This window comes from Pelobates fuscus, chromosome 5, assembly GCF_036172605.1.
Source record: "Pelobates fuscus isolate aPelFus1 chromosome 5, aPelFus1.pri, whole genome shotgun sequence".
Lineage (NCBI taxonomy): Eukaryota > Metazoa > Chordata > Amphibia > Anura > Pelobatidae > Pelobates > Pelobates fuscus.
The window spans coordinates 325,794,060-325,866,148 of NC_086321.1; the positions used below are offsets into that span (position 1 = coordinate 325,794,060).

At 41.0% G+C, this 72,089-nt stretch overlaps 2 protein-coding genes across 3 annotated transcripts; both read left to right on the forward strand.

Annotated features, from left to right (window-relative positions):
* Positions 1–9,243: 9,243 nt before the first annotated feature.
* On the forward strand, positions 9,244–38,282 carry LOC134611600 (tetraspanin-3-like). The gene is made up of 7 exons (XM_063455647.1): positions 9,244–9,349; positions 11,109–11,300; positions 20,148–20,222; positions 23,424–23,519; positions 26,061–26,213; positions 33,046–33,129; positions 37,906–38,282. The coding sequence occupies exons 1-7, from the start codon at positions 9,287–9,289 to the stop codon at positions 37,990–37,992; spliced, it is 750 nt and encodes a 249-aa protein (XP_063311717.1). The 5' UTR covers positions 9,244–9,286; the 3' UTR covers positions 37,993–38,282.
* Positions 38,283–42,982: 4,700 nt separating this feature from the next.
* On the forward strand, positions 42,983–55,695 carry ELAVL1 (ELAV like RNA binding protein 1). 2 transcript variants are annotated; one of them, XM_063455644.1, is made up of 6 exons: positions 42,983–43,115; positions 49,602–49,803; positions 50,987–51,090; positions 51,930–52,083; positions 53,161–53,386; positions 53,765–55,695. In XM_063455644.1, exons 2-6 carry the CDS (start codon positions 49,620–49,622, stop codon positions 54,087–54,089), a joined length of 993 nt encoding a protein of 330 aa, XP_063311714.1. In that variant the 5' UTR covers positions 42,983–43,115; positions 49,602–49,619; the 3' UTR covers positions 54,090–55,695. The 2 variants fall into 2 exon arrangements, with proteins under 2 accessions (XP_063311714.1, XP_063311716.1); XM_063455646.1 differs by having other exon boundaries at positions 49,602–49,791.
* Positions 55,696–72,089: the final 16,394 nt, after the last annotated feature.

Here is a 72,089-nt window from a genome sequence, read left to right on the forward strand (position 1 = left end):
TACACACACACACACACACAGACTGCTGAGTCCATACACCCACAGACTGCTGAGTCCATACACACGCACAGACTGCTGAGTCCATACACACACACACAGACTGCTGAGTTCATACACACGCACAGACTGCTGAGTCCATACACACACAGACTGCTGAGTTCATACACACGCACAGACTGCTGAGTCCATACACACACAGACTGCTGAGTCCATACACACACAGACTGCTGAGTCCATACACACACACACACACACACTGCTGAGTCCATACACCCACAGACTGCTGAGTCCATACACACGCACAGACTGCTGAGTTCATACACACGCACAGACTGCTGAGTCCATACACACACAGACTGCTGAGTTCATACACACGCACAGACTGCTGAGTCCATACACACACACACAGACTGCTGAGTTCATACACACGCACAGACTGCTGAGTCCATACACACACAGACTGCTGAGTTCATACACACGCACAGACTGCTGAGTCCATACACACACAGACTGCTGAGTCCATACACACACAGACTGCTGAGTCCATACACACACACACACACACACACACACACTGCAGAGTCCATACACCCACAGACTGCTGAGTCCATACACACGCACAGACTGCTGAGTTCATACACACGCACAGACTGCTGAGTCCATACACACGCACAGACTGCTGAGTCCATACACACGCAGAGACTGCTGAGTTCATACACACGCACAGACTGCTGAGTCCATACACACACACACAGACTGCTGAGTCCATACACACACAGACTGCTGAGTTCATACACACGCACAGACTGCTGAGTCCATACACACACACACACACAGACTGCTGAGTCCATACACACACACACAGACTGCTGAGTTCATACACATGCACAGACTGCTGAGTCCATACACACACAGACTGCTGAGTCCATACACACACAGACTGCTGAGTCCATACACACACACACACACACACACACACTGCTGAGACCATACACCCACAGACTGCTGAGTCCATACACACGCACAGACTGCTGAGTTCATACACACGCACAGACTGCTGAGTCCATACACACGCACAGACTGCTGAGTCCATACACACGCACAGACTGCTGAGTCCATACACACGCAGAGACTGCTGAGTCCATACACACGCACAGACTGCTGAGTCCATACACACACACACAGACTGCTGAGTCCATACACACACACACAGACTGCTGAGTCCATACACACGCACAGACTGCTGAGTCCATACACACACACACACACTGCTGAGTCCATACACCCACAGACTGCTGAGTCCATACACACGCACAGACTGCTGAGTCCATACACACACACACACACAGACTGCTGAGTTCATACACACGCACAGACTGCTGAGTCCATACACACACAGACTGCTGAGTTCATACACACGCACAGACTGCTGAGTCCATACACACACACACAGACTGCTGAGTCCATACACACACACACAGACTGCTGAGTCCATACACACACACAGACTGCTGAGCCCATACACACACACACACACACACTGCTGAGTCCATACACCCACAGACTGCTGAGTCCATACACACACACACACACACACTGCTGAGTCCATACACCCACAGACTGCTGAGTCCATACACACGCACAGACTGCTGAGTTTATACACACGCATAGACTGCTGAGTCCATACACACGCACAGACTGCTGAGTCCATACACACGCACAGACTGCTGAGTCTATACACACGCACAGACTGCTGAGTTCATACACACGCACAGACTGCTGAGTCCATACACACACACACAGACTGCTGAGTTCATACACACGCACAGACTGCTGAGTCCATACACACACACACACACACAGACTGCTGAGTCCATACACACACACACAGACTGCTGAGTCCATACACACACAGACTGCTGAGTCCATACACACACAGACTGCTGAGTCCATACACACACGCACACACACACACACTGCTGAGTTCATACACACGCACAGACTGCTGAGTCCATACACACACACACACAGACTGCTGAGTCCATACACACACATACAGACTGCTGAGTCCATACACACACAGACTGCGGAGTCCATACACACACACAGACCGCTGAGTCCATACACACACACAGACCGCTGAGTCCATACACACACACAGACTGCTGAGTCCATACACACACACAGACTGCTGAGTCCATACACACACACAGACTGCTGAGTCCATACACACATACAGACTGCTGAGCAGGGCTGCCACAAGGTCCGCCCACAAGGATGAAGTGTGTGTGTGTGTGTGTGTATAGTGGATGTAGAATGTGTGTATATTGGATGTAGAATGTGTGTAGTGGATGAGGTATGTGCGTCACGGATGCAGTGTGTATAGTGGATGCAGTATGTGTGTCATGGATGCAGTGTGTATAGTGGATGCAGATTGTAAGTTTTGTGTAATGTATGTAATGTTTGTATGCATGCATTAGATGCAGAGTGTGTGTGTAGTGAGTGTAGGTGTGTATAGTGAATGCAGAGTGTGTATAGTGAATGCAGAGTGTGTGTTTTTGTAGTGGATGTAGTGTGTATAGTGAATGCAGTGTGTATAGAGCATGTAGCGTGTTTGTAGTGAATGTAGTGTGTTTGTAGTGAGTGCAAAGTGTGTTTAGTAAATGTAGTGTGTTTGTAGTGAGTGCAACATTTGATCCTGAACTCCAACCTGTGTCCTGCAGAGCTGCTCAAATCAGACTGAGTGAGAAGCAGCAGTTGGGAAGGGTGGGGAGATCAGTTTGGTTGAGGGTTAGTGATCACAGGAATCACTGATACAAAGTCTCCAAGTTTATTGGCCCTTCTTCCAGATCTGCCGAACGTTCCATCATAGAACACTGGCACTGTCCCAGGGCTATTTGGGGGCACTAACCAGGAAGAGTTTGCGGAAAATCAGGAGAAGGGCAACATCTGTATAGGACAAGTTCACCATCCTCTGCACACCTGGGCATGCAGCACTGAGTCTGGCATGGAGCGAATAAAAGTCACCTATCAGTGTACACTATTGGTTGTCTCTCTCTATCCGAGTGTCTGACGTATATAGGACGGAGGAAACACACCGAATACGAAGAACACTCACTGCATATCCCATAAGCGGGGATTATACCGCTGCACGCCCTTCACACCAGAGCAAGTTCTTGCTCTCTCAAATGTGAGTTTGCATTCAAGAGTTTTATATTATTTTTACCTCTTTATTTTTAACCTACTACACTATCCGGCTCCCTTTCTTGTCTCTTACATATGAGTGGACCCACAAGGAAGAACTAATCAAGAAAGAGTGTTCCGGACTGAATATTGCCATATCAGACGACTGCACCAAATATATCTAGATAAGACTTTTTATCCTTCGTTCTAATTTTGGACTTTTTATTTTAGTTTCTATAGGCGCAGCTCTTATTTTTATTTGCTTTCTACTGAGTGCAACATTTGTATAGTGAATGCAGTGTGTGTGTGTGTGTGTGTGTGTGTGTGTGTGTGTGTGTGTGTGTGTAGTACCGAGCGTGTTTAGTAAATGTAGTGTGTAGTGAGTGAAACGTGTGTATAGTGAATGTAGTGTGTGTGTGTGTAGTGCAAAGTGTGTTTAGTGAATGTAGTGTGTGTAGTGCAAAGTGTGTTTAGTGAATGTAGTGTGTGTGTAGTGCAGAGTGTGTTTAGTGAATGTAGTGTTTGTACTGAATGCAGAGTGTATAGTGAATGTACTGTGAGTATGTGTAGTGCAGAATGTGTTTAGTGAATGTAGTGTGTGTGTAGTGCAAAATGTGTATAGTGAATGTAGTGTGTGTGTGTGTAGAGCAAAGTGTGTTTAGTGAATGTAGTGTGTGTGTGTGTGTGTGTGTGTAGTGCAGAGTGTGTTTAGTAAATGTAGTGTTTGTAGTGAGTGCAGAGTGTGTTTAGTGAATGTAGTGTATGTGTAGTGCAGAGTGTGTTTAGTGAATGTAGTGTATGTGTAGTGCAGAGTGTGTTTAGTGAATGTAGTGTGTGTGTGTGTGTGTGTGTGTGTGTAGTGCAGACTGTGCTTGTAAGGATTGTGTGTGTGTGTGTGTGTGTGTAAAAAAGGGGGATGAGGGGAGTATTTTTTTGTGTATATTTAAATTTTATTCCCCCCTCCCTGGTTCTTACCGTGCCAGGGAGGGGGGAGATCACATTCCCTGTTGGTCCAGTGGCATGGTGGAGGGAGCCAGCCGCGGTACATTGAAGAGGGGGCCCAGCAGCACACACTGTCTTCCTTTCCAGCTCCTCTCTGACTAACTCTCGCGAGACAGGCCTGTGTGCTGTGCGGGCAATTGCCATAGTAACCTGTGGCAATGCTCTGGCGGCCGCAGGGCGCAGGAAAGTTAGACAGAGAGCAGCTGGAAAGGAGGACAGAGTGTGCTGCTTGGCCCCCCCTCTTTTTACATCCCCTGATAGCACTGATCTAGGTGACCAGTATATCAAAAAATCACCCAGATCAGTTTAGGGGTTCAGGAATTCTATGGAAGTCCCATTTTGACCGACCGCACGCATGGTTTCAGTGAGGGCCGGTCTACTTTGAGGATTCAAAATAACGTTCGAATTACCGAACGAAGCCGTTTGTGGATATAGTCATTGTATGTCTCTTGTTCATGGGTTTCTTTTTACCGAACACCGTTCGACTCCCGTTCGAATAGCCGAACCTCCATGGAAGGTAAAGTTTTAGCGGTGTTTGTGCAGTCAAGTGTCCGATTTGAGTTCCATGCAATCAACGACCAAACACCGCTGCATGCGTTCGACTAAACAAGATGGCCAGCACGTGTTTGAATGGCACTTCGAAGGGCTTCGGGAGTTCGAAGTGCCACTTCAAAAGTTCGAATGGTTCCTGTTTAAGTCTAAACAGGCACAAACAGAGTATCTAACCCAAAAATCATTACAGGGGCCATAGTCACTGGGCAGGAGGCTGGCAAACAGGCTCCTCCAGAACCAGTGATGAGGCTACTTTCACAGTGTGTATTTGTGTGTGCATGAAGTGTGAGTAAAATGTGTGTGTTTTTGTGTGTACATGCAGTGTGTGAGTAAAACGTGTGTGTGCATCCAATGCGTAAGTAAAATGTGTGTGTACATGCAGTGTGAAAGTAAAATGTGTATTTGTGTGTGCATGCAGTGTGAAAGTAGCATATTTGCTTGAATATTACTATTCAACCTAGCCAACCCCATAAACTTTGGAACTGTTTGCTGCAAAGGGGGAGAGCTAATATATGTCCAGGGGACAAAGTCACAGTGGGCACAACAAAGGTTCCTTGTTAGATAGACTATGATAAAACATACAATAGGATACATTTTATTAGTTGGCTGTAAGAGAAACATACAGCATATACGGTACATTAAAAAGAGCTATAAAGAGAAATAGACTCTAGAATATACCGCAAAGGGTGAAAGAGTAATACAAAAGGGGGGGGGGGGGGGGGGGGAGTGGAGGATCAGCTATCAATTAGATACTGAAAACAGTATAAGCAGATTATGTTATAGCTCCTATCCCCAAAAATGTGTTTGATATTTTATACAGATGAAACCAGGTGATATTCAAGGAAAATAGCAAAATTGAGGTCCATTAATGGTTATATAACCCTCAGGTATTCAGTTAGACAGAAAAAGACAGGATCAGCTTTAAATTAGATACTGAAAACGGTATAGATAGACTATGTTGTTGCTCATATCCCCAAGAATTATATTAAAGGATCACTATAGTGTCAGGAAAACAAAGCGGTTTTCCTGACACTATAGTGCCCTGAGGGTGCCCCAACCCTCAGGGTCCCCCTCCCGTGGCGCTGAAAGGGTTACCTTATTGCTCCCAGACGGCAGGCGCGTGTGACGGGCTGTGCAAAGGATGTGAGCAGGAGCTCATACAGACATGCGCGGAGCCACTTGACCACGCGCGATGATGTCACGCGACCCCGCGATCACGTGATATGGAAGTGCTTCGGTGAAAAAGCGCATTTGCTAGGACAGTCCCGGCAGAGTAAATTACCTGGGACAGGCTCCTACTTGCCGGGACTGTCCTGGCAAAAACGGGACAATTGGCAATTATGACCTTGTGGCCTGCTTAAGGCTTACAACCAGCTCTTAGTGACTTAACTACGAGAAACTAGCTGTCTCCTCCCTATGCCAGAAGTCCCACTGAGGTAGGAAAATACATTTATTGCCACAGCTTTGCAACTCACAAACTATTTTTTTTTCCATTGTACAGTGCTACGGAATCTGATGGAGCTATATAAATAATAAAATAATAATAATAATAATATGATATCTGAATGGGTTTTCTGTTTATTGTGTGCATGTTAAATGCACTGATAGGCCATGGACACGGCTTCCTATGTGAACTGGTAGATCTCCACGGGCTGGCAACTTTAAAAATAGATCTTGGTTCAAAAAAGGTTGGGCATCACTGCTCTAGAGTCTAGATTGTCAGCTAGTTTGAGCAGGATCCTCATGAACTTTTTTTACAACAGGGCAAATCCTTGTTTCGCGTATACACTGAGCCATTGATATATGCAGTCGATTTAGATAAAAGCAAATTTGGGAATTTAACAAATGTATGACACCGGAAATTCAGAAACTAGCAATTGCGCAATGCGTGTTTAAAAGTATGGATGTTAATGGAAAATGTGGGATAAAGGCCACAAGGTTTAGGGAATATAATGCTTTAAGTGAGCAAGTTTGGAAAACACATTTTTCACGACTGCACATCTGAGTCACACACTGTGCTACATGCTATTTTTACGCATGCTGTTAACTTTAGTTTGGTCACTTGTTGAATGCAGTTGTGAAGTAGGGTTTTGTGGGCCTAGAACTGAAAATTATAGTGGGCCCAATTCCAATATCTGAATTTTTGTTTCCAGTCTCTTGAGGATAGGCTTCTTTCTACAACTGTCCTATGCAGTGATATATAAAACATACTTATGTGCATTGATAAACTGAAAATATAAAATTTGATATTTGCAAGCATGTTGAGGTACAGAGAAATCATCCGGGAGAGCTGGGGTTACAAGGTGTCACTGCCCAAGATATGAGCCAGTGGGGATATCTACCCTATGTGGTCTGTGTCCAATGTGCCTAGCCAGGAGATAGGGTCTTCCTCTGGGTAATAATGTATATTGCCTTTTTACAAAGCTGGGACACCATTTTGGAGAACAACATGGCTGCTGCATCTACATTGGTGCAACATGTTATGCCTATGTGACATGATGGAACTATGCCTGGAGTTAAATAGTAAAGGTTCGCTGTCGTTTATGCAGTGGTTTTGTGGTGGAATCTCGGTAAAAATAAATTTAGTAGGCCGAGATTACCACGTGGCATGTGTACGTGCATATGCTGACGTATCGGTCGGTTGGTTGCACGTGGCAAAGATACGATCAGTAGTGTACGGAGCATGTGCAAGAATACAGGATATAGTATTCCCCTCCTCCATTGTGCTGGACAGGCCATGCGGTCAAGCAGGAAGTTAATTCTTATTTGTTTTGATTGGTTAAGAGAATGTGCGGGTGGAGCTTAATATGGGAGGAGTTATTTGCCTATATAAGGAGCCTGCACTATTGTCCGGGGCTCAGAACTTGTTGTATTTTGGTGACATTAGAGTCCCGATCGGTGAACCGAATAAAGAATCTCTTCCTTCCTGAAGAAACCTGTGTCCATCTCTCTGTACTTGGCTTCCGTCAGTTTCTCCGGTATCAGTTTCACTAAAATAAAATTTAAAAGTGCTCTTTTCAGCTCCCATTGTTCTTTCCTGCTCCCCAAGCAGACTCTCTGATAACAAGGAAACTACACTTCCGCTTTATCAAATACAAATCCACTCAACCTTTGTAGCAAGCCACAGCATTCCCTCAGGGCAATTCATTAAACTGGGAATTTTAGAAAATGTAATATGGATGGATAAAATTGAGGAGGGGATTATAACGGAGTTGTAAAATTTTGACACTCAGATTTAATTTGCTAAGATTTGGTGTTTACAGACCAACCCTGGCTGCTTACCATTTCCATCCAAAGTTGGATGGATTCACTTTTCATAACGAGGAAATCTAATTTTCTCATTATCTGTTTGACCACGTAGGCTGTGGTGTATGGGTGCTCCAAACGTAAGCTGTAGTGGTTATGGTGGTTAGAATGTCCCTTCAATGTAACAAACATTTTTTTTAGTAAATAACTTCCCTACGTAGGCAAATATTTTCTGCTTAAAGGGATCCTAATGTGCCTGGAAAACAAACCCGTTTTCCTGGCACTATATGTTTCTTTGGTTCCCCCCTCCCTCGGCGCTGAAGGGGTTAAAACCCCTTCAGTGAGTTACCTGAATCCAGCGCCGATGTCCCTTGATCCCTGGGTCAGGCTCCGCCCACGCTCCCCCCCTCCCCCCAACGTCAGCCGACAGGGGAGACCTAATGCACATGCGTGGCAATGGCGGTGCGTTTGCATTAGGATTTCCCCATAGAAAAGCATTATTCAATGCTTGCCTATAGGGAAAAATCTGACACTGGAGGTCCTCATGCAGAGTGTGAGGACGTCCAGCGTCAGATAATGGACCAAAGGTCCGTTTCGATTCCGGATGTCCTCTAGTGATCTGATAGACGGCCACTGAGGGCCGACTTAGAGTTGGAATTTAAACATTGCAGTTTTCTGGAACTGCAATGTTAACATTGCAGCACTAGGTGCAAAAGGAACACAGCACCCAGACCACTTCAATTGGCAGTGTCCCTTTAACAAAATAATAATAATAATTAGGCTGATTTTGCCTTAGAATTGACATACTGGATTTCAATGCTCCACAGTTCACTCTTTAGTGAATAAAGCCCTTATCTATAAAATAGGAAGAACGTTGCAGACTGGTTCTCTGAAGTAAATAGCATTTTGCTACAGGAGGCAAACCAATGTATTTTTCAGGAAGGATTAGCAATAATTGTCTGACCCCCTCTGCAGCACATTCACATTACAGACCCCAGAACATCTTTTAATACACTAGAGGTCTAACTTTATTAATAACCTTGTCTGCTGGTGAATTGTTACATAGGAGGATATAGTTCTAAGAGTGAATTGAAGCCTTCTCTGAGGTTAAAACAAAACCATATACATTTACACATTACTCGGTTCACACATTCCTTCCAGGCATTTGTTATTGTCACCTGTGTCCCTTTAAATAGCTAGGCATAGTTGTAAAAAGATAAACTCACGGTAAATCATGTGAGCTGAATGGGCGGTGACTGGAGCTATTGCAGTCCAGTGGTTTCACAACTCAGACTTTCTTAACATGGGGCGTTATGGAGAGATAATATCTACCGTGTTTGTAAGGAGTTTTGCTTTTCTGTTCTGGGTAAGTCATTTAACATTGGGTCAAAATGAACGGTATAACTACTGAAAGAAACATAATATCACAACTAACGTTCCAATTTAACTCCCCCTCCCTAACAGGACTGTTCAATATGCTGTGATTGTATCGACTTAAATAGTTGTCATTCTAATGAATCGGAACTTGGTAAATCTCACCTTACCACGTAGTCCAATAACTTAGTGAATCTGTGGAATTTTAAAACTTTTCGCACGTAGTGTGTCATTTAACCCCTTAAATGGATGTTAGCAGTTGTGTTGTTTTATCACACTTTCCCAATGTTTCTATGTATCTTATTGATCCCATAGGCGTTTATATTGATTACTGGACTCAATCTGCAAATGTGTGTTTTTTTTTTTTTTTTAATTAGGCAATCACTTGTTATTGCCATTTCATCTCATAGTTAATAGTTTCTGCTTGCAGCCACTTCCTGCCTTATAAAAAAAAAAATCACTTTAAAAAAAAAAAAAAAAATACAAAATTGTTGTCCCGAAACATATGGTAAACATGATCAGGTCTTTATTTAATTTCCCATAATAGTTCCCCCCCAAAGTATCCCTGCGTCATATTAATTGGTTCCAGTAATTCCCAAGGGTTTAATCCGATAGTCAAACAAAGTGCTGGTTGTTTTGGTCCCAGTAGGGGGTGATGTTCCAAAAAGTATCTAACCTGGATTTCAGGATATACTTGTTTTTTTGTGTGCAAGTTTCCCTCTCCTGCTGCTATAGTAGAGGACATTCTAAGCTTGATACTTTTTACTTATCGTCATTCTGTAGAACAGGCACCCTGACAGCATAAAGGGCAGGGGGCTCAAGTCTTCATAGAATCAGTTTTAAACGATCACTGCTTCCAAATGTGTATCATGCTGCTGTTAACGTTTGTGTTAAACTCATTTGGGTCAGTAAAGGAAAAAATGCAGGTTTGGGATATAAGGCTAAAAGTGGGAACATACTTGGAGATTTACTGGAATAAAAAAAAAAGTTCTCTACCCTTCCGCCCATTCCAGTCCATAGGAAAGCATTTTTCAATGCTTTCCTATGGACGGCAGCGTCTTCTCACTGTGAAAATGAGACAGCCACTAGAGGCTGGATTAACCCCAATGTAAACATAGCAGTTTCTCTGAAACTGCTATGTTTACAGCAGGCAGAGTTAACCCTAGATGGACCATGCACCCAGGCCACTTCATTAGTCTTGCATAAAAAGGGGTATTTAATGAGATGAAAATACAATTTTCCCTCTTTTTTTTTATAAATCCATGCAAAGACCCCACTTTGAATACACAGTGCAATTATGGGAAACTATTTGCAAAGATGTTCTAAAGCTTGGAAGAATGTAGATGGAGGTTACAAAATGTAATAAGGGGAATGTTTGATTTTGCTGGACATGTTTGTGTATGTTCCTTAAACAAATATTTATACAGGGTCAGTACAAACGGCTGTCTGGTGACCTGTTCGTTATTAAGACAGTTAAAAGGAGAAAGGGTTTAGAGCTTAAGAATGAAAAGTTGATCTGTGGCAGAGGAAAGGGTTATATACAGTAAAAATGTGTTGCTGCAGGGCTGGTCACGTCCGGTGACGGATATGGGAATTGGTATTGTTGTCCAAATGCCGATCCTCCAAGTGCTGGCTGATCGAACAACTCTGTAGAGCTAACCCTGGCTTAAAATCTATATAAAAAAAAAATGTATGTTTGTATAATTGATTAACCCATACTTAACTATTTTTATTTGTTTTGTTTTGTTTAGGCTGCGGCTGTTGCCATCCTGTATGCAGTGTTTTTCCTCTTGTCAGCATACAGACACTACAAACTTTTTTTCCATGACTTCCACATTCTCCTACCGTGTGGTTTCGTTATAGCTGGAGCAGGCATCCTACTGATCAATGGTTGTCTGGGCTGTAAAATTTCACACAAAGATTCTCGCTGCAAGCAAGGATGTGTGAGTATGAGTTGTCTTATTGCTTCCTTCCTTCCTTTTTTTTTTTTTTTATTTTTTATTTTTATGTTATCTAAGTAATATTATTAGAGTAAGTACATTTGATTGTCTTTGTACTTTTCTAGATCAGGGGTGAACCCAGTCAGTGACACCTGGTTGCAGAATTTGTAATAAAAAAAAAAAAAAATAAACCCGAGCGCAAACAAAAATTAATCCATGTTCACCCATGGAGGGCAAAGAACTTTCCCACGCTTGTAAAATGACACAGAGCACTGTGATTGGATGGCTTGAAAACCATCCAATCACAGTGATCTATGTCATTTTACACAGCGTGGGAAAGTTCTTTGGAATTTTCCCACGCTGTGTAAAATGACACAGAGCACTCTGATTGGCTTAAACCAACCAATCAGTGTGTTCTAAGCCTAATTGCAGGGCGGGGCAAGGCTTTATAAGCCTTGACCCGCCCTGCGGAGCTCAGTACGCGGCGTGCCCTCCATGGGTGAACATGGATTAATTTTTGTTTGCGCTCGTTTTATTTTTTTTAAGTGCGACGGGTATGATGGATTTTTATTTGGCCTTTTGGGGGGCTGAAGAAAGAAGAATTTAGAAAAAAAGAAGACGTCAAATGGTAAGTTTAATTTTTTTTTTTTTTACAGGTTAGTTATTTTATACACTCACTATTTTTAGGGTGAGGTGGGTAGGTAGGGGATAGAATGTTTTGGGTGGGGGGGTGACTAGGGGCTTGGGACCCCTAGTCACCTTGATGGGGGGCGGTTCATTTAGGGCCCCCACCCACCGCGCAGGGGTGGGGGCCAGGGGGGGAGGACAGTATGTCCCCCCCCCCCCTTATTGTTTTATTAGGGCCCCCACCCACCGCGCAGGGGTGGGGGCCGGGGGGGAGGACACAAGGTCCCCCCCCCTTATTATTTTATTAGGGCCCCCACCCACCGCTCAGGGGGGGGAGGACACAAGGTCCCCCCCCTTATTATTTTATTAGGGCCCCAACCCACCGCGCAGGGGTGGGGGCTGGGGGGGAGGACAGTATGTCCCCCCCCCTTATTGTTTTATCAGGGCCCCCACCCACCGCTCAGGGGTGGGGGCCAGGGGGGGGGAGGACAGTAGGTCCCCCCCCCTTATTATTTTATTAGGGCCCCCACCCACCGCTCAGGGGTGGGGGCTGGGGGGGAGGACAGTATGTCCCCGTCCCCCCCTTATTGTTTTATCAGGGCCCCCACCCACCGCTCAGGGGTGGGGGCCAGGGGGGGGGAGGACAGTAGGTTCCCCCCCCTTATTGTTTTATCAGGGCCCCCACCCACCGCTCAGGGGTGGGGGCCAGGGGGGGGAGGACAGTAGGTTCCCCCCCCCTTATTGTTTTATTAGGGCCCCCACCCACCGCGCAGGGGTGGGGGCCAGGGGGGAGGACAGTAGGTCCCCCCTCCCCCCCCCCCTTATTACCATTTTTTTTTTTTACAGTGAGCAGCCACAGGCTGCTCACTGTTTAGTGGACATGCCCCTACTCGCGGTATAGCGAGTAGGGGCATTGGGGAGATTTTAATCTCCCTTGTGCTATTATGGGGGTCATATTGACCCCCATAGAGTGAGTGGGGGACCTGGGGGGCTTATGAAGTGGTGGGGAGCTCTGCTGCCTGGCGCTTCTATAGTTACATATTACAAGGAGGGAGCTGCATGCCGGTAGCTCCCTCCTTGTAATAAACTGAACGAACAAACGAACACTGATACTCAGTGTTAGTTTGTTCGTTTGATTTTTTCCATTCATTCATTCGTCTGTCTGATGAATGAATAGATGAAATTCCCGTTCGCATGTCCAGGTGTTTCACTGGGCATGTGCGGGAATCTTACAGTCTGTGTAATGTGGGTAGATGACGTGTCCCACAGGGACTTCCCCTACCCACACAAAGATGGCGGCGCCCTGAATATAGATCGGGGCAGAAGATAAAGAATAAAAAATAGGTAATGTGGGGTCTTAGGGGCATTTGGGGGTGACTAGGGGGTCAATTGGATGTAGTGGAGGCGGGAGGGGGGTTAAAAAAAAAAAACGGGATTCGGCATGACAGTGCCGCTTTAAGCTAAATTGTTTAAAAGATTTTCATAGCCACATCTTAGTATAAGGAATGGGCACCCACTCAGATGATCTTGGTTTGCTTTGATACATGATTTCATTGTATCATTTTCTGAAAACAATGAGTTTGTTCTTTTGTTCAAAAAGAGTTGAGTACTTGAGTTTCTTCTGTTTTTTAGTTTTACCGTCTATGTAACTTGTGTGCTGAGGCTACCTTGTCTTTGCAGCACTAGCTACATTATGGCAAGTTATCGGCAATGATTTTATATGCATGATATTTTGGGATTCTTCTCAGGACCATAAATTAGGTGTTTTCTCAATTGTTTTACTTTTAGTTTTATTTAAAAAATTTTTTTGTCCTTTCATTTTTCACATTTGTAGATGTTAAAGGAAGGTTCACTACAGAATGTCTTGAGTAAGTACCACAATTGTCCTTCGGTGCTATTCATTTGAAAATGAATTCATTTGAGTTTTGGACTATGCAGTCTTGCATATTAAAAATAGAGCCAATTTGGGGGCGGGGCCGGACTTGCATGGCGGATGGTCGCACTCTGCAGGAGCTCCCTACCAATCTACTCTCCCAAGCGACTCCCTGGGACTCCTGCCACACACAAAGTGACCCAAATATGGTTCCGCCTACCGTAGATGAATGCAGGAGTGTTCCCATGTGGACTGCCGGAATGCCGACTGCCGAAGTCCGAGTGCGGCCTAGCGGAGGCCTAGGGCGGGGGAGGCGGCCGACCTCCCGTCCCTGGTCTCCCCTGCCGCCGAGATCACTCGAGGCTCCGCAACCCCCCCACCGGACCGGGGGGGATATCCCGGTCCAACATACGAACCCAGAGACTTGCCACGATCTACACACTGGCGACTTCCAGAACCGAAGCGCTAGGGAAGCAGTGCAGGGCACGTGGACGCTCGGCAAAGCAGAGGCTGAAACGGGATTCAAGGCCAGGCTGGAGAGATACTTTCATGAACTCTGGTGCAAACTGGAGGTACTGATAAACCGCCCGGCCCAAACCAACGTGACAGCCAGCCTCCCACATAAATGCCAGCCCGACTCACAACGCGGTAACAAGCAACCTAGTACAAGACGAGTCCCAGCATACCAGAGGGGTAAAAAAAGCCTGAATAAGGCAACATCCCAACCTTGGACTAAGCAACGAAGCCCGATTCCCAAACACCCAGCCGCATCCAGAGGCCTGCCTAAGGGCCCAAAGCTACACACGCAGCGGCAGGGATGCGATACTAAACTGCCACGACACACCACCCAAAGCTTCCGCCCTTTACCGGAGGCCATCACCGTAGGCCGCCCACAATGCCTTCCCAGGTTGAAGGCCGCAGGGAGTGACACTCCGAAGCACCAACCACACCGCCGGAGGCCTGCCCGCCACTGGCGGTGGCTGAACACCCTGGCCTCACATGGCGCCCGACCACGGGTCGACCCGGCCTCTATGAGCAACCGAGTCGGTGGATCACAGGTGCAGGCCTTCGTGATGACCTGGGGCCGGAGGGTGACTACTATCAACCCGCGCCATGCCACAGCCTTGAGGATTTCCCAAGACGAAGGTGCCATCTATCCCGTACTACTGGACCACGCTGTGGCCCTACCCAGTAGCGGTATAGGCTAAACCAGCCTCACGGACTGATAGTCCAGTTCATCACATGCACTACCAATGACTTTTGGGGACCTGGCCCGATTGGCAGGCACGAACTCCTCTTACTGGACTTCCACCACACTTACCACGTGGCTTAATGATGCCGTCTAATGGTTGCATTTAGCCAACATATGATATACCTATGTACCACACCCTACATATAACTACCAGCCTACGCTGACAAGCTATTGTTTTTCTATTTCTATGTTTTATCGTTTGTGCCAACCACTTGTTTTTTTATGTTAATGGTCATGCCTAGTACTCATGTTTAAAGATATTTTACAATATGCAAAGCAGATGCTAGCAATTAGTATTCAGCCTGTTTACACTCATTCTCATGTTCCACAGTTTACCTTACATTTAAATAATCAGCAATTAAATAATTGTTTAGCCCTAACTTGAATTAACAATCAGTAAAATGTATCTATACCACTCATACTGTTATAAACACTGCCTCAGCACTGCTTTAATAGTCCTGCAGTATAGTCATAGACAGTCCTTTTACTCTCCCTAACAAAAAATTAGGCTAACAAATACTCAGAGATGATATAACCTGCGTTGTCTTTTACCCGTCTTGTATGAAACCTTATCGTCTCCCCTCTCTCATTCTGTACCCTCATGATTTTTTGGCTCAATAAAAAAAGCGATTGACAAAAAAAAATAGAGCCAATTTGTAAGCCATGCAAGGCTACCCGCTCCCATGTATAGCTAGCAATTGCAGAAGTGTTGTTATTGGTTTTAGGCTCAACACCTATCTACTGACTTTCCAGTTGGGCTGTGCATGGGAAAAAGCCTTTTTGTCATTCTATTGTGTCATTCAACTGGTTTGAAATCCACCCATAAGAGTGCTCTGTGTCATTTTACACAGCGTGGGAAAGTTCTTTGGAATTTTCCCACGCTGTGTAATTTGACTCCTAACTCTCTGATTGGTTACTTAATCCACCAATCAGAGTGTTATGAGTCAAATTACACAGCGTGGGAAAATTCCAAAGAACTTTCCCACGCTGTGTAAAATGACACAGAGCACTCTGGTGGATTTCAAACCAACCAATCAGAGTGCTGTGACAGGTAAATGTAGAGACTTACCTGTCAGTCTCTTCATTTACCTGTCAGAGCACTCTGATTGGATGGCTTAAAGCCACCAATCAGAGTGTTCTGAGCCTAATTGCAGGGCGGAGCAAGGCTTTATAAGCCTTCCCCCACCCTGCAGAGCTCAGTCTGTGCAGAGCCCTCCATGGGTGAAGATGGATTATTTTTTTTTGTGCGCTCTTTTTTTTTTTTTTTTCGTTTTTTTTTTAATTGCGTCGGTTATTATGTTTTTTTTATTTGGCCTTTTTTGGGGCTGAAAAAAGATTTTTAGAAGAAAGAAAACATTGGATGGTAAGTTTTAGTTTTTTTTTTCTTTACAGGTTCTTAGTTAAAGGTCCCCCCCTCATTATTTTTAGGGTGAGGGGGGTAGGTAGGGGGATACTTTTTTTTTGGGGGGGGGGGGGGGAGGGGGGGGGCGAGGGTGACTAGGGGTTTGGGGACCCCTAGTCACCTGGGGGGGACATTTTTTTTTTTTTTAGGGCCGCCGCTCAGGGGTGGGGGCCGGGGGGAGGACAATAGGTCCCCCCCTATTGGTATTTAGGGCCGCCGCTCAGGGGTGGGGGCCAGGGGGAGGACATTAGGTCCCCCCACCAATTGGTATTTAGGGCCCCCACCCACCGCTCAGGGGTGGGAGCCAGGGGAGGACATTAGGTCCCCCCCCTTATTTTTCTGTAGGGCCCCCACCCACCGCTCAGGGGTGGGGGCCAGGGGGGAGGACCTTAGGTTCCCCCCCCTCCCCTTTTTAGTATTTAGGGCTATGGGGGGGGATAACACAGGTTACTGGCTATGGGGGATAATGTACAAAAGTAAAAAACAGTATGATCCGTGGCGCTGGAAAGAGCGGCTAGAACACACTTAATGGGAATAATCACTAAATCCCATAACACAAAGTGAATACAAACAGAAATAGTGTGCAGAGCTAATAAGTAATACCACAAAGTAAAATATAATACATGCACTGTGGTGGTGTATATACCCAATCAAAACACACACAAATATACCCCAAGTATATACAGGATCAGATGGTAGTCAGAAGTCAAATATTGTAAAATTCAGTAGTACATCCCATTTCTGAAAATCTGTATTGGGTGATGGTGTTTATAGATGGTAATCCCAAGGGTATTCCTCTGTGTGAAGCTTGTTCCTCAAAGTAAATGGTGTAGAACAGGCACACAAGTTAGAAGTCAAGTAAAAGCATTTATTAGTAGAAAAATATAAAAATCTTACATTAAAATAGTAATGATGCCGTTCACAGGTAGATACCATAAGCACAACGCGTTTCGACGAACTCACTCGTCTTCCTCAGGTGCAACAATTAATTACAAGCTTCAAATACATATAAATAAGAAATAGCGCGGGAAACGGGTACTAACAACCCGCCCCCTTTGCCCAACAACCAATCAGCAATGGATTTTCTCGTTCTTCTTTAATCCTATCCGGTTACTGTAGTCGCGACTATTTTACTTCCGGTTTTCGGCACTTTGTGTTTCACTTCCGGGTTTTGTGCGTTCCACGGATGGCCAATCATATTCTCTATGCATTCCAAAGGTCGCGAATACAGTCTCTGGATGCGAAGACTGAAAATCACAGCTTACTCCATATATGTCCATAATAAAAAGTCCATAAATTGAATAAAAGGGGAAAAAATATATGTATAGTAATTATAAAATAAACACATATATAAAACAAGAGTATCAAATACCTATATAGTATGGATGTTAAAAGGATCTTAAAGTTAGATATAATCATACATATCAATATTTAACCCCTGAGGAGAGAGGGTTTCCAAATCGAAGATCCATCTCATTTCTGTTTTATTGAGGATCTTCAGATGGTCACCCCCTCTCCAAGGTTTTAGAACCTTCTGAATTCCCATAAAGTGCAATGCTTTTGTGTCTCCATTATGTTTTTGGTGTATATGAGCAGATACAGAATGGGTTAAAACCCCATTCTGTATATTTCTTAAATGTTCGCTAATTCTAATTTTTAATGGTCGGATAGTTCGCCCCACATATTGCAAACCACATATACACGTTAATAGATAGACAATATCGTTGGAACTACAGGTTATAAATTCTTTAACACTATATTCCTTTTTAGCTATGTTAGACTGGAATTTTTCTGTTTTTCTAGTTAAAATTCTGCTAGTTTTGCAAGCCCTGCAATTTCCACAATTATAAAAACCTCTTAGGGTATTTCCATGCACATCTTTCTTTGACCCCATTTCCTTGGGTATATAGCTATGGGTTAAAATATTTTTAAAATTACCGGGCAAACCCGGTATTCAGATCCCCCACTCTCTCCCAGAGCCGGCAAAGAGGACTGAAGTGACATACTAACTGATACCAATTTTCTACTGGGTGATGTGCAAACCATACCTGCATCCTAAGTGAGTGAGTGGGTTTTATCATATTTTTACTTCAAATAAAAGTTTTACCAGAGAGCACTGTGACTCTGCTATTCTCATTATAGATTTACCGCACTGTGGGATCATGATACAGAGATAATCATCTGGAATATACAAACAATCAAGATTTTAAAGTTTTTAGTGCTGATGCGATATACTGGATTTTAGCCTAATACTAAAATAATTCAGTGTATTTAGGAAGTCCCCAGACTTTACCATAGTAGGGGTTACTTCATTACACTTTCATTAAGCTGATACATTGTTAAATACCAGGACTATAACAAATTGACTACCTCACGAAAAAACACTTAGTGGAGGACTTTGGACTGAGAGAACTGCAAAATATTTTACCCTTTTCCTTAAATTTTTTTTTTTTAGTCATTTAGTCTTATTAAAGATATGATATAACATTGTTGCATTTTAAAATATTCAATTGTTTAGCCTTTACTAAGTGGATTTATTCCTTTAATACAATTTCTCTCCTATTCCTCGTTCAAGCAGTGAAACAACTTCTTGCTATTTAACTTTTATTTTCTTCTAGCCTCGGGTGGGGGCTTTTTTTTTTTATAAGATTTGGTACATGTATTGATCTTACTATTGATTTCATTATCCACAATCTGTTTTATCCTCTACTTTGCACTTAATTGCCATATCCTGTGTAGTCTGTCTCCTCTCCCTACCCAGTGTCTCCCAGCACGGTACTATACCATTGTACCACCCGGGTTTTCACAAAACCTGAAACTTTTTTACATAATAAAGCCTGGTCTTACAGATCGCCAGAGCAGCCTGGGGTGTGAGCCACTCCTGCCCTGAGAGAGCACGTGTTCCCAGCGCCGGGTGGCAGCTCCCAGCCCCATTCCGCTGCGTCGATGTCTGAGACACACACCATAATATTCATTATAATGGAGCCACTGGGTCTTTACCCCCTTGTCTAAACTCCTCCTCTTCGCACCTCTTGATTTCCAGGGGATTACCCATCAGCCCCATTCTCTCCCCTAATAATTGTAGTGCCATAAGCCAAAGTTTATCGTCCGACAGGGGCGTTGACGTAGCCTCATTCCTGGGCCTGTGGGGACCCCCTCTGGGGACATTATTGGCTGTTGTGTCCTGGGGTCGGTGTGTAGACTGTGGCCTGGAGACTATCAAGATGGAGGCTTGGCCGGGTCTCAGCCCCATGTGTTTAGGTGATACATTTCTAACCACTGTGATGGAATTTTCATTTTGAGTGCAAGGACACCGTGTGTAAATTAGACCATTTTGGAAGGGTTTTTTTCTCAATGAATCACAGTGAAAATGACAAGTTGGGACAGAATGTCTTGTATACATTTTAATTATACATATTATTCAACTGTATTACTAGGGTAGTGACTTTGTATTTTGTTCTGTAAATGCAAATTCTCTTACAAGAAAATCAGAATAGTACAGTATTGTATTTTCAGGGTAAGGGTATAATTTAGTAGAAAAATTGCCTCATCACATATCATAGGCACAGAGAGTTTCATTAAACTCAATGGTAAGGTTACGTACAAATCCGATTCAAACTAGCCGCAATACTAATCTGATGTTTTTACTACTTATTAGACATTCCATGAGTAACTATTTTTACATTTTGTATTTAGTTTATGTATTTCATCATTGTCCTGCTGTGCTTGGAGGCCACTGGAGTTGTACTGGCGCATATTAACATCAACAGAGTGAGTACAGTAAATCATTTTACTATTAAAGTCAAATTTTATATGGTGAACTGAATTGTGTTTAAAGGGACACTTTAAATTCTTAAAGTTATTGGGTGGGAAAGAGTGCAGGTTTTAATAGAAATTGGAACTTTTTATAAATTAGCCTTGTTACACCCCCTCCTCCCTCAGCTGTCATTTAGACATTTCTGCTTTGTTTAGCTCAGTGGAGCTGAACCCAAGAAACCGGTAATTGTCCAAAGCACCTGCCTTGCAAAGACTTCTCATTGAATTGTAATGGGAAGTCTGTGATTGGTCAGTCACAGAAAGACTGGATGGGAGAAGAGAGGGATGGCTTGCCAAGGCAGCAGACCAGAGATCTGTAGGTTTTGTAAGCGTTTTTTAGATATAACTCTAATGGGAAAAAAAATGCATAAATAAAAGCATACAAGTTTATTTTTTTTATTTTTTATTCTTTATTTTGAAAGTGCAATAAGGTTAACATAAATGCCCGCAGTGCCGCGACAGCAGCTGTTGGCTGTTCAAGGCATACAATGTCATGTCATAGGTTTAAATTGCGCATTTTAGAATGTTATCTAGTCGATACAACACATACTGTATTACAGATATTGGTTAGTAATAAGAAACTGCTACTCATGGTTTTGTGAACAGTTGTCTTTGTTGTGCAGGCTGCTGCGTTCGTAAATAATAGGTCAGAATATTATAGTAATATTTTAAACATGTGAGAATAATAACAATGATTTCTTAAGTGGGAGCGTCTTAAGGTCGGTTTGGGAGTCTATACCTGGTTGTGGGTGAGCGGGTAAAGCTGTCAAGTTTTTCTTGAGTCATAGTGTGGCTGCATTAGGCTGTCAGTTTGCTATACCTTATATCTCGTCGCTGCTAGGGGCTATTCTGGTATTTGCGCGTAGGTAAACACTACTGTTGTAATCCTAGTTGTAGCCTAACCGTCTGTATACATGTCACGGCTGTTTGTCTTATATGTCTCGCTTTGCCCTCCTTGTTCCCGCTGCACCTCATTTATATACTCATCTGGGATATATACTAAGCTGCTTAGGGGGTGTCTTGTAACCTGGCTTGTTGTGTAGTGTATCTTATAGTATGGTATCTACGAGTCGCGTCTCCCTTCCCTCCCCTCTCGCTGGGCCACTCGTGTCTTCCCGTTACCCCTCATATTTCTGGCCGGGGCTACATGGTAAGGGTTTTGGACTCGAGGAGTCCGGGTCCGAGGGGCTGTCCATATGGTGTCGGAGGATGCGTTTCTGAGTAGAGGGAGTCAAGGGGGAAGCAACAGACTAAAGGGGATGTATACCAGAAACAAACTAAAACCAACAACAATTAACAAGATGGGTATTTGGGAGGCTGTAAATTGCCTAGTTCACCCCAGTGTCTCCAGCCAGCCGTGGAGGCAGGTGAGTGGTCAGTTCTTTTGCGTTCTATCAGTCCTATGGGGGGTTCTGTAGACGTGGCCTTCTTTGTGCCCCTTTCCCATGCTGCGTTGTCGCCGGTGGTGTGTGGGGTCTCGCTTCTCCCCTGTTCTGGGGGTACATGTTTGGGGAGTTTTAGATCCTTTATAAAGTTCCTGGGGTCTTCCTCTGCTGCCAACGAAAAGATTTTGTCCCTGCGTGGCACCACCAGTGTGCCGGATGCCCCCCACCTGTATCTGATGCCCAGGTCTCTCAGCTGCCAGGTAATTGGCATGAACCTTCTCCTCTCCAGCAGGGTTGCAAATGGCAGGTCATCAAACACCTTGATGTGGAGGTTATCCACCGCGGTGGTGGGCATCTTCCTTGTGTGGGTCATGATTGCTGCTTTTACCGAGGTGTCTCGGGTGCGTCTGCAGGGGCGGTCGCGGCCTTCCGGATCCTGAATGCTGCCACTATGGGCGATGTTTCATCGTTTCTCTTTGCACCCATCGTGATCGCTAGTCTGTTTGTAAACTCTAGCAAGGCCTCAGGGCCTATGGTTTCTGGTGCTCCGCGGATGCGGACATTTCTTTTGCGATGCCTGGTCTATATCGCGGTCACCGTGCGGGTAAGTTGTGAAAGTTGTTGGGCCAGGGAGGTCATTTTGGTCTGGGTCTCTGCTATGAGAGCGTCTCTGTCCCCTTCTCTAATCTCTACTGCTCCCAGTCGCGTTGTAACTCCAGTGATCTCAGACCGTACCTCGTCCAGATCCGACTTCCATAACTTCCGTAAGTCGAGCAGTAGCTTTTTAATATCGCCTTTTGTAGATGGCGAGTCGTCGGAGTCAGACTCTTCTCTCCGGTAGACTGCTTTAGCAGTCTGTGTGGACGAGGGGTCCCCTTCGTGGGTCGATACCTCTGATTCGCTGGAGCTTTGGTTGCTGTCCTGCGCCATCTTGGCTTGTATTGGCTTTTGCGGCCTACTGAAGGACCGCCTGATGTCCGGCGTATATGAGCCCTCCTGGCCGATTAGTTTTTTGTGTTCTTGTCCCATCACGTAGCTGAGGGTGTCCGGGCAATATTAAGCCTTTTTTCTGCTCTATTTGCTGCAGCTTCGTGGCACTTTGTCTATTTAAAACGGTGTGTTCAGCCAGAGCTCCTCACCCGCACGTCTTGTCAGCTTCCCAGCTAGCCACGCCCCCAAAGCATACAAGTTTTCATTTGAGGTATATTAACAAAACTTGTAATTTTTTATTTTTATTTTTTTCTTGAGGTGGTGGAGAGTCATTTTTAATGAGCCTGTTGGGTAGATAATATCATAATTAATACATAGAATGTATTTGATTTGGTCCTATTTAATTCGTTATGTGGCTGGCACTGTAAGGCTCAATATTTTAATTCTAAAAGACATTTGGATTTCACATTGAAATTGTGTATATGTTTCACTAGTGAACATTTAGCCCTGATATGTAAGCTTGTATCTGCTTTTTTTTTTTTTTTTTTTCTCCCCATTTCCTCATTACCCCTTAAGCGTGGTGTATTTGTGTGTATTATTTATTTGCATATTCCCAGTGTTTATGCAACCATACTTCCCTCTCAGTTTTTTTGCTCCATTGCATAGTGTGTGTGTGTGTGTGATGTCTGCAGAACTGGAGAGGTCACAGCCGAGCAGGCAGTGATGATATGTTTAAGAAAAAAAGGAAGGTATGTCGAATTAAACTAGTACTTTCTGTTCAAGAAATCCTTGTTTGGACATTTTGCTGTATATTTTTATGACCTATGCATATCGATTGCAGATGGATTATGAGCTGCAACCAATGAAGAGAGCATTTAAGCATTATAATGACAGTAAAGTTGAAGCTGACACGACTGTCAACAACATTCAGAAAGAGGTAATTTGGTATTTCGCTTCAATTGATTGTGATAAAAATGTATAAATGCCTGGAAGCCGGTCCATTGTTTTAACGTAGTATATACATTAATTAGGCTTTCTTATGACGTGACTGTTTTTCGACTTGCTAAAGCTAGCATGTGCTATGTGTCACTAATTGTTACTGTAAACTGCTGCTTGAAAGATGCAATTTACAGTTTGTGCAAAAAAATATATTTTTTTTATTTCTATTTCCCTTCAGCATAGAATGAAAATATGCAGATAAACAGTCTCTCTACTCCCTTGGATATACTGTTCGCAATCTTGGCCGATTCCCTTGGTGCCATCATTCTGTCAGCATTAAACTATTTAGAGTTTTGCTATGAAATGCTGCACATTCAGAGTTTAAATCTCACTGTTTCACCTCCGTGCATACTTTGAGCATCATAAGCTGGTCCAGAGCACACATGGCTAGCTGTCACCAGACAGGCAATGGTGGCAACCCCCGCTCTCCCCCGTGCCACCCATGTACTCCCCCTTTCCTGGCATCCCCACCTACACCGTCGGAAAGAGGAGTGACGTCAACTGAGAAGGATTGAGTTGCAGGAACTTGACTTCCACAACAGTGGTGCATTTTATTTTTATTTTTTTATACTTTTAATCTTCTTTCTTTTTTGTTTTTGGGGGGTGAAAGGAGGGGGGGGGGGTCAGAATAGGGAGGATCACTCTGATCAAAACCAGTGTTTTCTTAAAACCATGTTTTTTGGTTGGAGTAACCCTGTGAAGAAATGACTATTTGTTCGGTATTTTTTTTGCATATTTCTTGCTTTCCTGTGTATTTTCATTCGGCAGATGGGACTGCCGAACAAAGACCACCCCTGGCTCACTTAACTTCAAAGCCGGCATCACTTTCACCCTCTATGTGTGCGGTCAGCGTTCGTACTACCGAACGCCACGTGGCAGAGAAAACCACGGCCATCTTTTTTTCGTCAAACAAAGGCAGCGGGACTTGGTCGTCGAGTGTCTGGAACTAAAATCGGACACTCGACTTCCCAAACACCGGTCTCAATCATACGAACGCTGGAACTATTGATACCGATTAGCTAGAAGAGCGCTATTCGGTACAAATATGCACACGAATGAGGGGAACAATCGCTGCTAGGAGCCAGGGGAATTCATTCGGTACTTTTATTCGTTTTTTCCCTTTTTCTAAAGTGACCGGCAAAACCCCACGAACCTCTGGAACTATTTTGGGCAGCCCACCCACAGTGAACCGGTCACAAAGGACTTCCATACTTTTTGCGAACCCCTGAACCGATCTGGGTGAAATTTGGATATGTTGGTCACCCAGATCGGGGCTATCAGGGGACATAGGATTTGTGGGGATACCCCAGGTATAAAGGGGTGTTCCAGAAATTGGGGAAAACAGTGAATTTTCAGCCTGGAGATAATTAGGTTGTTACTATATCAGACCTGATTATCTCCAGGACTAGGGGAGGGAACTGCCTGTTTGTATTGGGTGTGTTTTATATTTTTACTGTTCAGGATTGGATAAATGTTACTCCTCCCTGTGGGATGTCCCCTTGCATGGGGACCTGCATAAAAAGCCATGTATGTGAATAAAAGTTAGTTCTACTTGTATCCTGATCCTGGACTCTGACTGTTATTTGGAATTCGTATGCTTTACCAAGGGAATTATCTTGTGAAGCTGTTATATTTCGTATGGACTTCGTTTCCTGTAACTGCCGAACAGAACTCTCACTTTCTTAGACTCTGACATTTCGGGAGGAAACTACCGTAAACGGTTTGGCTAGACTTGGTTTCCTTACAAACCCTTTAACAGATTGTTCATCTGAAAGGGTATTTTACCCACTTTGGATTCAAGAAGGATAAAAAAAAAAAAAAAAAAAGTTGTCACAACAGGAAATTACGTTGAAAAAAAAAATATATATATTTTCTTTTTTTCGTTTATTTTTAACTGGAAGAACAGCAAAAATGGAGAAGTGATATTGATGTATTTTCCAATCTATATTGCTGTGTAATGTTAAATGCATAATTGAAGCATTTTTTTTTTCCCCATTATGTAAGAATATCTTTACATTAACTCTACATGAGTTGCTGCCCAGCCAGTCCAAATGGCATTGGCCAGGGTTGTCCCTAGAAATATTTGGGTCTAGTAAGAATACCAAATTCTGGACTTCCCTCTGCTTGCGATCCACCATTCGATTTCTACTTTTGTAGGGTCACAGTGCTGCAAAGAAATAGATACCCCTCTAGCTATAATTCAGCCTGTGTCCTCCAGAGGGCAGCCTTACATCCTCACTTGGTACTTCGTAATGGGAGCAGATGTGGTGGAGCTGCAATACAAAAGTATATTGTGCAGAACTGTACAATAGGAGGCAGTCAAAAAAGCACAAGTGATGCAAGCATATAGCCATCTGAGCAGTACAAGTGAAATGCAATCCGAGGGCAGTATTGATTGATTGGCTATTATTCATAATCTAAACATTCATTTTTATTTTGCTTGCATTTCTGACTGTAATATGCTTGTGTTTTATTTTAGCTGAAGTGCTGTGGCCTATATAATTACACTGACTGGAAAGCTACAGATTGGTACAAGCAATCTGGGAGTTACAGAGTACCTGAGACATGCTGTGATTTAGGATTTCCCGCCTGCACTGGAAACATCACAGAATCTTATAAACTATATCATGAGGTAACTAAATGACAACTGGTCTCCGGTTACGGTAGACCATGGGAAAACCTGGCTAATCTACTGGGCCAGTACCTTTGAAATGTACGCTTAATTTTGTATAAGAACCAGGGGTGCTGCTAAAATCCAAATACCTGGGTCGGTGCCTAAAGCAAACCGTATGACTCCTCCGCCCCAAAACATTAATTTACACAAACTCCATCTTTTTCTCCTCTTGGCCATCTACCACCTTGATTTATTTAATAGACTCTTGACAATCAAAAATATATAAAACTAGTCTCATACTCTCACACCTTTAACGGTACCCACTCACGCACAATTAGACATTAACGTGCATATAAAAGTATACAAGCACATACATTGATGTATTTGTTTTATGCTACCCAAGGCTCAGCTAAATTGATGGACCCCACCCCCTAGCCACTTGCCGAAATACAGGAAAAATATCACACTCCCACAAAGACGACCAGTCACCCTAACATACCCATAATTAGCCCCTCGGTCAACTGTTCAGTATATACATATACAAAGTTCTCCCCAACATTCCCATAGGGGTCATAGGTGGTCCACCACAAGACAGATGAGTTCTAGCCCTCATTGGAAACTAAAAGGTACATAGATAATGTGATAAAATCTTCTAAAACTAACCTTTAGTAGTGTAATTACCTAAAAACGTATACATAAGGATAATAATTGGCCAATTTCTAACAAGTAAGGATACTGATGATCCCGGCACTATGGGTTGGGTGCCATATTACTACATATACCAACAGCAATTTTATTTTTGTTGTAGACTTTTTCAATATATATATATTTTTTTTTTTTCTTTCAATTTTCTTTAAGAACAGGACACACTTTCGAATTAGGGAACATTGGCTGGCAAATACGTATGGATGAGTTAGTGTTCTAACCCAGATGAATAGACCAGGGTGTTCAATCTTCCTTATTTGGGATTTTTTCTTCCCTTATCTTCTTTCCCATCCCCCAGTTTCTGTATTTAACATAACCTAATTTTGCACATCTTGTCTTATTTTGATTTGCATTCAGTAACAAAGGCTTCTGAGTAGGAGAGTGACCTCTACTGGTGGATAGGTATCACTACTTGGTTCTATTGCTTTAATCCCTATAGTTTGAATAGTACTAGCATCACTTAGTAGCAATAAGGATGACCCCTAGTGGTTAAGATAAGAACTCTGTTTTACTTGGATGACTCAGAGTGGTTTATATGAAAACTACATTGACTTTATTAGGATGACCCCTAGTGATTGTGACAAGAATGAAACAGAATATTGGACTTTACTAGGGAGACTCCTAGTGGTTGAGATCAGAACTATGCAGATTATTGGGGGGGAGGGGGGGAGGTTTAGTTTGTTCCACTTTTTCTTTTGTTTTTAATATCTGCTTTGTTGCTCTCCTCTGTACGAGATCACTGGAAAATGGCTGTAGAAATACTATTGATTTGTTTTCCTCTAGAGTGATTTTAATGAATCGATGCGACACTACAGTCACCAGAACAACTACAGTGTATTGTATTTGTTCTGGTGAATATAGTCAGTCCCATCAGGCTTTTTGCGGTAAACAATGTTTTTTTTTTGTTTGTTTGTTTTTCAGAGAAAAGGCAGTATTTACATTACAGCCTAGGGATACATCCACTGGCCACTCCTCAGAATGTGGCTAGAGGTACTTCCTGGGGCAGTGTTGCACAATTTGCAGGACTGACAATCCGTATCTCCATGCAAAGTGTTTGCATGTAGGGATGTATTTGTGTGTAGTGTTGGCGTTTGAATGCTGAGATGTATGCACATATATACATACACTGCCACACTGTTGTTCTGACAACACACACACATGCAGATACACACATACTGACACACAGATACACATGTTGACAGACATACAGACACAAATATTGACACACATAACGATATACACACACTGAATGTTCCCTGTAGAAATACATTTATTTAATGCATCTCTGTGAGGAGATGACCAGGACTGTGTTTGGCTTCACTTTTGATGTCAGCCAAGCAGGCAGATCAGGGGCAGTGCCAGCAGCAGCTGACTGCAATAAAGGTAATGTTTTACTATATTTAGAGGGGAAAGGAGGGGGCAGGGGGACTAGATGGTGGTTTTAATGTTTTTAGCATTAAAGTGCCAGGAATACATGTTTGTGTTCCTGATCCTAAAGTGTTCCTTTAAGGGCAAAGTAGCTGAACTGGAAGTATAGCTGACTTACAAGATAATTAACAAAACACCAGCTTTTCTTTTGGATGAAGAAGATCCAGTGAAAACTGACAAATTCCAGCTGTAATGGCAATGTTTGTATTTACTAAAGCCAAATCCGGTTTGAAATTCGGTCGGTACGACCAAATCTGTATCAATTAGCTGGATGCATTTGGCATCCGGATTGAAAACCGTGCTTTTGCATCTGATCTCTAGACAAAGTATAGGGTTGGAATGTTTATAAAACACCATTTAAAAATAAATCTCCCTATGCCCCCACATGCCATACCGCTGGTGGTGGCATATCTAGTAATCATTAAAAGGACAAACCGTTTTCCTGGCACTACAGACCCCCTCTCCCTCCCACCCCTCATCCAAGTTGCTGAATTGGTTAAAACTCTTGTGTAGCTTTGTCCCTCGGCGCTGGATCAGGGTCCGTACACGCTCCTCCTCCACAGACCTCATCCGGCCGGGGAGACCTAATGCGCAGCCGGCAGCGGGGGAGATCTAATGCGCGGGCTATGCCGCGCACGCGCATTAGACCTCCCCATAGGAAAGCAGGATTTCAACGACGCTGGAGGTCCTCACATAGCGTGAGGACATCCAGCGACGCTATAGCACACGGAATGTGTGCCATAATGCCGGAAGTTCCGCTAGTGGCTGTCTAGTAGACAGCCACTAGAGGAGCAGTTAACCCTGCAATGTAAATATTGCAGTTTAGGAAAACTGCAATATTTACAGTTGCAGGGTTAAGGGTAGTGGGAGTTGGCACCCAGAGCACTCCAATGGGCAGGCGTGGTCTGGGTGCCTGGAGTGTCCCTTTAAGAACCAGTTGTTTGCTAAATATATATAATTTATTTTTTACATGTATTTGTTGTATTGCTACCCCATTTCCGTGTGGCAAGTAGGTAGGGTTAATTTATTTTAATGGGGGGTGGCTAGATACCTTCTAAGCACTAAAGGGAGTGTGATGACAATGGCACAAATTTGGGAGGTGGACAATGGCTAAACATTTATTAGAGCGTCCCTGGTCTCTATGTTTAATAGATATGCCCCCATTTGCTGTATTTCAGGTGGGGGAATAAGGGAGGTCTAAAACTCTCACTTGTAGCAACTATGGCCTTAAATTTGAAATTCACTTTGAATGCTTACTTTAGTACAAAACCCTATCTGTGACTTATTTTTTTTTCTTTAGGCAGAAGGTATTATGAGAGTAGAGTTAGTTGCTAATCATAGATTGCAATTCCAACTGGGTTTAGCACTGCAGTCCAGAAGTAGTACATCTGAAGCACAACGGAGTACTGTGAAACTGAGGCAGTGCAGAGATTGGCAAAGTAAAAAAGAAAATCTATATTTTGTCATAATTAGTCTCCAAAGAAAGCTTTGCACTTATTTAACTCCTGGGGACTTTATTACATCATAAGGAATTAATGTACACTCTGTCCCGGACGATTGCTCCAGTTCCATCAAAAGGTGCCAAATGTATGTTTATGTGAGGATAATTGTTAAATATGTGGTGAAAATGGAAGGTCTCGGCGCACATTTGAAAAAAAACAGGAGTTTTAAAAACTTGAAAAACCTCTAGCTTTCCCTACATCAGGGGTTCCCAATTGACATTTCCCATGGAATCCTTTGACCTAGTGTATCAACATCGTGGAATCCCCTTTCCCCCCGTAAAAAAGTAAATTGAGCCGTTGCATAAACCTCTTCTATCTGTGTGTGTGTGTGTGTGTGTGTGTGTGTGTATGTATCTATCTGACACACACACAGGCACATAGTGGCACACAGATACACACACCTTGACACACAGTGTGTATCTGTGTTTGTATGTGTCGATGTGTGTATCTGTGTGTCAGTGTATGAATCTGATACACACACACACACACACACACACACTGGCACATAGTGGCACACCGACACACAGATATGCACGCAGGCGCACACACACATACACTCACACTGGCGCATACACTCAGATACACACTGACAACGGCACACACTTAGATACACAGTTACACAAACACTGACACATAGTTCCGAACACTCAGATACACACAGTGACACATGAACATAGTAACACAAATATTTCACACAGATATCTACACACGCATGCCATTTTTTATATTTGTATGACTTTGGTGACTTTCTGGCTGAGGCTGGTGTGTGTGGGGGGAGCTGGACACTGCCGGCTGCTGCCTCTGTCCCTCCAGCGCAGCGTTTTCTATATTAAGCTGGGTGGAAATGACCGTCCGTCACTTCCTCCCAGCATCCCATACTACGGGGACCCAGACGCATAATTAATCGGCCGCGGCGCTGACTGGGTGCCTTTGCAGTAATGCCCATTGGGTGGCCCTTAGGGTTCCGCGGAACACCAATTGGGAAACGCTGCCCTACTTCATTCATTTCCTAGAAACGGTAGTGGTTTAAACAAATTTACGAACTAGAACTGATATTGCCTGCTAGTCAAATTAAAGGGGAACTTTCGTTCCTACAGGTGAGTTTTTATTGCCACAACAGCATAAACAATCAACACATTGTTTTGTAGTTTGGGACAGTAATATGGCAATTGTAGAGAGAACTATTGCGTTGACATATGGTGAGAGTATTAAGTGGATCAGTGTGCAATCTAACATGTCTGCAGCTAAAGAGAAGTTAAAACAGTAATGGTAGCATACTTTTAATTTGTAACAGGCTTATCTCAACAGAAGAACTAATGGCATGCTGCCCCTAGGAGGCTCTAAGCAGGTTGCTTGGTTAGATAGGGAGTAAGTATAGAGGTGTAAGTGCCTAGTAGGTGAGTGGATATCTGCCAGAAAATGGTTACTGGTACTTGGGCTGTATTTGTGAGAGGCAGCCAGAGTGATGAGGAAAAGGTCTACAGTCAACCTATGCCAATAGTTGGTAGATTAGAGTGCATGGGACAGGGACACTTCAGGCTCTGGGACCCAGGTGAGAGTCGGCAGGTTTGATCAGAGACCGTGAGCAGGGCTCTCCACGACACCCTCGGCTTGGACTGTGATATCTGCGACCACCGTGCTGCTTTTAGTGCAGGTGAGTTCCGCCGCTTGCGTCTCCGCCATTTTGGGGCCCTCACTGCCGGTACTATTGCGGATGCCCGGTGGAGCTTTGATGCCCGGGGACTGTGTGGAGGACCCTGCGGGTACAAGAGTTGCCGCTGACCCCTCCGCTGGAGCGTATTGTTGTTACCGTTTTCCCCTTTGCCGCAGGCAATGTCCTGGTAGGAGATTGCACGGTGGCCTCCCTGTGGATGTATGACAGGCACCTGAACTCCTTTTCCTGGGGCTCTCCGATCAGTAGTGTGGCGGTAGCCGGTCTGCGGTGCTGTGACTGATGGTCGGGAATCCTTCTCTTGGGGTCTCTGACGCGCAGTTCGTTGTCTTTGCCGGTGTCGGGCCTTAGTCATCCCCAGTGGCCTCTTCCTCGTTTGTGGTACCGGTCGGCTGTCAGTGCGGTGGGTCGCAGTTCGGCTGGGTAGTTGCAGGTTCCGCTCTGGGACGACGGCACTGAGTAGTGGGGCAGGTATGTGTAGCCTGCGCTCCAGTTCCCTCCAGAACCTTGCAAAGTGTTTGTCCAGCCTTGGTTGTATGTCGTCTGCCTCTTTGATGGGACGCTCGGTATCTGTAGCGTCGGCCATCTTGGCTGAAGCTTCGTGCTCATTTTCTTCCCCCAAGGCAGTCTGTGACACCTCAGCACGCCTGGGGTAGCCTCCGCTGGACGGACCGGGATCTCCCCCACCGGTCCATAGGGGGGGGGGTGACGGGACTTGCTTGTGTTATGTGCTTCGTTGGAGTGCCTCCAGGTCAGGAGAGTGGCCGTCTCACCCGCCCGTTGCATGTTAGGCCTCACTATCGGTCCCGGTGTCAGCGGGCCTCTAGCGGGTCTCTCATCTTCCCCCTGCCCTTCCACTGTTGCAGGGTGTTTACTGTCGTGTGGTAACGCTTTTTTTCTCCGCAGATGCAGCTTTCTGTCGCTTATTATATCAGCGTTAAGCAGGAGCTTTTGAGATGCACGTCTAGTCGCCATGATGGTTAGGCCCCGCCCCCCCTCGAACAGTCTTTTTGCTGAAATGTGTAAACCCCATTTCTGCAGTTGAAGTAGTTTTATTAAAGGACCACTATAGGCACCCAGACCACTTCAGCTTAATGAAGTGGTCTGGGTGCCAGGTCCATCTAGGGTTAACCCTGCCTGCTGTAAACATAGCAGTTTCAGAGAAACTGCTATGTTTACATTGGGGTTAATCCAGCCTCTAGTGGCTGTCTCATTGACAGCATTGAGAATGCTTTCCTATGGACTGACGGCGCGCGTGGCTCTTGCCGCGCATGCGCATTCAGCCAATGAGGTCCAAAGGAGGAGGAGATTCCCCAGCGCCAAGGGAGCCCGGCACTGGAGAAAGGTAAGATTTTAACCCCTTCAGCCCGTCAGGGGCGGCGGGGGGGGGGGGGGGTCGGGGGGAACCTATTTATACTATAAAAACAAATTTGTTTTCCTGGCACTATAGCGGTCCTTTAATAAGCAAATGCACTGTTGTACTTGTTGCATCCTATGAGATTTAAACAAGTTTTTTTTATTTATTTTTTTTTCCTCTCAACAGGGATGCTCTTTAAAGCTACACAAGAGGCTAAACTTCTATTTGACCTGGCTCTTTTGGGCCTGTATTGCATTAATTGGTGTGGAGGTAATATTTGTATTTTTTATTATGCGTTAAGACTAATGCGTGAACTATGTGTATGTATGTAAGTATTTGTGTTCGTGTATACATACCCTTTTGGATGCCCATATTTTGATAATATGGACATTTATTATAATGTATGTATTTTCTAGCTACAATATTATGCATGTATTTTGCCATATAATGAGCGCCACATTTTCCTGCTCTTTGATTCACAGAAAAAGTGAGAAATTAAACCATAGAAGGGGTAAAGAGGTGAAGCAGTAAAAAATATATACGGTCATGTGAAAGAGTTCTATGGTTTTACATGACTGGACATAATAATCATTTATTCCTTACCAGCTCTTAAAAAGGAGGGGTGTAGGGTTCCAAGCAAATGCTTAGTGCGGGTCTTTTTTTATTTTTATTTTAATTTTATTTTTTCTCCCTTTTTTATCTTTGCTCTCTCACTTCTCTTTTTGTTATCCCCAATTTTCTTGTTTTAAGATAAATGAAGTTCAACATCAAGCAATTTGCTTAATTGTCACTAGATGGCCTCAGTGACTGGGACACATAATATTGTTTGTTTGTTTTTTGTTTGTTTTTTGTTTTTAAGGAATATTTATTAAAAATGGAGATGGCCTAGCCACAATGAACTGGTCATTCGCAATACTAAATGATGGCCAAAAGGCAGCAGCGGATAATAGACAGAGAGCTCAACTTGCTTGACCAAACCAGCAAGAAATCGATTTCACAAATCGTAAATGGAGGGAAAGCAGAGAAAATGCTGCTTAGTGGCAAATAATTATTTAATATAAAACCGTACTGAAATACTGGTTGGTGCATCGAGATCCAGTCGAATTACTGCTGCTTCTAGTCACTGTTTTCAGTGTTACTCATAGTAACCCAACAAATACATAGTTACAATGGTTGGTAAGTCTTCGTAATTCTGCCAATTTCTTTTTAGAGTATAATAAAATATGCGCTTTTTAGAAGTCTAGAAAAACACACCAAGTTCTTCTTGCATCCGAATTCTCCTGTAACGTCACTCCCTCTCACTGCAGGGGGAGGGAATTAACGGAGGAAGGGCTGGGGAAGAACTATATGCGGCACCGTTGGATTCCCGTCGACCACACAAACAGACTAGACTAATTTTATGCACAGATTTCACATTGGTCTGCCCTTGTTCCAAGAGGGCTAATGGAGCTGAACTTACACCTCTGACAGCTTTATCAGATATCTGTGTGTATGTATAGCATTTTTAATACTGAAATGTTTCACATAGGACTGGAAAAATCATGGCCACTTCAAAAAGCTGAAGTGGTTATGGTGCTTGAAGTAACTCCTTTAAAGACCAACTTGTGCTCTCCTGCATCTAAATGATGTGGCGTAAGGGAAATCTGTTACATTTCCCAAGTGTGTACAAACTGCAGCATGTATGCAAATGCTGGGAAACCTACCTAGCACATGATACCTCTAATGCACTCAGAAGATTATCTAGCGGAAATCTGTCTCCCAGTGCCCTCTGCTTCCTAATTCATTGCATATATGTGTTCACAAATAGCCAAAAACACACCTTGCCTTCGCTACAACGCTATATGTAAATATAAAACACAAACATTCTTCTGATCCAACCAGCATGCAACTTTAGTCTCAGGACTAGTTGACATTGGCTTAAATACAGCCCTGGCTCAAATGGGATAAACTGATTCTAGAATGATGGTGCAATGCCATTTTATGTTCTGCAACTGTAGTCCATATACCTTAATTACAACAGTTAAATGTATGCATTTTGTGATTGGCAAATGTGAGTGCCACATGTTTACTGAAAAGACTGGAGACCAAAATGTAAATTTATGTATTATAGTCCCCACTAAGGATGGTTTAAGACCTCAACAAGTTGTGATATCAGAAAGAAATGGTGACGAAGACCTTTTTCATGTTTCTTTTTTCAAAATCTAAATTTAGTCTGCAGGGTAATAGGCAAAATAGCTAAAAGAGTAAAGCGGGATTCTTGTCAAAGAATCAAAGCTCTAAAGACAAATATTGAATCAGTTATAAACCGAGCTCCTAATGTCCTACGATAGGGTTTTAGTTCCCTTTATAGGCACTTCTGCGATAGATCCCATATTGGATTTCCCTTTTTGAAATTTTTTTATGAAGGTGACATTCTTTGACCCCATTTTATATAGCTTGTTTCAATATAGTGATTTTGTGAATGATGACGACAAATGGAATCTGAGTGCATTTGTATGTGAACAGGGCCGGTGCAAGGATTTTTGCCTAGGGCGGCAAAAGAAAAATTTGCCGCCCCACCCATATGATCTGCCATATCATGTTTACATTAAAAAGCCTGCAGGGACACGCTATAGACACCGGAACCACTTCATTAAGCTGCAGTGGTTCTGGGGAATATAGTGTCCCTTTAATGTGAGGTTAATTAGAGATTAGTGTCACTAATAATATACTAGATTGCCTACTTACAACCAGATGAAGATGTTGATGGGCACTGGCTGCAGTCTGGCTCCACTGGTCTGGTGTAGAACCGGATCTCTGGAGGCTGTTTGTAACTGCGGTCAAGAAATTCAATGTTCTGGGAGAACAGGAAGCAGCTCAAGGTCTGGGCCCCAGGGCCTGACGGTGAGTATTCCCATAAGGCCCACCCATAAGTCCACCTATATGTTCCACCCATTAAATTCGTTCACAGGGAGTGTAGTGTGTAGGGGATGTGTTATGTGTTATTGTAGAGGATCTAATATGTGTGCTTATGGAATGTAGTGTATAGGCATACCAGTTTGTGTAGGTGATGCAGTGTGTTTGTGTGTAGTGGAAGCAGTGTGTGTTTGTGGTTGTGTGTAACGGATCCATTGTGTGAATCTGTGTTTGTATGCATAAGGGATGCAAGGTGTGTGTCTGTAAGTGTGTGCATTGAGTGTGTATGTAAGAGAAGCAGACCCTGGGGGTCTCTTCTCACACCCACCCACCCTCCCTGTGTTTTCCTCATCTCCACTTCTCCTCACCCCCTCTCCTGTGTTCTTCTCACCTCCCCCGTGTTCTTCTCACCTCCCCTTCTCCTCACTCCCCCCTCCCTGTGTTCTTCTCACTCCCCCCTCCCTGTGTTCTTCTCACCTCACCCCCCCTGTGTTCTTCTCACCTCACCCCCCCTGTGTTCTTCTCACCTCACCCCCCCTGTGTTCTTCTCACCTCACCCCCCCTGTGTTCTTCTCACCTCACCCCCCCTGTGTTCTTCTCACCTCACCCCCCCTGTGTTCTTCTCACCTCACCCCCCCTGTGTTCGTCTCACCTCACCCCTCCTCCCTGTGTTCTTCTCACGCCCCCCTCCCTGTGTTCTTCTCACTCCCCCCTCCCTGTGTTCTTCTCACTCCCCCCTCCCTGTGTTCTTCTCACTCCCCCCTCCCTGTGTTCTTCTCACTCCCCCCTCCCTGTGTTCTTCTCACTCCCCCCTCCCTGTGTTCTTCTCACTCCCCCCTCCCTATGTTCTTCTCACTCCCCCCTCCCTGTGTTCTTCTCACTCCCCCCTCCCTGTGTTCTTCTTACTCCCCCTCCCCTCTTCTTCTTACTCCCCCTCCCCTCTTCTTCTTACTCCTCCCCTCCACTTGTCTTCTTCTTACTCCCCCCCTCCACTTGTCTTCTTCTTACTCCTCCCCTCCACTTGTCTTCTTCTTACTCCCCTTCCCCCCTTTCTTCTTACACCCCCCCTCCACTTGTCTTCTTCTTACTCCCCCCACCCCTCTTCATACTCCCCCTCCCCCCTTCTTAGCCCCCTCCCCTTGTATTCTTCTTACTCCCCCCCCTCCCTTGTATTCTTCTTACTCCCCCACCTTCCCTCTTCTTCTTACCCCCCATTCTTCTTATCTTCCTCCCCCCCCCCCTCACCCAGTTATCCTCCTAACCTCACCTCCCCTTCCTGTAGCGTGGCCGAGCTCCTCTCCGGTCCGCGGTACAGGAGTTTCTATTTCCTGTACTAATTGTGCACCTCCTGTCAGTCCGGCCGGGTCGCGGATCGGAGAGGAGCTCGGCCACGCTACAGGAAGGGGAGGTGAGGCAGTGCGGCAGCCGCCTGAGCGCTCTCTATAGAGCGCTCAGGCGGCTGCAACATTTAAAGGGCCGGCGATGGGGGCGCAGGGTGCCCCCTCCTATATGGCGCCCTAGGCGGCTGCCTAGTTCGCCTTATAGGAAGCGCCGGGCCTGTATGTGAAGATAAAACTGATTGTGGAGGGAACACTGGAATTCATGACTATATTCATTAGTTTATGATGTGCTTTTTATTGTTTGTGCTATGATCAATTGTTGCCAATAAAGATTGAATATAAAAAGGCCTAGGACAAAACCCTGGGCTACCAAACTTTTTTTTTTTTAACGTGTTTAATTTGTGTTTTTCATTATCAAACAATTCTGCACTCACTTCTTCTGTGAAAATTACACCTTTGACTAAAATTTAGAAATTCCCCTGTAACATGGGTTAAAGGAACACTATAGTGTTAGGAATACAAAACCGGAAAACCAGTTTTAAAGTATGTTAAAGCTTTTTTTTTTTTTTTTTTATTGATATATTTTTTTTCCCTCTCATTCTGTTTCAGTGTGTTATTGAAACAGAATGTGTTGAAGTGCAATTCTCAAACTTCACCTTAAGAACCAATATGGGTACAATCGACTACAGGTGGCCATTGAGGGTTGACTTAAAAAAAAAAAAAAAAAAAAATTGATATAATAGATGCCCTTGTAAAATGTCACCCTTTTTTATGTCCATTTGAAAACAAAAATATGTGCTCTTCTCAACAGATTCTGGCAGCTATTTGTGATGGAGTTCTGATGGTCCGAAATCCATTCCGGGATTTTCGAATACTGGATTCAGGAGCATTTGCCTAATGTTTAAAATGTGATTGGTTGAGTCGTTTGTGTGTTTAAAGAATTCAGATTGTCATTCTGTAACACACTGCTCTGAAGTCATAGACTTTTTTTCACTTTAAAGGGATACTAACGAAAGTAAATCATATGCAGTCTTTTGTGCCTTAAAGGAACACTATAGTCACCTAAATTACTTAAGCTAAATAAAGCAGTTTTAGTGTATAGATCATTCCCCTGCAATTTCACTGCTCAATTTACTGTCATTTAGGAGTTAAATCACTTTGTTTCTGTTTATGCAGCCCTAGCCACACCTCCCCTGGCTATGATTGACAGAGCCTGCATGTGAAAAAAAAACTGGTTTCACTTTCAAACAGATGTAATTTACCTTAAATAATTGTATCTCAATCTCTAAATTAAACTTTAATCACATACAGGAGGCTCTTGCAGGGTCTAGCAAGCTATTAACATAGCAGGGGATAAGAAAATCTTAATTAAACAGAACTTGCAATAAAGAAAGCCTAAATAGGGCTCTCTTTACAGGAAGTGTTTATGGAAGGCTGTGCACGTCACATGCAGGGAGGTGTGACTAGGGTTCATAAACAAAGGGATTTAACTCCTAAATGGCAGAGGATTGAGCAGTGAGGCTGCAGGGGCATGTTCTATACACCAAAACTGCTTCATTAAGCTACAGTTGTTCAGGTGACTATAGTGTCCCTTTAAGATAAGCAATTAATCCAGAGAGCAATAAAAATAAATGAATATTTGTTTGTAGCTAGATTTTAAATCCTACTGGAAGAGTAAACATACTTTATTATATGGCTCACTTTTTAAATCTAATCTTTACATGACTGTCTGGAAACTGCTTTCTGCATATTGATGGTTTATTATTATTTAATTTTGTGATTGTGACTGTTTTGTTTTTTCTTTGGCACTTTGAGGTTTTCTAATGTAATAAAAACCTTTTGTATTGTTTTCACCAAATTTGTAGCAAATATACTGAATACATTTTTTTTAATTAATTTTTTTAAACAAAATTAAAATATGGACAGCACTAGTTGCACCTTGATTTTATTGGACTTGTTGGTCTTTTCTTTAACAAACTGAAGTGGGTTGGCTACGGAATGCACAACCAATTTTTTTTATGATATATATATTTTATAATTTTTTAATATTTTGATAGTCCTCCAGTGCTACCATCACATTGTTCTTCTAGCATCACTGCAAATGCTTGAATAGGTAGCCTTACTGCTACGAAAGTAAATTTAAATCATTCTGGTCTATGGAGAATGATCCTACATACTGTTTGCACTGTAAGGCCAACATGTAGACCAGGCTTTCCCAAACTCCGGCCCTCCAGATGTTGCTGAACTACAACTCCCATGATTCTATGAATGAAATTGGCTGAGAATCATATGAGTTGTAGTTTAGCAACATCTGGAGGGCCAGAGTTTGGGGAAGCCTGATGCAGACAAACCACCCTGGAAGCCTCCCTGAAAGACCGGATAGCAATTTTTACAAAGCTGTTATAAGCCTCTCTCAGAAATTAGTATAGGCTTAGCTTGCTCTCATCACCATACACTTTGTAGTAATACAAAGCACCTTTGGAACTTAAACTGACCCGTTAAATTTAAAGGGACACTATAGGCACTCAGACCACTTCATCTCATTAAAGTGGTCTGGGTACAGTTTCCCTATTGCCCTTAGTCCTGCAGTGTAAAACAGTGCAGTCTTAATGAAAATGTGATGCATTGCAGCACTAAGACAGCCTTTAGTGACTGCCTACCAGACAGCACCATAGAGGTGCTCAAGGGATTTTACCGGACTTTCACGCTCTGCGTGAGGACATCCAGCGTCAGTGAAAACCATATAGGAAAGCATTGATTCAATGCTTTCCTTTGGGGAGGGCCTAATGCGCTCACAGTGCGCATTTACCCTCCCTGTCGGCTGACCTCGGAGGAGGCAGAGCACTGACCCAGCGCCACATAACATTGGCACTGGAATCAGGTAAGTGAATAAAGGATTTTGAATCCTTTATTGGATGGGGGACAGCCTGAAAGGGAGGGAGGAGGCAAAGGGAACTATAGTGTTGGGAATACAAAACTGTATTCCTAACACTATAGTATCACTTGAAAAGAAAACTCCCACCCCCATAACAACTTCAGCTCAATTAAGTTGTTATAGAGGCAAGAGTGTTTGGATACAATCTTACATCTGCCTCCATTTTTACTTCCTCTCTGTCACCGCAGTATCAGGAAAGTTTGCTGGCCAGCTGATGATGGTTGAGAACATCCACAGGTGCTCCAAACCTATCACTGGCCGCCCATTGAAGGAGAAATAGTATATCACCTGTATTTAAAAGCCAACCCTACATACAAACACACCCCTGCATTCAAATGCAAACATGGCATAGAAGTAAACCACTGCATTCTGACTGCAATGTTACATACAAATACACCCGTACATCATGCGCGCACACACAGACTGACATGGTTTTGGAGCACGAGAAATCCAATATGCAAAATGACACTGATAGCTAGATACAAAAAATGAGTATGCAGAGATGTAGTCAGACATAAGGAAAGGTCAATCCAGACAACAACGTAAGAGGTCAAATATCACCATTCAAAACAGAGGGAAGCTGGAGAGTCTTAAACAGGGAGGGGGAAGAACCCCATGCCACGCCCCCATCACGAGCGTGACTCCCCACCAAGCTGCTCTGTCCCCTTCGCCACATGCGAGTGGCCCGAAGAAAGGCGAGTACATGACAAATACATACTCATATAAAAAACATTCTCATGTTCAAATGTACAAACATTGCTCACAAATGCAACCCTGCAAGGATGGAAAAATGATAAATCCTCAGCGGGCATAGTATTGTGAGAGTTGTCCGACAGATGGGGATTTACCGTTTAGCCATCCTTGCATTAGAGAGGGCCCCAAAGAAATTCTTGCACCTGGGCCCTTTCTACAGTAGTTCCGTGCCACTGGAACCCTCTTAACAACTTAATTGAGCTAGTTATGAGGTGGGAGGTTTCACTTGAATATATATATTGATCTATATTACATATATTATATATATTGTATTATTTCCTAATCTACTAATTTAGTTTATTTTAATCCCCAATTTCCTTGAAGGGAATATGCAAATTTGGGTTATTTTTTTCTCATTCCCTTTGCCTTTTTTATTACAATGATGCTTTTCAAGTGTATGTGAAGACTTGTTAGAAAAATCTTTTGTCTGCTATGTTAGAATGACAATCAAAGCTGGAGACAATACTTTGTGATGCATTCAGAAGATAATGAAGATGTAAAAAACAGATAAAATGTGTATCTTGTAATACCTTTTTTATTGGACTAACAGAATTTTTTAATGACAAGCTTTCGGGATAACCTATCTTTCTCAAGTCTGAAGCATTTCTCCCTTGAGAAAGGGAGGTTATCCTGAAAGCTTGTCATTAAAAAATTCTGTTAGTCCAAAAAAATAAAAAAATAAAAAGTATTACAAGATACGAATTTTATCTGTTTTTTACATCTACATCATTGGACTAATACGGCTACAATCTCTACTTGAAGATAATGAAGTAAGTTATACACATATTCTCATAGATACTAATCTTCCAATGTGACTTCTGGTCCTTTAATTGATATCAATTGGAGAACTGTAGTATACCAAAGCATTGGGGGTTTAAAGGTTATGTAGAATAACCATATTAGGCTCTACTAATCCATACAACAGATTGCATGCCCACCACTACCTACCTAATAAGGAGTCTGAATGTCAATTAATGTATTTGTGAACTGATTTACATGGCCTCATTCAATATCAATTTCTTCCCAGTTTCTCAGACATTGCCACATACTTGGCATACACAGGAACAGTCTTAAAAGTTTAGAAAGAAACAGGGTTGTGTGCCCAAGCAAGTTCCAGATTAGCATACCGATTTACCCTATAGACTGTAAGCTCGTTTGAGCAGGGTCCTCTTCAACCTATCGTTCTTGTAATTGTCCTATTTATAGTTAAATCCCCCCTCTCATAATATTGTAAAGCTCTACGGAATCTGTTGGCACTATATAAATGGCAATAATAATAATAATAAGAAAAATATATATATATAGTGTATACTGTAATGTGTAACCTAGACTTGTCCCTGAAGGCATGCCTTTCAGGGTTATTCAGTAGGCAAGTGGTAGACATAATATAAGGCTTTACAAACATACAAAATAAAATCAGTTATTTACATGTGCATTGGGATTTGGGATAGTGTGCAAGTACGGTAACTCTTTTCTTTGGTTTCTGTTGTATGTATTGGAGCTAATGTATACTATAGTCATTGCTGCCGTCCCGGAGTTGTGTGAGGCTTAATTTTGTATCCTTTTAAACATGCATTTCATAAATATACACATTATTTACTTATCCGATTCTGTATGCAATGTAGCTTAGTAAAAGCATTATTTGCTTAAACATTTTTCAATGAATCTCATATAAGGTAAAAAAAAATATATTTATATATATATATATATATATATAACAGTTCTGTTAAGCCAATCATGTATGAGGAATTAAAATACATAAATCCTCAAACAGGTAGAGTCATAATTTTCACGTTTCCCCCTATCTCCCTCCAGCCAGGCAGGCAGGGTTATTCATTAAACTGGATATTGTAAGGAACACACTAGGAATTTGAAGCTTTCAACAAAAAAATAATATAAAAGATTTGTAGCCATTTTGTATTGAACATTGTGTTTATTATTCGGCTCGTCCCTGTAATCTGCATATTGTACACATGCAGCCATTGAAATGACAATGCCGCCATTCTCCCGCTCTCTCTGCCCACCATCTTATCGCACACACCGGAAGTGGCGTCACACCTCTGGAGCTTAGTGAAACGCAAAGATTTAGACCAATGAGAATCCTCGCTGGGAGGACTCCGTCCAATCGGAGTTCGAGGTGGGCGGGGATTAAGGCTGACACTGCGCGTGCGCGTCTGGACTCGGCCATATTGGTCTCCTTTCTTTTTTTTTTATTTTCTTTTTTTTTTTTTCGCCCGTGTGACGCCGGATTTCGCTCTCTGTGCTGGGAACGTCCGAACCGGGCCACGTACAGAGCCGCTCATCCTTCTGAACCAGAGCGGGAAGCTCCCAGGGTAAGACAGCCGCTCGCAGCTACACCCGCCGCTGCTTCCCCCGGGGCCGCCTGAGCAGTGCCGGAGCGGCGGCGGCTCGTACTAGGCCTGAAACGCGACCCGAGGCCCCGGCTCCTGCCCGCCTCGGCCCTCACAGCGGCCTCCTCGGACGGGGATACCGGCCGGCCCGCGCACACCTCCCCCGTTATCGCATTCCCCGTGTTTACACCGCGGATGGTGCGGCCGCTCCCTCCCCCCACTCTCACACCGTGCGGGCGGCTGGACTCCGGCCTAGCCTCGTGCGCCTCACTGCCTTTGTGTGTGTGGGGAGGGGGGGGTTCCCGGCCGATATCGCCTCAGCCCCGCTGTACTCCCAGCCCCGGTACCATGCCTGCCTCCTGGCTGGGCTGCGGCCGGTGTGATAGCGGGCCGGGCTGCGGGTATAGCGGGAGGGGGGCGGGGGAGGAGGCTGTGGCCTGGTGATTCCTCGCTCCATCTACTAACAGTAACGGAATTCCCGCCTTGCAGGTTATCGGGGATACTGGCCGGGGTGCCGGGAGCGCGGGAAACCGTGTTAGGCCGGTATTAGGGGTCTCTGTGTGTCGGCATTAGGGGGGTTCTGTGGGGTGGGGGGGGGGGGGGAATCTCTGTGGGGGTTATCTGTGTCGGCATTAGGGGGCTCTGTAGGGGGGGCGGTATCTGTGCCGGCATTAGGAGGGGGGCTCTGTGTGTCGGCATTAGGGGGGGGTTCTGGGTGTCGGTGGTATTAGTGTGTCGGCATTAGGGGGGGGGGGTTCTGGGGGTCGGTGGTATTAGGGTACTGTTTACTATAGTTGCCGGTAATGTGAGGTCTCACTGTGTGTTGGTCCTAACGGCAATCACATGGTATTCCTTATGAAAGCGATAATACGGTGTAACCATGTCAGGTCCTGGCGATAACTAATATACAGCACAACATCAACTCATGTCTGCTGCAAACATGGCTTAGCCATCTTTCCCTCCATTTAATATTGTCTGGATTTCTGGGGTAAAATGCAAAATAAGAATAAATCGCCGTGTAAAATAGAAAGTGTCCATTTATAGCACTTTACACTCACAAGAACACCTGACTTGCCTTGATAATATTTTGTTTTTCATTGTTGCATCCAAGTGAATACTGTTATAGTGTAAAAAAAATTATGAAGAGTAATTTGGGGAAATGTTCTGTAATTGGAGTAGACATCAGGGAAACAATGTTATCTCTATGCTTATTGTTCCCAGTTTGTCCCTGTCTTTCATTGTATACATAACTTCCTTATTCCCAATGTGGTTGCTTTTTGTAATTCTTAGTAGCTATTTGAGGGCCAAGATAATTCTGTGTTGAAGATGAGTTAATTCACCCAGATTTGGGAAATACTTTATTAGGTTGATATTTTTTTATTTTTTTTTAGTGCTCTTCAAGTTAATATGCATAGTAACGTTTATTATACTGACTTAAATAGGCAATAAGTTAACAGTGCCGGGTATTTTATATAGGATACGTTGGGCCTTCTATTAGTATTTTATCACAAAGATAGTGGTTATATGATTTTTGTTTTTGTATTCCACTTTTTTTTGCATGTGTTCTTTTTAGTATTTACATTGAATGCTTGATGTGTCCTGCTGTAGTAAGAAAGTTTGGTTTGACTACCACAGTACCCCAATAAATGCCATTGCTAGGTTTTCATAAAGCTATGGTCAAGTTAATTATATATCTTTTTTTTTTTTTTTTTTTTTTAGCTGACAGATTGTGATATACATTTGCATGGTATCTGATGGAGTAGATGGCTGTGGATTAAAATATCCTCAATGCCAAAATTCTGCCTGATCATAGGAATAATGATGGCAGTCACCTTAACAAAGGGAATGTCTCATACCCACAATTTATTAGTTTTATTCAATTTACATGCATCCAGCCTCCCTACCTTTGGAACAGCTGGATTGGATCATCTTTTCCTGCAAGCATCTTCAAGCTCTGTGCGCCATTCATTGATGCTGGGGCAGGAGTGAAGTCCTATTCCGGCTCCAGGAATTACGGCAGAGCTGGAAGATTACAGCTCCCTTGCTGCCTTTATTCTTTACAGCTGCCCACCCACCTCTATTTTCCATCAGCCAACCGTCCACCTCAAAGGGAATGGGCTTGCATACCCAGGTGCCTAGTCATCATGGCGACCTGATGCCTGTTATTTGTCGAGGCCTTATATTAGTATTTTACTTTAAAAGTATTAATATTTCAATTATTCAAGGAAGAGTTTTTAAAATTATTCTGCGTAACCAGTAAAATGTCTGATATGACACTTCTTTAAAGGGACACTATAGTCACCCAGACAACTTCAGCTCATTGAAGTGGTCACTGATCCTGGATGTCATAACGCGCTGCTAACCTATGCAAAATAGGCAGCCAATGTTTGCTTATATTGGAACACCTTTACATTTGTGGTCCACGATTACTGTGGTAATTAAGTGACTTCTTTACAGCTCTAGTTTATGTAGTTTCTTGCACGTGTGCGATACTACCATGGCATGAACTTTTTCTTAAAATAAGCTGATAGGCAACATTGGTACCTTTGCATTTGTTTGTATTAGAAAATAGTGAGCATGCTTTCTATGTGATACATGCATATGTGTTCTCTACTTCAAATGAATGAGGTCAGTCACTGCTGTGAGAACCAGCAAGTTCCTCAGTGATGTAGAGGAAGGAAAAGGCAGCGTAGATTAATGCAAAATTATGAGATTCATAGATACTCTTAACTCTGATTGTGGCAAACAATATACAAGTTGCTTGAATCATAAATACTGAGATAATCATTGAAAAGCAATAAAACGAAAGACTCTCAAACAATAGCTAAAAACTCATGACAAACTATGGGCCTTCAAAAACACATTCCTGACTTTAGCTTATCCTTTACCAATGCATCTCTATGGGTAATATTTGGTGCCATGTCAAGTCACAAGCTTCTCATGATGTGCCCTCCAAGGTTATGCATCCTTATTCTTGGGTTTAACACTGAATTGAGTGCAGTGCCAGGGGATGTCGGGTACTATAACTATTTCAACTAGTTCAAGGAGTATAAATATTTTCAATGAGGTGAAATTGTTTTAGTGTCTACAGTGTCCCTTTCAACTACTCTCAATTGCATCCCTAATATTCACACACAGAACTAGTCAACAGCATGCACATGTGTAGCCAATCATTCTTGCAAACATTTCTATATACAAGCAGTCTCTGCTGTTGAACTCCTACTCTGGTCAAGGATAATTATTTATTTTTCCTTTTAACATTGGCACATTTTCTTAACCAGGTGCCTTTATTGTAATCCAAAACAATGCTGATAGTGATTGTTTTCATTTTAATACAATTTAAAGGAGCACTCTAGGCACCCAGACCACTTCAGCTTAATGAAGTGGTCTGGGTGCCAGGTCCTTCTAGGGTTAACCCATTTTTTCATAAACGTTTCAGAGAAACTGCTATGTTTGTGAATGGGTTAAGCCTTCCCCTATTTCCTCTAGTGGCTGTCTCATTGACAGCCGCTAGAGGCGCTTGCGTGATTCTCACTGTGAAAATCACAGTGAGAGCACGCAAGCGTCCATAGGAAAGCATCATGAATGCTTTCCTATGTGGCCGGCTGAATGCGCGCGCAGCTCTTGCCGAGCGTGCGCATTCAGCAGACGGGGAGGAGAAGAGGAGGAGAGCTCTCCGCCCACCGCTGGAAAAAGGTAAGTTTTAAACACTTTCCCCTTTCCAGAGCCGGGCGGGAGGGGGTCCCTGAGGGTGGGGGCACCCTCAGGGCACTCTAGTGCCAGGAAAACGAGTATGTTTTCCTGGCACTAGAGTGGTCCTTTAACCCCTTAACACCGCAGCCAAATGTACAAGTTGTGAACAGAACAAAACGTAAACAAAACCTGGCATTTACGCTATATGTCTGTCCAACCGTAATTCACCTCTTTCATATTAAATGCACCCCCCCTTATTATATATCATTTTATTCAGGGGAAACAGGGCTTTCATTTAACATAAACTATTTAGGTATTGAACATAATTTAATATAAAAAATTTATAAAAAAAATGGGAGAAAAAAAGAATTTTTTAATTTTTTTTTGTTCTATGTGACATTTTAACTGTGGATGTCAAAATACTGTTTGCTTTTACTGCAATACAATACACATATTTGTATTCAGCGATGTCTCACGTGTAAAACAGTACCCCCTATGTACAGGTTTTATGGTGTTTTGGGAAGTTACAGGGTCAAATATAGCACGTTACATTTGAAATTGAAATTCACCAGATTGGTTACGTTGCCTTTGAGACTGTATAGTAGCCCAGGAATTAAATTTACACCCATAATGGCATACCATTTGCAATAGTAGACAACCCAAGGTATTGCAAATGGGGTATGTCCAGTCTTTTTAGTAGCCATTTGGTCACAAACACTGGCCAAAGTTAGCGTTAGTATTTGTTTGTGTGTGAAAAATGCAAAAAACGCCAATTTTGGCCAGTGTTTGTGACTAAGTGGCTACTAAAAAAGTCTGGACAAACCCCATTTGCAATACCTTGGGTTGTCTACTATTGCAAATGGTATGCCATCATAGGGGTAATTTTCATTCTTGGGCTACCATAGGGTCACAAAGGCAACGTAAGCAATCTGGCGAATTTTAATGTGAAAAAAATGAAACACAAGCCTTATATTTGACGCTGTAACTTTTGAAAACACCATAAAACCTGCACATGTGGGGTACTGTTGTACTCGGGAGACTTCGCTCAACACAAATATTTGTATTTCAAAACAGTAAAAAGTATTGCAGCAATAATATCGTCCGTGTAAGTGCTGTTTGTGCGTGAAAAATGCAGAAAACGTCACTTTTACTGGCGATATCATCGTTGTAATACATTTTACTGTTTTGAAACACTAATATCTGTGTTCAGCAAAGTCTCCCGAGTAAAACAGTACCCCCCATGTACAGGTTTTATGGTGTCTTGGAAAGTTATAGGGTTAAATATAGTGCTAGCAAATTAAATTCCCTATACTTTCGGCATGGGTTGTCAGGCAGGTCCCGCTAATTGTAATTAATTATGATACCTAATTATGTAAAAGTATTACATAAATATATGTGTAGAATTAATATATGTATATATATACATATGTGTATATATACGTATATATATATATATAATTTTTTTTTAATATTTTTATTTATATATAGGTATATATATAGTGATATATACGTATATATTTATGTATATAGATATATATATATTATGATATATATATTATTTTGTTCTACGTGTATTTTGATATAAATATATATATTAATATCACAATACAGTTAGAACGAAATAACACATCTATATATTTTTTAATTATTTATTTTTAAATATTTTTTTAATTTTATTTTTTTACGTATTTACATATATATTTTTTTATATTATATATAAATATATATAACAATAATTATATATATTTAATCAGTATCAGTCTACGTGTAATTTGATATTAATATATATATATTTATTAATATTTAAATACACGTCGTGTAAGTGTGTGTGTGTGTGTGTGTGTGTGTGTGTGTATATATATATATATATATATACTTAGATCATATATATATAATATATATGATCTAAGTATATTTTATTTGTAACTGTAATTTTTTTCATTTATTTTTTGAACTAATATTTTATTTTATTTTCACAGGACAGGGGGCAGAGACAGTGTCAGCCAGTGATTTCACATCACTGGCTGACACACAGGATCAGTGATCACAGTGACTGCCTGTCACTGTGATCACCTCCTGCAGATTGGGTAATTGACCACAGGGGGGAGTGCCTGGGTGGTACAAGCACTCCCCCTTCCAATCTGCAGGGGGATCACTGTGCCAGTTACATGTGTCGGCCAATAGGCTGACACATGTAACACTGATCGCAGTGACAGGCTGTCACTGCGATCAGAGTGCTTTGAGATCGCAGTGACAGCCTGTCACTGCGATCAGACTTCGCAGATCGCGGTCACTGACCCCAGGGGGACTGCCTGGGGGGCCAGGTAAGTCCCCCGACCGCGATCTGCAGAAGGGGAAAGCCGCCGGCCGCATGTGTCAGCCGATTTGAAATCGGCTGACACATGCTTAATACTGGTCGCAGTGACAGCCTGTCACTGCGATCAGAGACTGCAGATCGCGGTCACCGGCCACAGGGGGGGTTGCCTGGGGGGCCAGGCATCCCCCCCGACCGCGATCTGCAGCGGGCGATTAGCGCCGGCCACGTGGGCGGCCATTATGGCGAGGACGTAATATTACGCCCGCCGGCGTTTAGAGCCGGTTCCTGCAGGACGTAATATTACGTCCTCCGGACTTAAGGGGTTAAGATGTAAAATTATATTATGTATATATGCTTACAGAGATTTACAGATGATGTAACTTTTTAAGGCTTTAATTGGAAGTTGTAAACATGCATAAAGTAGCGGTTTTCTTTTCTTTTTGACATTTGCTCAATAGGTATTAAAATAATAAAACATGTCTAACGGTTATGAAGATCACATGGATGATGTGTGCAGGGATGACATTGGCAGAACCAATTTGATTGTGAATTATCTGCCTCAAAACATGACACAGGATGAGTTACGCAGCCTCTTTAGTAGTATTGGTGAGGTTGAATCTGCAAAACTTATACGTGATAAAGTTGCAGGTAAGCAGATAGGTGAGTTGACCTTTTTATCTTCCATTTTTTCATCTTGTGTTTCTATGTATATGCATTTTGCCTAGTGTGAACTGTAAGCATTAGCTCTTCATTGGTGTCTTGTATTTATTGAATATTTTCTCACTGTTTACTTTGTGATCTTATTTACCATGTGTTCAATTGAGCTTATACTTTCAACATATTTTGACAAGAAAGAAAAATGTGGAAGTAAGAACCAAGGGCTTGTCCTAAGCTCTATATATTGCCTTTGACAATATAATACTGAATAATCATGTTTAATAATTTGGAATGTATTTCAATAGTGAAGTAAAATCAATTGCATGTCAGTGTTGGGGGACCTTGCCATATGCATGAGCCGAATTTTATTTTGCTCTGTTTAATTTTTTACACAATGAATGTGTCTCCCAAACCATATGACTAGTTAACAGTGGTAAGCTGTGAGTTTTGGATGAAGAGTTGCCAGGCAATCCTAGCTTATCATATCTGACAGGTTTACCTGGATAATGTGGAAGTGCAGTAAAACTTCTGTTGCAAATAAGTGTGCCGGGAGAACTTTTTTCCCCATAATGCTCAAGTGGGTCATGGTACTAGGATTTTCCTCATATTTTTATGTGGAACAATGTTAGCGCTATATGCCAAATTACTATTCGAACTTATATGGAAAACCATATTACTCAAATGTCAGTTTATTAAAAAAAATAATAATAATAATAATAAAAAAGTTCTATCTTGATTATTTCCTTGGTACTCCACATGCTGACTGATTTATGATGCAGACACAATGGTGTATGTGTAATCAATCCTTTAGATCAGTGGTTCCCAAACCTCCCCCCTAATTACCAGTCCATGATTTAGGGATTACCCATTTGAGTCAAAGGTGTGTTTTTTTTTTTTGTTTTTTTTTCCCCATAAACAAAAAAAAAGACACAACTAGGTAAACCCTGAATCCTGGACTGGTAGGGTGGGTGTGAGGTCTGGTTTTGGAACCACTGCTTGATATGAATTGACAAATATCTGCTCACTGCATTGATGGGCCACTAGCATCCATGTGCAACATGTTTGACTTTTCTGCATGGAGCAAATCATGTTCTATATCACAACTTAAAATCTCAAGACACTTTTTTTTTTTCAGGTTATTGCTAATACTTAACCCCCACTCATAAACGTATGCTTTCCTTCACAGGACACAGCTTAGGATATGGTTTTGTAAATTATCTAAATGCAAAAGATGCTGAAAGAGCAATAAACACACTAAATGGACTGAGACTGCAATCAAAAACTATAAAGGTAAATCCCTCTTGTATAATAACGGTTTCATAATGGTTTATCATGAATAATGGGTGTGATACAGAAATATTAACTGTAGGCAAGGAATATACCTGCATAGCCTTCTACTGATATTTTGTAGCATTAGCTCATTGTTGTCCTAAGTGTAATCTGTATCTAAGAGATGGGGTGCACAACAAGAACATGCATTACATATTGGTAATAATGCTGACTTATCCTAAAATACATGGAAATTAGGACACACACAACTTTCATGGCTACTACTAGATTAACTTGCCTTAAAATGTCTGGTTAGTGAAACCCTTTGTTCATATTGTGCCAAGCCCACCTCCAAAATGTGTCCTTATCTAGTTTCTGTGCTAATGCGGTGTCTTCTACTCCATAAGAATGTGGTACAGTTAATTTGCTGTAGAAAAAAAATTGTTGGCAACTGCAATGGGTGTTTTAAACCTGAGAAAACGGTTTTCAAATCTAGTCAAAGAAAACATTGGAACATGTTTTATCTATACTTGGTGTATTCAAGTCTGGACCTCTTGCTTTTTGATGTTGTATGAATAAATAAGATGTAGTCACTAATGTGCAACTTAGTTGTTGGTCTTTTAAATCCCATCCCAATCTGTTTACTCACAGGAAACATAATGATGAAACTGAGAACTGAATTGAATGTCTGTCTTTAGGTTGTGTATTTTTTTCTTTTCTTCTCTACTTATAATATAATTTGCCGTTTAGAAAGGATTGATATCTCTAGGTGAAACTGCTCAATATGTGTAAAATAAAAATTTATGAATGCGTTCCCTTGGATTTTTACTTATGTGTTTTTTTTTTGTTTTTTTTTTTAGGTATCATTTGCTCGTCCAAGTTCAGAAAACATAAAGGATGCAAACTTGTACATCAGTGGACTCCCAAGGACAATGACACAAAAGGATGTGGAAGATATGTTTTCAGGATTTGGACGTATTATCAATTCACGTGTCCTTGTTGATCAGGCCACAGGTAGTCATAAATATTCTTCAAAATTGTACTTAAGATGCATTTTAAAATGTTTTCTTTCTTTTCTTGTGTCAATATTGGTATATTCTCTTATCTTTAATCCTGCGCCAATACTGTAAATATTTTTTTAGGCACTATCTTCTGTCTAGCCATTCAGTACGTTCATATATAGCAAACCTGTATTCAAGAGCCCATAGTGTTGACTCTAGTGACCTCTGTTTAATAATATCATGCCTTTGATGAGGCAAGAGAAAGATCCCTTTAAAAAAAAAAAATACAAAAATTCTGAACTACGACATAAACACTTGCTTTGAGTTTGCTGGGCTCTAAACATTGTGACTGTCAGACTAGACTTCCACTGGTTGCCCTGCATAGCTGGAGCGTGTTGTATTTTGAATGTTTATAGATTTATTCATCTTTAATACTTTGCCATTTTTGAATTTCCTCAACAGAATTTTGTTGAGAAACAGTATACAGTTGGCTCATGGATGTCATAACTTAGTATTTATACATGAGTGTGCAGCTATTTATTTTGTTCACTTTTGTAGGCTTTATTCCTTATGCACTGAATGCTAGAAAAACGAAAAACAAAACACACAATTTAGCATGAACTAGCCATGCTTTGACTATAGCTTCATATATAATATTCATAATGGTTATTCAAACGTGTTGCCTTTCTGGTTCACTACAGTTCTGTGTTTTGGTGAGTAAAGCCCTCAAAGTTTTAAGTAAAACACTAGATGTAGCTTTTCCAAGTGTCACAAATATAGGTGGTGGTGGTGGTAGTAGCAGTATGCATTTAACAAAGTAAGTTTACCTATAACTGCATTGCGAGGATTTGAAAGTGTTTAATAAGGTGTTCACGTTGGAATTGTATTGTAATATTAACTGCTAATGATGCATTGTACAGAGAGCTGGTTAGAATAGCAGCCAGGTAGATTTTAGGGGTTTAGGATATATTTACCAAAATATTGTCCCTTCCATTTTTAAATCACTGTATGGGGTGTGTGTGTTTAAAAAGGATTGTAATTTAGTTTAAAATACTATATATAAAGTGTTTTTGTTTTGCCTTTCCCAAAGGTTTATCACGAGGAGTTGCTTTTATACGGTTTGATAAGCGATCTGAAGCAGAAGAAGCTATAGCAAGTTTCAATGGCCACAAACCTCCAGGTTCATCAGAACCCATCACCGTGAAATTTGCTGCCAATCCTAATCAGAATAAAAACATGGCCCTCCTTTCCCAGTTGTGCCACTCTCCTGCTCGGCGTTTTGGTGGACCAGTTCACCACCAGGCCCAAAGATTCAGGTGAGTTCAATCTTGCGTTTTTTTTTTGTTTTTTTAAAGGACCATAACCATTTCCCAGTTTATATTTCCTTTCATAAAAGTTCTAACCGGCACTTGAAAATCCCTAAGCAATTTTCTCTAATGTCCAAAAGCTAATTGTCAGAAGAACTTTTATTGTGGTGGCTTCTTTAATTCCCTTTGGTTTACACTTATTTATGGGCATGTGCAATTTGTTATGTAATGGTTTGCTTTACCTATCCTCGTCTGCAAGCTGTATCTCACTATAATTCAAATCTGGTATCGAACACTCCTCGACATTATGGTACAAAAGTTATGGGGAAATGAAAATAGATGTACAGTCTGTGAAATTTGTTTACAAATACCTTTTCTTTGAAACAGGTTTTCCCCAATGGGAGTTGATCACATGAGCAGTATATCTGGTGTAAATGTTGCAAGCAGTGCTTCATCTGGATGGTGCATCTTCATATATAACCTTGGCCAGGATGCAGATGAAGGAATCCTTTGGCAGATGTTTGGGCCTTTTGGAGCTGTCACTAATGTGAAGGTTATCCGTGATTTTAACACCAACAAGTGCAAAGGTTTTGGTTTTGTGACGATGACAAACTATGAAGAAGCTGCCATGGCCATTGCAAGTCTTAATGGCTACCGTCTAGGGGACAAAACCTTACAAGTTTCCTTCAAAACCAGCAAGTCCCACAAATAACTTGCTCTTAAAATTTTGTATGAAATAGAGAAATTAAGATTGACAAAGTTGGGGGAAAACTCTTTATTTTTTTTTTCTCCTTTTTTTTTTGGTTAGTGTAATACTCATTTTGCGCCAATTTTCACAAGTGTGTTTTTTGTCTTAGTCTAAATGAAAAGTGGAAAAGGATTTTTTATACTCTGGGGATGCAACTTACATGTTCAAATGTTTGAGAGATCCCACCATGTTAGACCAATTTTAAGTTCATTAAGTTATTTACATTAATTATTTGAATAAAATATGGATAGATTGCATAAAATACCCTACGGATGGTGATAAGTTTAAGCATGCATTAATCTTGAAGACTTTCAAAAAGTTTGCTCTGTGGGTTGTTATATATTCCAGACGCTGGAATTAACTTTTTTAATGAAGCTGTAAAGTATGCAGCTTAACTTTTGTATTTTTTTCCCCATCTCAGACTTTAAAAGCCTGTAGAGTTACAGAGATTAGTATTTGTCTGCAGTTTCAATTGCATAGTTAACAGCAGACTTGTCAGGCTTCTCATAGTGGAGATCTGTAGCAGCAACAGCATGTGTCTATTATATGTGCAGTCCCATGTAGGACATTTGATTAATGACTGTGATAACTTCCAACATTATATAAGTAGCCATTTTTTGTGATTAAAAATGAAAATGGCGTAAGTGTATGTAATATATATATATTTTTTTCCTCTAACTTTGGGAAGTGTAAATTGGCATTACGTGAAATGAGATCAAGCATTTTAGAGTTTATGGGCTCATTGCACCATACTTTTCTATCCGGGTCCTATTGTGACGTCGCAAATGGTGTGAATGATGCTCTTTCTTGCAGGTTGACAAGGAATGCCAGCTTCCTTCCCAGTCCAGATTCTCACCTATTGAGCAGTATCAATATTGCAATCCAAAATCAGTTGCCCAAAACCACCTTATCTGAACAGATGTAATATTGCTGTCATTTATTCAGTTTGGTCCTAAATGGGAAGTCTCTTCCTGTTTAAAAGCCACTTTTCCTGCAAGTTACATTTTCAAACTTAAAGTTTTAATATTTTATTCCCATCAATCCATATGATCGGAATGGACCAAAGAGTTCCGTGGAAACTCAGACAATTCCATAGTTAAAGTAAGGACTCCCAGAAACCTGTTCCATGTTTCTATTCTTAACATAGTTATTTTTTTTCCCTTTTGTCTGTGTACGTGGTGCACTCTGTAGTGGTACATACACTTACTGAACTATGTATTGTTTTTCAAATAACATTAAGCATAGTTTAAAATGATAGGGATTATAACCTGTATAAACATTTGAGCATTGTGCTTTTTTTTTGCATCCCTTTTTGTGACCTAGGGATTTATTTTTACTTTTTTTGGTTTCATTTATTTTTGTTTCTTTTAAGGAACTTTCAACAGTTTTCAAGTTAAATATTAACAAAATATCTGATTATAGTTAAAGTAAAACTAACGGCCCTTACAAGTTTCTACAGAATGCCTTGAACTTTTCAGTTTTGTTCCTCTTGATTTCTTTTGCTTTTTTGTGTTTTCATTTTGTTTATTTTGCATTTAAGACCATTAAATTTGATTTTCGTTTTGCTCAACTTTTTGTTTTCGTTTATTATTTTGTTCTTTTGTTTTGATATCTATGCCTGCAAACAGATATAGCACATGGGGATCATTCAACACTTTAGGTTGACATTTTTGCTTCAAGTAACTTAGTTCATCCATAGGAACTACAATCCTTATTTTAATCTAGTAACCTAAAACGTCTGTTTTCCTAAATGTTTCCTGAAAACGTTACAACAGCTCAAAGGCTTGTTGCATGTACTTATGAAACACTAAATTTAAGAGCATTTTAATTTAACTTTTGTATAGAGGTACATCTGCAAAGGCTTATCTACTGTGGCAACTAATGTTGCTATTGATATGCTGTAAATTCCTATATTTTTGCCACACTTAATGAGTTTCTAATGCCTGTTAACACTTTGATTTGATATTGTCATCTCCGCTTCAGGTGTGGAAATGTTTATTATAGAGGTTAGAACTTATTTAGGTACAATGTCAATGAATATGTTGCAAAATCTCAGTATGGTTGTACACTTGACTGAAGGATTGGGGTAGTGGTTCCCTTGGTTCTAACGTGTAAGGGACCAATCTAATACAGACCTAACAAACTTGTCTTTTAATGATCAGATACCATTTTGAAATGTCTCCTAGAGCAGAGACTGTAAAGAATTGCTAATGGTAAATATGCAAACTGTTTATATAGGGCATCATATATTGTCTGTCTGCAAAAATGCTGTTGGTGTATAAGGGGTTAAATTGGAATCTCTTATAGATGAAGTGGTTTAATTATGTTAATATGATCTGTACACGGCAATTTGTGTGTACAAATCAAGTGGGCTTGAAAATGAAAGGCATTCATAGTCCCCCAAAAAGGATGATTTGAGACTTGTTTGTCAATGACAGAGCTAAACTTGCTTTAAAAATAAATAAATAAATAAATTCTACTGAAACATAATTTAAAACCATTTTACCTTGGCACACCAGAATGCTTGCAGCACTCTCTAAGCCAAACTGTCATATTTTCCCCATAAAAGCGAATCGCTTCAGAAATGGTCTAAACTCTAGAGAGAATTCTATTTGTTGTATTTTGCATTCAGACTTTGTAATACTGTCAAATGTATAAACATTGATCATATTGGTAGGCTTTAAATCCACTTTAAAAGGGACACTATATTTACCTAGACCACTTCAGCTCAATGAAGTGGTCTGGGTGCCAGGTCCCTCAAGTTTTAACCCTTCACATGTAAACATAGCAGTTTCAGAGAAACTGCTATGATTACATAGCAGGGTTAATCAAACAGCCGCTAGAGGCGCATCTGCGACGCAGGATGTGAAATTTGCATCCAGCGTTCAGAACATCCATAGGAAAGCGTTGAGAAATGCTTTCCTATAGACAGTTGGCATGCGCATTCCACTCCACTCGGGAGCGGACGTCGGCAAGGCAGGAAAGGTCACCAGCGCTGAGGGAGCACGGCGCTGGATAAAGGTAAGCTCCTGAAGGGGTTCTAACCCCTTCAGTGCCACGGGAGGGGGAACCCTGAGGGTGGGGGGCACCCTTTGGGTACTGGTGTGTCAGGAAAACTGCTGTTTTCCTGACACTAGTGATCCTTTAATGTTTGTGTGATTTTTGGAAACCCTTAGAATTCAGCAACTAACATAATATTCATTGATGTTGTACTGTTGAGGATCTGCCACAATCCTGATCCCATTCATGGATTTGAGGACCGTGGCACTTGTGATCCTTTTCAGTGCAAATGCTGCTGAATAGTACTGACTGGTATTTTTTTCCTCAAGATGTCTGAATATCCAACCCGGTAAAAAAATATAAACTGAGACAAAGTAGGATGTTACTTTGTCTTATGCCTACCTGCTTTAAGCATTTAAATGTATTGGATATGTGGCAAATAAAAGGGTGATATAAGTATCATGAGGACTGGAGTCGTTTTGGTGCTAGTAGTCTATTGGCGCCATCTCTCGGGAAAGAGGCAAGCTGTTTTGAATGGTATGAGCTTTTGCCATCTCTAAAGAGGAAAGTGTCAAATTCATATTTGTATATTCCTTGTGATATATCTATTGCAGAACTAGGAATTTTTACTTTATCGGAGTAGTTGGATCCAGGTATGCATCAGACTGAACGGAAATTGTTTGACTTACTTTTAAAAAAACAAAACACTGACTTGCAAATGGAAACATACACGAAATGAAAAAAAGTCTGTGTCCAAAACTTGGTTTACTAGCTTGAAACAGATGCTTATCTTGTAATTTGTGGTTATCAATACTATTTTAACTGTACAGACAGTGTTTATGGCCAGGAGCTGCTCTATGAGCGAGACCATGCCTGAATCCCACAGGTGTTATTTGTGCCAGCTGTTGGGATTGGACAAAAGTTGAAGCAGCTCCACCTTTTGTCACAATTTGTTAACTTCAGGCTTTGCCGTAAGACAATGTGGTCAGTACCTTGTGTTATGTTATGGGTGGCATTTCAATGAAATTCCAATGCAGTCAGCATTAGTTTTAAAGATTCTTTTATCAAATACTGAAAATTGACAGCGGTTTATTTTTTATTTTATTTTTTTCTTATGTTCATTGTAACCATTGATGTCACAAGTAAGATATATTGGGTTGGGTCTTCAGCTTTCACCCAAGACATCCAGTGCAACTAAAACTTAAATCTGGTATGCATATCTGAAGTAATCCAAAAATATATACATGCCATAGTATTTTTATTTCTAGTAGTTCACTGCTTGCGTTCATTATAGTAGTCTGCCTTGTACTTGTTTAAAGTTCATTTGCATTTTAGGGCCTGTAATATTTTTGGAGATATGTGATTTTAATTTACATACTGCTGCAGTTCCAGTTTTCATATGAGGAAGTTTCACTTTCCTCATTTTATGTCCAAATTATTAGTGAGCATGATTTGGCTGCTCCAAATTGGTTACCTTTCTTAGCCCTGCTGTGCTAATTCCGGATTACTCCTACATATATAGTATTTTGGACTGAGATGGTGAGGTTTGAGTGCCTGAGGAAATTTTTGTGTACATCGGTGTGTAACTTAAATAAATATGAGTGCAGTAAAGTACTTTGTACCAAAACCACTACAATGAGCTCTAGTGATTAAGATGCCTGTCATGTCAATGTAATATTACACTTAAATGAAGGACGAACATGTACTAATACTAGTTTTCCAATTTGATGAACGGATAAGCAAGCGAATGTTATTTTGGGAGCCCAACAGAAAAGCATAAGAACCGCACATCTAGGTAATACATTACATGGGGCTGGATTGAGCGCTATTTTCAGACTGGAGTGTTCCTTTAGTTATATGCCATTTCAAATTTTATAACCTGAATTATATTTAATTTTAAAGTTATCAAATGGCAGCTACTAAATACGTTTAAAGTATGAGGTAATGCAACTACTAAGATTTTTTTTTTTTTTTTTTTTTTTTTTAGACCAGTTACTTGCTGTTTGGTTATAGTCACACATACATTGTCTACTGAAAGGAGCATGATCAAATCATTTTTTACAAGTACCCAGTTAAATACCACAACCATAAGTGAGCTTCCTAGAACCTGTCTAGAAGCCAATTTAAAGAGTACTTGTCATGACAAATGCAACTTAATCTTAAATGATAATCAAATTTCATCTATGCTTTGGTAGCATAATTGCTAGCAAAATCTAATTTCTCTAAAATTACAGGTTGAAAATATAGCCCTATCTTCCTCTTCAGTCAGTGTCGATCAGCACATAAGAAGGCTGTGCTCTGTATGTCTGTTATCAAGGAAACCCTCCTCTTGGCCTGCCTCCTGCTTGAATTCTGCCTAAGGGAAAGCAATGCCTGCAAGGGGAAGTGGAGTGTGTGAGAGCAGCAGCAGCACTGTGAGGAGAGAAACCACCAGAATATTTATTGCAGCAGCTTTTGACATGCAATCTGAGAATGGAGAGAGCACAGATAAAACACAAAGCCAACAAAGTGTTGTGGTGTTTAAACCTGTTATTGTAAGCAAGTCTGTGCTTCCCAAACAGGGGTATGCAGCAAGTGTAACACCCACTGAAAATATTGCTCTCAGCATTAGACAGGAAATTAAATTATGAGCATTTAATAATATTAAGGAAAGTAAATCTTGAAGGATCACTAGTGTCAGGAATACAAACATATTTTCTTAACACTATAGTCTTGGAATACATATTTAGGTTTCTGAGCCCCCCTCTGAGTAAAAAGGTGTTAACTTACCTTTTTTCCCACCGCTGCACTGACCTTACTGCGACTGGCCCCGTGTCCATGGCTGAGTTAATCAATCATTATGATCTCAGCCAATCCAATGCTTTCTCGTAGGAATCAATGCATCCTTATGGGGGACGTTCAGCATCTTCATGCAGAGCATGGAGACACTGCCTGTGAAGCACTTAACCCCTTAAGGACACATGACATGTGTGACATGTCATGATTCCTTTTTATTCCAGAAGTTTGGTCCTTAAGGGGTTAAACATGAAGCACATCTAGTGGCCATGTGAGTGACTGCCACTAAAGGTGTTACTAGGCAGTTAGGTAAACACTACCTTTTCTCTGAAACGGCAGCATTTACTTTGAAAAACATGCAGACATACTATAGACACCAGAACGACTACATTAGGCTGTAGTGGTTCTGGTGACTAGTGTCTCTTTTAACTGTATACCACAAGTCAAGCCAGATGGTTAGAAACCTGTAAACCTATATCTATCATGACATGTTAACTGTAGTCTGTTACGGTGTGGTATGTGATCCATAAGTTTATCTGCGTTCTGTGCTGAGAATGGTAATATGTGCGGTTCCTCATCAGTACAGCAAAACCTTTTTATTTACGGTGTTCTGTTTTTGTGTGGTCTGTGTGAGCGTAAAATGTCAAATACCTTAAAAAGTCTAAGTTATTATAGTTCATTAAAATTAGTGGACCTTTAAAAAAACAAAAACATAAAAAAAGTCTAAGTCCTGTGGTCTGTGAAGGAAATAGCTTTAATTATGAGCAATGTTTCCACAGAACATTTGTGCTGTAATGTCAGATTCTCAGTAAACCCAGTAGAAGATTTTCATGATTTGAATATCCATTGCTTTACCTATGGTGCTTTGTTCATCTCTAGATTTGGTTCATGGAGTGCATTCTACCTCTTGGTTTTGGTCAAGCCGTTTTTAACTCCATTGTATGCCATTCATTGCAAATATTTAATCATTGGATAATGTATTTGTGAGTTGATTGTGTTTTTCAAAGAATTGCAGGTTTCATTTCAAGTGTTCCTTTATTTTTAGTTATTTCTTAGGAAATCTGGTTTGTTCAGGCTAGAATTGGTTGCTTTGTATAATTTGCATCTACACTAAGTCTGCCAAGATATCATTCCAAACAATCTCCAAAAGTGTGCATTCTTCTATTGCTTAGATAGTGTTTGAATATACAAGAGTTTACATATGTTTCATGGAACAAAGAGTGTGCAGGTCTGTTCCTTGATTGGGGCGCTTAACTGTAACAAAACATAGGTACTTGAAGTGCCCAGAGAGCCCCTTTTGAGGACTAGTGGCAATCCATGCCATGATACAGTGCTCACTTCAATCACCTGCCCTACAGATCCATGCTATAGGAGTACTATTAAATGGTGAAGTTTGTTTAAAAAAAAAAACCAACCCCAAAGCTTTAATGTTGTAACGAACATGTCCTGATGTCACTTTATAGAACTTGGTTTCTTTATTGTGCTTGGCAGTTGCTTGTATATGTTTTATTTTTTAAACCTAATTGAGGCTTTTCTGCATCATGATAGAAAATTAGGATGCCAAAAGTCTAATTTTGTGACTGGTCACCTTGGTGTGCATGTAAACCATGCCTTGTCTTGCTTTGTGAAAAGGAAGTGAGGTTCACACATTAACATTTTAATCTATACATTTGCTGGCATAATTGCATACAAAACGTGTAGATTATAGGTATATGTACATGAAAGTGAACTTGTCTGTAGGTGGTTGGGTCACTTAAAGGGCCAAACTATGACAATGCGGCATGTTTTGTCCTTGTCGGTTCCATAATGTAAATCCAGTTGCACACATTTTAAATATATTTGAATGCAATTTTTAGGGGTATAATTTAAGTTTAAGTGCAATGCAGAACCAGTGTTCTAAGTGCTGTTGATCATATTGGTCAGTAGCAAATCTGCACTTTCATTTGGAGATGGTGAGGACTTGCAATACATTTTTATTGTAATGTTTTGTTTGCACTTACGTGTGTATTTAATTAAAATATTTGTCAAATCAATAGTAGAAGAAAAAAACAGAATTTAAAAAATATATATAAGCATTTAGAGACCCTACATATGTGCCAGTGTACAGAACAAAGCAGGCCATCTCTAAAGTTCTCTACATTTGTGTACCCTCCAACAAATTGGAAAATGGTGGCAGGGCATGTTAAACTACTTGGACAATCAGTACCTGTCAATAGCTTGCATGCATTATGTAAAGTAAGTGGGACCAAGTACATTTTACTTTTGCTCCAGAGAGACTTTTAGAGAAATGCTTTATAGTGCTCCATAGCATTGGTTTTTAGTGTCCCAAATTATTAGAGGGTCTTTTTTGAATTCCAGGGCCACCCTTTTTAGTGTAAAAGGTGAAGTAAATGAACAATTACTTACATGGAATCCAGCACTAAAACAGTCTCTTCTCTACAGACCGGTCCGCCTCCGCTGATGTCATTGGGCTTGTCCAATCCAATGCTTCTAGAGAAGTATTGTAGACTTAATGCGCTCATGTGGCAATCAAATATTTCTCATAGAGAAGCACTGAATCCATTACTTCTCTGTGAGAAGTATCAGAGGACACTCAACATCCTCATGCAATGCCATTAGAGGTGTGTTTTGCCCTGCAATGTAAACATTGAGATAAAGTGGCCTGGGTGCCTCTAGTGTTCCCTTTGAAAGCCTCCTGTGTAGCACTATGTACAAATCTATAAGACATTCCATCATACATTTTAACGCTATTTCATGGTTGTCTTCTAATTTTGTTTTTTAATCCCTCAAAATAGTTTGTATGTGTTTAAGGTATTTGATCAAGGAATTGTAGGATTAGGCATTTGATGCCTGCTAGCATGTCAGGTAGGTAAAATATTTATGGATTATTTTAAACCACCCAAAAAAATGTTTAAAATAATTTGGTGGTTATGTTGTATAAAGATGTTCAATGGTTTGCAAATGACTTTACGGTCACCATACTTTATTGCATACAAGTTTGTCACATATTTTGGCCGAATAAAGCGGCCACACTTTTATTAAGACATTGAGATTTTATAACATTCTTCAGTCCAAACCTTTACCCACTAAAATTTAGAACAAGGTGTTTTTGTTCTACGCAGGCAAAGACTGTTTTATTATAATTTTAGATGAAGGATTGCATAGATATAAGTGCCACATTAAGGTGCATTTTCAGGCTTTCCTTTTTTTTTTTTTTTAATGGGGGAGCCTCTTTAACCCCTTAAGGACACATGTGTGACATGTCATAATTACTTTTTATTCCAGTAGTTTGATCCTTAAGGGGTTAAAGGTACACCACAGGGTCAGGAACACAAACCTGTATGCATGAACCTATAGTGTTAAAACCACCATCTAGACCCTCTTCTCCCCCCCCCCTCCATAGCCACCCAAATATAGTAAAATATTACCTTTATTCCTGTCTGCTGGTGCTGACTCGGCCCCTGAACTGCCTGGTTAGCTGACAGCATTAGAAGTGTTGATCAAAGCCAATCACACTACTTGGAGTGGCTAAGATTGCTAAAGGGGCAGAGCCAGCATAAGCCAAACACAGCCCAGGCCAATAAGCATATCCTCCTAGAGGTGCATTTATTTAATGCATCTCTATGCGGAAAGTTCAGTGTCTCCATGCAGCGGGTGGAGACACTGAATGAAAGGGCTGCACATTGTGCAGAACAGCCCCAGTAAGCATCACTTGCCTCCATCTGAGGAGTGACCGGTGGAGGTATCCCTAGGCTGTATTGTAAACCCTGCCTTTTCTCTGAAAAAAGTGTTTCCTGCAAAAAGCTTGATCGGAATGATTATACACACCAGAACAAATACAATAAGCTGTAGTGTTCTGGTGACTAGAGTATTTCTTTAAGTCCCCTTTGGACCAAAGCACCTGCTGCCTTTGATCAATGATATCTGAAGAGAACTACTCCCATGGTGCAAGGATCCAAAAGCCCCATGAATACTACAGTGCGCTGTAATGGTTATGATGCCAAAAATGGCATCATGTAAGTAGTTAAACTGATTTTATAACAGTTGACTTTTTACCTAGGGTTAGCTGTGTGCTGCACTCTCATCTGTAATTGGTAGCCCTATGGTGATTGGAGACCCTTATTTTAAAGTGTCACAAAATTCTACATTAAGCTCTATTTAAAATAAGCGTTGCTAATAAGAGTTACTTGTATGGTGCCTTCTTATAAAATATAACTTAACTTTATCCTTGCAAATATAGACTAGTAACATTGAAGATTTTCACAATTCAGGTCATTATTAGTTAAATATTCACAATTTACTGTCGTAGATAGGTCTTTATTAGTTGTGTATCACACCTAGACCTCATCCTCTGTGGGCTTCACTGGCTGTATGAACCTGGACAGTTCATGAGAGGGGAAAAGAGCACATTACAGTATATCTGTGTAGTTTAAGGTGACACTATAATGTACTTATGTGAAACAATGACATTCCACTGTATTCTTGGTGTTTAATTCTGAACACTTCACTATAACGAGGTCCATTCATGGTAAAATTTCAAATGCCATACCTAGGGATCTTGCTTAAGTTAGTCTACCAGATCACGAGTGATCTTTAAATGTACACACGTTCTTACTTCTGATATTGGTTTCAGTAAATTAACTGATTCTGTGTGACTGAACTATTCCTGGGCAGTGACGGAAGCCACTAAAGCCCATATTTTTAAATTCCTGGGATGGAAGTGGACTTGCCATTCACAAAATGTGTGGATGAAAATTTCACCTTCATGTGGTTTTACACAGTCTGCATTGTGCAATACTATAATTGTAACTTTTTTTTTTCTCTTCTTCCCTCTCGGTGTTTAGCAAAAAGAATACATAAGTGTAGACTGACATGGTTCGTGTGGACGGACTCCATTTTTTTTTTCTACTCCTCACCATGCCTTTGTTAGCAATTTGGCTTACACAATATATACATCCATATATAGATGAGTGTTTTTTTTTTTTTTTTTATAAAGTAGTACCCACAGTATTTTTGCATGGCTTTTAAAATGCTCCCCTCACAAAGCCTCAGGTTTTTACTCTGTGTAAAGTTTTACAGGTAACAGGTACATATTGGTGTCCAGAATGGTTCTGAACAAATAGTGATTTATTGCCTATTCATTTTGAGAAACATTGTGTTTTACCCTGATAGTCTGTGACTTCAGGATATAATTTTTAATAATTTCTGAAGATAGACATGCATAAAAAGTCTAGATGGCTATTATTCAAACAAGATCAAGCATTGAGCAGATGCAATGTTTGTAAAAGTCCTTGTTGAATTTTAAATGAAGGTTTTGCATCTAAGGAACTCAGATGAACTTCATGATGTGCTCATATATCCTCCCCTCCCCTCTTTAACCCTTTAAGGACCAAACTTATGGACTAAAAGGGAATCATGACATGTCACACATGTCATGTGTCCTTAAGGGGTTAAGCCAGGTAACTCTGTGAACAGGTGTTGGTCTCATTGCTGGTATAAACTCACCATTGGTCCACATCATGGTCAACCACAATTAACACTAAAGCTTTTATAATTACAGTAAATCAGTTTCCATGAGGATTTTTATCCAGAACAGTTACTGACCTGTTGTCCTATTGGTAAGCTATTTGTGGTGTGTGTGGGGAGGGGGAGGGGAGGGGTGTTAATTGGGTGCTTAATCAGCTTTGTTCCCTTTATCATTTTATTACTGTGTTTATGTACTTTCACACTTTCTTAACACAATACAAGTAGTACTAAATGATTGCAAAATTTAAGACCATTTACAGATAGGGGTTCCTATTTCACGTTAAGATGTGTGGCCACTCTAGTAAATGCAGCAGAACATTCTGTTCTTGTAACTGAATTCGTACTATTTATTTTCTCATGCGGACCTCCATTTTATTTTTCCAATGATATGAAACAGATCTAAGTGTTCCAGCTATATAGTTATTTATTACTCAACTTTCTTTCTTGATTCTAGAAATCATATTTTGCTGTTAATTTATTCCCTTTGTGGGGGATTTAAAAAAACAAAAACAAAAAAAAAACACCAAAAAAATAACCCGCATCCTCTAATTTATTTGAATTGAACTGACCATTACATTGATCTGTTGCTTTGATCCATGTAAGCAGTGCTTTGTCCTTGGACTTATTTCTAATTCAGAAATGTTAGAAATCAAGATGAATGTGAAATGTATCCTAGCATTTTCTTTTTCATTAAGTTTTCTATTCGAATTCTATTTAATATTTTCTAACTTGGATTCAGAGAGCTGGAATCCATCATTAATGTAAATGAGCAACTTTACCACTTATTCTTTTAAAATTGTATTTATTTGGATTATGGCAAAATATTTGCATTTATAAGATATGGATATTATTTCCATACCCGTGTAAAGATTTCAAGTATGCAAGAATTATAGTACGACAATGTAAATTTCGTACCAAGAATATCAACTTTGCTCATTTTGACCATCTTACACCCATCTTTGTGAAAGGGATAGTTTTCAATAAGTAAAATCCTAGTAAAAGACCTATCAAAATCTTTCTATCATCTTTCATAGCAGATCGGTAAATTAAATTGTCTTAAAGCATACCTTACTTTCATCGTGTCTGTATAGTTTGTTTATATTGAAGTCTGTTGGACAGAAGGCTTTGTTTCCCATATTGTATATGGTTAAACATTTTTTTGTATATTTGGTGTTTTTAAGTTAATTTTGTTTTATATTTAAGAAAATAATTTGGGTATTTTTTCCCTTCATTTTAATGTTGTTTTTACATGGTTTTATTTTAAATAAAGTATGACACTGCTTTCCAAACAAATATCTGATTCTATGTCCTATGAAATCACCTCTGTCTTAAGATTTTGTAATTTTCCTTTAAATTTATTACAGACTTCACATTTTTAAATATTTATTCCCCCTTTGGTTGTGCACGATAGCAAATGTAAATATTGTATGTATATGTCTGTACATTTTGGTTTTCCAGTTTCATTTCAAAGCATTGTTGTGTTATCAGCATTTGCTTAACATTGTTTACGTTAACATTTTGCCAATAAGTAGTTTATGCAGCAAAGTGTCTAACTTTGCTGCAAATACTTTGTGACTGTATTCTTAAGTTGTTTTTTTTTCGTTTTTTTTTTTTTTTTCATTAAGGAACCAGTAATGGATCTAATAACAGGTCTCTCTGCAAGCATTTATTCCAGATAAAAAAAATAAACTATGTACTCTATGATTTCATTAAAGGGCATTTACTTTCTTTACTTGTTTTACAGTTAACATGCAGATAAAATACATTAAATTGCATTACACAAACACATTTTTGACTGCAAAAGACCTATCCATTCATATACAGTACTTCATGTATTCAGCCTCCGATTGCACAGAGACAGACGGATAATAGGTAGTCTGCTTTACAAGCAGGGAATCTCCTTTTATTTTGTCTAAATGATTTTGTATTCTTTAACCCTTACCAGTTAACTGTGCCATAGAGAAGTGTTGCGCAACCTTTTATGGAGAAGTACCCCTGCAGGTCTAAAATTGCTGAAACTGGCAGACATACTCACTGACTCCCATTCTCAAATTATACCGCTGGGAGAGCTTGAGTGGATAATTTCCCTGGGGTCCAGTGTGGTGCTTATGTAATCTTCATGCCCCTCCAGCACTGCTCCCTCGAGCCCTGTTTAGTGATGTCATAACCCAGAATCACCGTAGGATGCAAGGGAGCAGTGCTGGAAGAACAGACATTGGCAGTTTCTCACTGTCCGCATTCAGTCTCCCCTCCGGACACAGCACATTTGGACAGAGTAGTTACCTACTGTATGGGTAAGCCCACCGCCTGCTTGGGTGCCACGGCTTTGGGGGATTTAAAAAAACCAAACAAAAAAAACCATACTCCCTGCTTGTGGTACACCCAGCACAGGTTTAGAACCTGTACTATAGAGCATGTTCCATATAAATACTAACTTTAACACTCATGCTGCATTTTTAGAGAGATTGCATAAATTGAAGTGCCTAAGTGTGTTTTTATGTTTCTATGTGCAATATTTAATTTAGCAAACTCTGGAGATTAATGTGTTTTGGCTATTCTGGAGGGAAGATATATTGCACTGTGGTACATGTATTCACATGCTTGTCAGTCATGTCAGATTATAGTAAATAAAGAACTGGAAGATATGTTTAATGTAGCGAAGCCGCGAACTGACGTTCTGTTGTATGTATTATGCAAGTTTAAAAAGTCTGCTAGATGCCCAAAAGGGCAAAGAAATGTATATTTCACTGCGCCGTAGATTTTTCTTTTATGGATATAGTTTTTATATTAGATGCTGATTGATTGGAAGTAAAATAGATCATCTTAGCATCTAATATTTTATCAAGACTAAATTTCATGCAATACTCCCTTAAAGCATGCTTTAGGATATTTCCATGTCAACATTCTTGGTTAATTTCAACCAGGACAGCTCAAAAGGAATATCCCCAGATGTTTTAAAACTACAACTTCCATGATGCTTTGTCATTCTAAAGGCATGCAAAGTAGGGATAGACAGATTATTGATTCTACCGATATTCCAAATTTTGGCAAATATTAGTATCTGCCACTATTGTTGCCGATAATGTAAGCGGTGTCCCAGCGGTCGCAATCTAGATCTCCTCTCTCCAAGTTTCGCAATTTGTGAGGCCCTGGCCGTCAAAGCGTTGCCGCAGATTACTACGGCAACGCTCCGCACAGCAATACCAGGCTCGCAAATTGCAAGACTTGGAGAGAGGAGCTGAAGTAGCATGTTTGCTGAGTTGTCTTCTAGTGCACATTTTTTGGGGGGCTGATCTGGGTGTAAAAGCTTTTACTTACTCCAATACGCAGTCCCTCACATTTCTCTCACAATATATAGATATTTCTTGATCTCTATCCAAGAGGGCTGCACTCACCTGGACATGCATACATTAAAGGGTGCTGCTGGGGCCAAAATATACAACGTACAAAATACACAATCCAGCGTGCTCGCTTATTCACTAAACAATGATTTTTAAATCTTACAGATTGTAGTAGTTTTATTTAAAAACATCTCACCTAGGCTAAAAATAACTGGGGTTTAGTTACATTAAAACATTGCATAAGCCTGCCAGTGAGTCCACTGGATTGGGTATTTTGTATATTTAGGCCCCAGCAGCACCCTATGCATGTTCAGGTGAGTGCAGCCTTCTTGGTTTCATTTATATATTTGGGAGTACAAGCCAACTCCTCGGTTTTGCACCCCTCCCTCTCACATGTGTCTGATTCCAGGACCCTATTTAGCCTTGACTTGTAGAGTGTCTATATGCAGAGGGTGGAGACACTGAATGTTTGGATGCATTTTAGGCAGCAATGACCCAGGAGGGTCAGTGAAGTTATCACTAGGCTGTAATGTAAACACTGCATTTTCTCTGAAAAGACCGTGTTTACAGCAAAAAGCCTGAAAGTAATTCTATTCACAGGAACAAATTAAATAAGCTGTTGTTGTTCTGGTGACTATACTGTCCCTTTAAATAAAACTACTACAATCTGTAAGATTTAAAAATCATGCCTTGCAAAAGTCAAACTAAGCAACAAATACATAATATATTGTGGAATGGATTTAGCGAAGTAAAAATAAAATATAAAGGAGATTTTGTTTAACTGTGAGCTGATGTAAAATTACAGTGTGATATGTTAGGAGAAATAAAAGTAAAATGAGGAGTGGTCTTCATCTGTGTCATCCAGAGCAGAAGAAATGGGACACTTGTTTCTCTGCAAAAGGGCCAATGGGTTAACGTGTATATAATCTCTCAATAAAAAAGCGAGATTCACAAAAGAAAACCTATACATTAACAATAAAAATGTTCAGCTAACGAAAGATTTGTGTAGAAATGTGTTTTTTGTTTTCCTTTAAACTGTAAATGCACAGAATATCTGTATCATTTATCGGCCTGAAAGTTCATATTATTGATATCTGCTCTAAAATCAATATTGATCGATCCCTACTGCAAAGTATCATGGGAGTTGTAGTTCTAAAACATCTGGGGATCTACCAGTTGGGTACTCCTGAACATTCTCCATTTTACCAATGCATGCTTCCCAACCTTCCCGATTTCAGATCCTATCCTGCCATCCCATGTCCTTACACTACACCCAGGGCTCCAGGACCCTGCAAGTTCTGCCCTCAGTGGGCTGGCCGTTTATCACTCCACGCTGAGCTGCCATTAATTCTGGATGTTTGAGACCTTCAGCCGGAGACTGTGACATGATCGATTATAGAAAGAAGACTAAACTCTATGCACATCTGAGCAGCCATGTTGAGTCACTCTATTATCTGATCAACTGCTGTTCAATAGAAGTTGCCTACTGTAGTTTTCACACAGAGCAATCACAGCAGCAGGCAAACTTATGTTGAGCAGCGGTTGGTCAGATAAGGTAACCAAACATTGCTTCTCTGGCAGATAAAAGAGTGAGATGTATAATAAAAATCATAAAAAAAAAAAAAAAAAAAAAACTTTTTTCCATCAATGCATACAAAAAGCAGAACAAACAAAAAACTAAAATTTTAAATGTCTAGATTTTCTGTTTATAAGCATCCATTTGACCTGTTGCATTCACAGTTATGAAACAGATTTTGTATTTAAAGGAACATTATAGGGTCAGGAACACAAACATGTATTTTTGATACTATAATGTTAAACACCATCTAGCCCTCCTAAATATAGTAAAATCTTGCCTCTACTCCAGTCTGCTGCTACTGGCTCCGCCTCTTAACTGCCTTCTTGGCTGATATCATCAGAAGTGTTTATCAAAGCCAATCACAATGCTTTCACATAGAAAAGCAGTGGATTGGCTGAGTTTGTCAAGGAGTCAGATCAGGGGCAGAGTCAGTACAAGTCAAATACAACCTTGGCCAATCAGCATCTCCTCAGTTCAGTATCTATGCAGCACTGCCCAGGAAGCACCTCTCGTAGCCATCTGAGGCGTGGCCAGTGGAGGTAGCCCTAATGTAAACACTGCATTTTTGCTGCAAAATCAGTGTTTACTGCAAAACAAAAAACCTGAAGGGAATGATTCTACTCACCAGAACAAATACAATAAGCTGTAGTTGTCCTGGGGACTTTAGTGTCCCTTTAACCCCTTAAGGACACATGACATGTCATGATTCTCTTTTATTCCAGAAGTTTGGTCTTTAAGGAGTTAAAGGAACACCATGCGCTTGGAATACAAACATGTTTGTGAGACCATCTGCTTGAATAGCGAAGTTTAACGTTTGCTATGGAGGCTGAAGTGGCTCTAATGGCTGTCAGGAAGAGAGCCCCTAGAGGTGCATTTAGCTCTTCCATGTAAACATTGCTGTTTTAACAAAATGTCATTGTTTTACATGGAACAGTTAAAATGATAGGACCACTGCACCCAGATCACTTAATTGAGATTAAGTGGTCTGGGTTACTATTATTTATGCTATCTACTTAATGTTTAAACTGTTTATTACTTAATCAAATAAAGCCTGTTAATATAAACTAAATGTATTTTACATTTTTAGGAGCGTATAGAAGATGTATTTTCTTTCTTTACTTTTTTGTCAATTTATCAACTCCTACCAACAGCCATACAGCATATATTAAACACTGCAAGAACCCAGTATAAACCAACTGAGCAGGAAATGTTCTCTTCTCGCACTAAGCATAGGGGAGATGGGTCAGCTATATTTTTGTTGCTGTTTTTTGAGGTGTGAAAACATGGCTACCAAAAAAAAAAAAAAAAAACCTTTTTCAAAATATATCCCCACTGCCTTTTGACTTGGTTGAACTGAATTTTAGCTTTGGAATTCACCACAGAATCTAGAAATCTCAAATATGGGGATGGCTGAAGAAATTTCTTTTCCTAATTGCTGGGAAAATCCATTCTGGTTAGGATCAGAATTATCTAGTATATTTAATTTTCATTTAAATAAAATAATGAAAATTTTGATGCCTCAGTGTTTTTTTTTTTTTTTGTTTTTTTGTTTTTTGTTTTTTTTTTTAAATATGCATTGTTGCCTTACTCATAAGTGTCCATCGCTATCAAGAAATAGGATCTGCTAACCAATGTTTTAAACTGAATCTGTCATACATAACAGTATGGATGAGTACAACCAACTTCAGGTACTTTATACTTTTAATATATACGATGTAAAATTTTCCAGCAAATGCAATACAG

Excerpts from the sequence above, each read along its gene's own strand:
- LOC134611600 (XM_063455647.1), top strand. The coding sequence starts at position 9,287 with ATGGGGCGTTATGGAGAGATAATATCTACCGTGTTTGTAAGGAGTTTT. Across the intron at positions 9,350-11,108 it reads GTTTTGCTTTTCTGTTCTGG|GCTGCGGCTGTTGCCATCCT; the intron begins GTAAGTCATTTA and ends TGTTTTGTTTAG. Across the intron at positions 20,223-23,423 it reads CGCATATTAACATCAACAGA|ATGGATTATGAGCTGCAACC; the intron begins GTGAGTACAGTA and ends TATCGATTGCAG.
- ELAVL1 (XM_063455644.1), top strand. The coding sequence starts at position 49,620 with ATGTCTAACGGTTATGAAGATCACATGGATGATGTGTGCAGGGATGAC. Across the intron at positions 51,091-51,929 it reads TGCAATCAAAAACTATAAAG|GTATCATTTGCTCGTCCAAG; the intron begins GTAAATCCCTCT and ends TTTTTTTTTTAG. Across the intron at positions 53,387-53,764 it reads CACCAGGCCCAAAGATTCAG|GTTTTCCCCAATGGGAGTTG; the intron begins GTGAGTTCAATC and ends TCTTTGAAACAG.